The sequence below is a fragment of the Mustela lutreola genome, chromosome 10 (assembly GCF_030435805.1).
Source record: "Mustela lutreola isolate mMusLut2 chromosome 10, mMusLut2.pri, whole genome shotgun sequence".
In the NCBI taxonomy this organism is placed as follows: Eukaryota; Metazoa; Chordata; class Mammalia; order Carnivora; family Mustelidae; genus Mustela; species Mustela lutreola.
In genome coordinates this window covers 99934697-100006220 of record NC_081299.1, presented here as the reverse complement: position 1 = coordinate 100006220, position 71524 = coordinate 99934697, and the positions used below count along the sequence as shown (strand labels likewise).

General features: G+C 46.7%; 1 protein-coding gene across 1 annotated transcript; it reads right to left on the bottom strand.

Annotated features, from left to right (window-relative positions):
• Positions 1–42657: 42657 nt before the first annotated feature.
• CD2 (CD2 molecule) lies at positions 42658–61022 on the bottom strand. The gene is made up of 6 exons (XM_059136740.1): positions 60909–61022; positions 55303–55402; positions 54879–55178; positions 50379–50627; positions 46891–47013; positions 42658–43437 (listed from the first exon to the last, which is right to left on the bottom strand). The coding sequence occupies exons 2-6, from the start codon at positions 55361–55363 to the stop codon at positions 43139–43141; spliced, it is 1032 nt and encodes a 343-aa protein (XP_058992723.1). The 5' UTR covers positions 55364–55402; positions 60909–61022; the 3' UTR covers positions 42658–43138.
• Positions 61023–71524: the final 10502 nt, after the last annotated feature.

The following is a 71524-nucleotide window of genomic DNA, read 5'->3' as shown; positions in this document are numbered from 1 at the left end:
GGCTGTTGGAGATATTGTTCTTCTTATTATTTGTTTTATAATTTCTCTCTCCTTTGAGATTTCCTTCTTGAGGAATAACGGACATTCTGGGTCAGTCTTCTCCCGTCCCTGCCCTGCAGTTACATGGTCTTCTCCTCTTCAGTCTGTGTATCAAATCTCTCTCTGCCTCATTCTTACAAGGTCACTTGTGATGGCATTTATTTACTTATTTATTTACTTACTTTTCCTTTTTGTTGATTTACTTGCAAAACTACTTCTTTGTCCTCACGCAATTATGTGGACATCAGATTGCAGCATCTCCAAACATGACATTATGAATGCGGAGATAAACACCACTAACAACCGCAATAGCAGATGCCACATTCATCTGTCTACTTCTGTTCCCCAAACTAAATGAAAGCCTTAAGCCTATCCCATGTGTTACTGACTCAAGATAACAACCCTGTCCTTGACTTTGGCAATGCTGGTGTCTAAAGTCTGGCGATCACCTTCGTGGATAGGAAAATCATAGGAAAATGGCAAATTTTTTTTCCCACCATGAACAGATGAGTGAAAGCATGGTTAACATTGGTAACTTTGTACCTTTTCCTTTATTTTTATTTATTATTTTTGAAGACTTATTTATTTATTTTAGAGGGCAGGGAAAGAGGAAGAGAGAGAGAGAGATCGGGGTGAGAGAATCTCAAAAAGGCTCCCCACTGAGCAGAGAGCCTAATGCTGGGGCTCCATCCCAGGACCTGAGCCGAAATCAAGAGTCAGATTCTCAACAGACTAAGCCACCCTTTTTTTTTTTTTTTTCCCCTAAAGATTTTATTTATTTATTTGACAGACAGAGATCACAAATAGACAGAGAGGCAGGCAGAGAGAGGGGGAAGCAGGCTCCCTGCTGAGCAGAGAGAACGATGCGGGGCTTGATCCCAGGACCCTGGGATCATGACCTGAGCCTAAGGCAGTGGCTTTAACCCACTGAGCCACCCAGGCGCCCCGACATTCATAATTCTTAATACATACATTAGAAAAGAAGAAAGTTTATCACTCATCTCAAGAAAGCAGAGAAAGTTCAGCAAATGGAACCCAAAGAGAGTAAAACAATTGAAATAAGCACAGAGCCAGCCAGACGCCCCTTTATGTTTTCCTTTGAATACCTGTTGTGGTTTTTATTTGAAAAACCCCTCTTCTAAAGGCTGACTCCTTTGCCCTTCTCTGTGTGGAAACTTCTGCTTTTCTTGTCTATCTACACTTGTCTCCAAGTCTTCTCACACAACCCACATTTCTCTTGCCGGACAATGAGCAAGTAGGATGTGGGGGTGGCAACCATGGGACACAGGAAGGGCAGAGATATATGTGCAAACAACACACAGCTATCTTAATATATGGTGTTAAGTAAACAAAAAAAGAAAATAGACAAATGGGCTCTTCCATGCTCTGATCTATTTCATCTTCACAGAAATGCAAGAGATAAGCTTCCTGAGGGCAGGGGATTGTGGCTGGAACAGTGCCCGGAACATAGTAGTCCCTCAGTAAATATCTGCGAGTGTTTGTTGAAGGAGTCCTTATTTTACAGTCGGGGGTGAGAGTTTCAGGCTCGGGAGTGGGGTGAGAAAGATTGGCTTCTCCCTGAGTGACACGGGCTGAAGGGGGAGTGGGGTGGCATCCAGTAAGGACCCCTGGGTTCTGTGAACCCCTGCAGCTAGTGTGGATGTTGATGTTAGTTTGGTGGATGTCCTGTGATGCCTTTGGCCTGGGTTTTAGGCAGGAACCTTGTGAAGTGCTATCGCCTCTTTTTTTGCTGTCATGGTGAGGAATTGGGGGAAGGGCCTGTACCCAGTTTGGAGGACTGGGTCAAGCTGGCCAATGATGAAGGAAAGACATTAGGGTTTGAAGCTGATGGCTAAGAAAGATCTTGGGACATCTTTGGTGTAAAAGGCGATTTTATTAAAGCACAGGGACAGGACCCATGGGCAGAAAGGGCTGCACCGGGGATCATGAGGAGCGGCCCATTTCAAGTTGGGAGGGGGTTAGGGATAGTTTAAGTCTTAAGGAATTTTGGAAGCAAGGTTTCAGGACCTTGAGGGGCCTAGCTATTGTTGGGAAAAAGGTCATTTATTACTGTCTAATAAAACCTTAGTCATGAGACCCTTCAGACCTATATCGGTGGGCCATGTCCTTGGGAATGATTGCCAACATGTATCTTGGGGGGCGGAGATAAAAGAAGTTTCCAAAGGAATTTTTATTTGTTTAAAGTAGGCTTATAGGATCCTGAGTGTGGGGGTTGGCCGTTGGGCTAGGATTGCCTTTTGTCCTTAGCTAAGTGTCAACGTTGAAGCAGTTGAGTCCCTTAGAGGAATGTCATTATGCCAGTTTCAAGGACTTGCCAGTGGGCTGTAGGTAGTAAGGAAATTTAATAATTTTTCTTCTGCCTTTGTTTCCCACATCAGCCAAAGCAGCTGTGCCAACCAGAGAAGAATTCCTGGGGCGCAGGTTACCAGGAATATTTAGGGGGGGATGGGGGGAGGCAAACAAGTTTTCTGGAGTAAGAAGGGGTTAGGATAGGTTCCACGACTTTTTCAATTTTTAAAAAAGATTTTATTTATTTATTTGAGATAGAGAGACTACACAGAGGGAGAGGAAGAAATAGACTCCCCACCACGTAGAGAGCCTGATATGGAGCTCGATCCTAGGACCCCGAGTTCATGACCCCAGTAGAAGGCAGACACCCAACCCACTGAGCCACCCAGGCACCCCTCCACAACTTGTTTTTACACTGTTTAGACACTGTTGGCAAAGCCACGTACATTTTCCTTACCCTGGCACACAGTGAGTCCACCCAGCACCGTAAATGCCTGTCCCCTCCCCCACCAGCCCCTCTTCTTTTGTGGTCTTTTTCCCACAGGGCTGCTCTTGGAGTTCATTTGCATATCCTTCCCCCAGTTAGACAGAACAAGGCATCAGGCAAGGCCCCTCTTCCCATCCTGGATGGCTGTCCCCATCCAGCTTCAGGCACCCTCTCTGACCCTGACCTCTGCTTGGGCCCACAACCACAGCTCGGCATGCAAGGGCCTGGCCGGACGAGCACCCTGGCGCAAGAGGGCCTGGGTGGGCGTGTGAACACCCAGGGCCCAGGAACTGTGTCCCTTCACCAGCTGCGGTTCAGCACCACACGCCTGGGAACATCCTGAGAAGAGCAGCAGCGGGGGTGCGCCCTACTGAAAGGGCAGGCCCCCGGCCAGGAAGTGGTGTCTGTCCTTCACCAGAAACAATCGAGCGGCACTCTGCACCAAGTTTACGGCCTGGCCTTGGCCAGGTTCCAGCCTTCCGAGGTCTCAGGCTGTAAATTATCCCAAAGCCCAGGCCGCTTCGAGGTGGGAGAGGAGAGGAGGACGGGTCACACCGTCAAATGAAGACGAACATTCTGGGGGCCTCGGCAAGAAAAGAAGCCCCACGGGGCTGTGTGATTTGTGGCTTCCTGTTTTGAAGTGACGGCAGGAATGGAGCAGGAGGAAGAGGGTCCTGATCCCTGGAACCTGCTGCAGGGGGCGGCCAGGTCTGTTTTGAGCCTCAGCTGGGGGTGGGGGATTCCTAGCGCCTTCTTCCCCTCCTACTCCTGGCTGCTGCTCTGGGCAGCGCCTTCCGTCCCTGTGCTCACCACAGGCTGGGAGAGGGGGTCTGGGGCCTTTTGGCATGAGGGCTGCTACCAGCAGAGCAGACGGAGGGGAAATACTGACCATGAACTTGAGCAGAGTGGGGAGACAGGACTGAGTGAAGCTTGGCCTGAATGGGCAGGGCTAAGGAAGCCAGGATGAGCCAGCAGAGCCCAGGGATTTGGGATCCAGGACAATGGGAGTTTTGAACTTGAGGGGTAGAAGACACAGCCAGGGAAATCCTCTGTCATTTTGGAATTAAAAACTGGCGCCTGGGTGGCTCAGTGGGTTAAGCCGCTGCCTTCAGCTCAGGTCATGATCTCGGGGTCCTGGGATCGAGTCCCGCATCGGGCTCTCTGCTCAGCAGGGAGCCTGCTTCCCTCTCTCTCTCTCTGCCTGCCTCTCCATCTACTTGTGATTTCTCTCTGTCAAATAAATAAATAAAATCTTTAAAAAAAAAAAAAAAAAAAAAAAAAAAAAAACTGGGAGAGGAGGAAGGAGAGGAGAGGGGAGAAGTGATTTTCTAACAAGTGAGGGAACAATGAGGTAATTGTCGGCCAATCCGAGCGAAGGACGGCATTTGAAAGGCCCCCGGGGAGAACTGACAGTGCCACATTCTTGCCTCCGCCCCACCGCTCCCCCCTACAGCTCCGGAGACTCTGCGAGGGGAAGGCTGAGAGCAGGAGCAGGAAGGCCAGCTGGAGGCCCACGGGCTGGGTGTTAATCCAGTCTTCCTGCGTTCCCTTTGTGCGCTTTTCAGTGTGTGCGTCGGGGAGGGATGCCTCCATGGGGCAGGGGGACAGTCCTCCCTGCCAGGTAAGGCAGACTCTCTCCCTACAGGCCCTTTCCGCCCTGAATCCCATCGCACCAAGGCAAGGTTCTCAGCTGAGCCCCACCTCTCATCCCCGGCCGGTGGCTCCTCCCCCTGCCCCCGCCCCCCTTGCCCCTCACCCCCCCCCCCCGCGCCCCCTCCTCCTCACCTCCCCTTCCATTCCCTGAAGCACTTAGTCCCTGGCAGGTGGAAATTCCATGATCCTTCAGGGGCCCATCCTTCACACCCTTGACAGGTGGCCCTCCAGGCTCCCTTGGAGCACTTCCCAGACCCGAGTGCATAACTCACAATGTAGCCATTCTAATTTTAGCTCAAAGAAAAAAAGATTGTATTTATTTATTTGAGAGAGAGAGAGAGCTTGAGCATGATGGAGGTGGGGGAGGGAGAAGCAGGCTCCCTGCTGAGCAGAGAGCCCAACATGGGACTCCATCCACCCCGAGATCATGATCGCAGGGAGCCACAGCCGAGTGCTTAACCGACTGAGTCACCCAGGCTCCCCATAGCTTTTTTTTTTTAAGTCTATTTGTTCATTTGTTTAATAATTTAAGTAATCTCTACACCCAACCTTGGCTCAAACTCAAGACCCTGAGATCAAGAGTTGCATGCTCTTCTGACTGAGCCAGCCAGGTGCCCCTAATTTTGGCTTATTTTTAGCAAGTTTTTCTTTTCTTATATCAAGGGGGGGGGGGAATCTACCTCCCTCTAATTTCCACTGATTTTTCTATCTTAGGGTCTCGCAGAATAAATGTAACCACTTTCCAATATGGCAGACCTGCCAACACCTTTAGGATTGCTCTCACTTCCTGACAGATAGTATCTTTCCAGATGGTTCTAGCTCCCTCACCCCTATCTCTCAGGAACCCTGTCCTCATCATTTGCTTTCCCAGTTGCTCTCCTCTGAATGGGCACCTGTTTTACACATACTTATTTCTGGTGTTTATTCATTCAGATCCCCAATTTATTCCATAGGAGACTTGAAGTAACCTAAATGATAGGACAGCATTATAAAAGGGATGAAGGAAAGGTCAGCAAAGGGGAAATCAGTACAGGAAATGTAGACCCCAGGTCAACACAGGACACAGACGTTAAACCATATAGTTCTCTGGACTTGGCTAGATGCAGGCCCCATGGTTGTCTTTTGAGCTGACCGGCAACCAAGGCAAAAGGGAAACATGGACACTTACACCATTCAGAGGAGCAAACAGGAAACACAGCTACTCCTGGATCTGGAAACAAAAGTAAAATTTCCAGGTCCTCCTGAAGAAAAACACATCTAACAATTCTCTCAAGATAAATTCAAGAACACACTTATTCCAGCTGTTTCTTAGAAAGTCATCTCTCAGTATAGACGTAGATTTTATTTTATTTTTTTTAAAGATTTTATTCATTTATTTGACAGAGAGAGAAATCACAAGTAGGCAGAGAGGCAGGCGGTGGGGGGGGGGGGGAAGCAGGCTCCCTGCTGAGCAGAGAGCCCTATGCGGGACTCGATCCCAGGACTCTGAGATCATGACCCGAGCCTAAGGCAGCGGCTTAACCCACTGAGCCACCCAGGCGTCTCTAGACGTAGATTTTAACTCGGAAGCACACTTGCAAAGAAAGTGTGCACTCTGGCTTGTTAACGTGCCTCTCCAAATATGCCAAGAGAATATCTCAGAATCCATGGGACCCAAGAAAATTGCAATGAGCTATTTCTGCCTGTTTGGGGACATGGTAGCTTCTTGGGCAGCGACATTGTTATTGACTCTTAGTTAACAGTCTGCTCGAGCCCATTTCTGCCGCTGTAACAGGAACTGAATTGCAGCCAAGTTGTCTTCATCTTTTACTTGTGCAATTGATTTTTTGAACTTAAGTGCAGGGCTGTTTTGTTTATCACTACAAAATACCATCTTGTGAGAGTCATTCCATTTTTTCTATCCTGTTGATCATCTTTGATTTGGATTACATCAACCCAGATATCGTATTTCGCCTAGTATAAGCCTCTTTTGATTGTAATATGGACCATTAAGAATCATTTCCTATGAAGGAGGAAGAAACACTGCCAATTAAATTATGACTTGCCATCCGTTGTGCACTGCTTCTGATTTTAGACATGTTCAAATGCGCATCTTAGAGTTTGTGAAATACGCTGTTATTAAACTCCCATCCTGTCGTTTGCAATTCAGTAATCCTCCTCTCCATAGTACCATTTATTGGGGGTCACAAAAGGCAGCCCGCTGCTGGAAATGCTGAACCAGACAGGACAAGGTGATAGATTCTAGTGAACTTCTATAGGGGCTCCCCTCCAATTTGCTTGTTCATTTTTTTTTTTAAAGATTTTATTTATTTATTTGATAGACAGAGATCATAAGCAGGCAGACAGGCAGAGAGAGGGAGAGGAGGAAGCAGGCTCCCTGCAGAGCAGAGAGCTCGATGCGGGACTCGATCCCAGGACCCTGAGATCATGACCTGAGCCGAAGGCAGCGGCTTAACCCACTGAGCCACCCAGGCGCCCCTGCTTGTTCATTTTTTGCACACCCACTCACCCAATAAATACTAATGTCCAGTGAGAGCACGAAAGGTGCAGCTTACACAACTGAAGAAGACCCGGTCCTTCAATCCCTGCCTGGAGCTCACATGTTAATCGGTCGCTGCACACTGCCTGGGCTTGGTTATTTGGGTCCATCAGAATCTCCTTAACCAAACTGTTGTCCATATCAACACTTGAGGCTCACTCAGGAAGGCGACTGGAGGAGGATGGACAGATCAGGAAGAAGAGACCCTGGCCTCCAGCTGTAGGGATAAGTCAGTAAGTAAGGAGGTTACAAGGCCTGAAGCGTGCGATGAATTCAGGAAGAATGGGCGCTGGACCAGAAATGTCACAGTGGTCAATCCTCGGGGTCAGGTAGATAGGCAGGGGACATCCAGAGACGAATCGGGCCCCGAAGACTCCCCCAGCCTATGTTTTGCTTCTGGATGGGACCTGGACACCAGGAGATATAATCAGCCTAAGAACCAGGTCCCGAGACTGCAGACTGGTCCTGTTCTCACTGCTGTCATGGAGTGGGTGGAGTGGGGGCCATGGGGAGGTGGCAAGTGGAGAGATTTTCTCCTAGGGGCAGTGAAAGTTCAGGCCTGGCTCAGCATGGAGCAGGGGAAGCTGGACCCTTGCTGCTGACATGGGACCAAGAAGGGAAATCAGGGGAGAAGGTGGAGAAGAACACAGGAGCAAGTGTCTGCATCTGGGATGCAAGCTGAGATCCCCTAACCCCTGACCCAGGAGATAGAGTGCTGAGGCCCCTGACATGTGGGAATCTCAGTTGGGTACTGGCTCAGGGCTCAGAGCTGGCGCGTGACAGCATGGGCCCGCACCCGTGAGGACCTGGCGAGGGCAGAGGCAGAGGGAGGAGAGAGTTCTCTCCTCTTCCTTCGGAAGGCGGTCACTTTTTTATCCATCCCCTAAGATAACTGACAAACATGGTTTCATTAAGCATGTACTCCCTGCAAGGTATAAGAGGGGAGCAGTTGACAGAAGGCACTTAAGGACCACCTCTGATTTAAGAATCTCATTGTCTAATGAGGAAGGCAAGACGAGAGCTCAAAGACTTCAGTCTTCAGGATGTAGTCTTCTGTGGCTGCAACACGAAAGACGGCCCAGGAATTTCTGTGAAGGGCTCCTGCGCCGCACAGACCCCAGCAGGTTCCCTCGAAGTCCCCATGCCACCACCTTCTGCCGGACCCGCCTGCTGTTCTCATCTGTTTTGGAGCCTCCCCATGCCTCATCTCGAGGCTTCGAGATCCTACTACAACTGTGTGTAGACAGGACAAGAAGAGAGGCTATCTCCTAACTAGGTCGGAACCTCTTCAGGAACATGGATGGGGTTGGGAGAGTTTCCTTCGTGTTCAGCAGAAGACAGGTGCTCAAAAGCAGTTTATAGAATACGTTAAGTAGGCTACAATGAAATGATTAAGGAAACAGTCCACTCTTTTGTCTTTCATTTATCTTAAATCCTCTATGATATCTTCTGTGTTTTTATATGTGAGCGGCACCTCTTAATAGTAAAAGTTGGGCTCAGGGTTACTTTTATGACATCACCTTAAATATCCAACACTTAGTTAGGTTCTTCCCTACTTCCTATTGTTTTTAAAAGTGAAAGAGAGAGAGAGTCAAGGATGAAATATGCAGTGTAGTGAGTGCTTATTATGTACCAGACCTCAGGTGGTAAGTGCCATGGGGGTACAAAGATGTGACAAACATTGCCACCGTCTGCAGTGACTTACAATCAGACTTCTTCCTGTGTTTAAAATTGGCAAGTCTTCCTTACTGGGACAAAAATGCTGTGCCTTCTTTCTTAAGAGTTAAGGAATAAGTTCCTAATGGTGGCTTAGAGTAAGAATTATAAATCAAATGCAGAACATTAGTTGACTCTCAGGTCAGAGTGAAATAGAAATAGAGCCCATTCTGGCCCAAGTCAACTTCATCCAGAATGCAGCAAGGTGCCCCATCCTCTGGTTCTGTGTTTTTGCTTTTTTTTTTTTTTTTTTTTTTTTTAGTTATTTATTTGACAGAGAGAGATCACAAGTAGGCAGAGAGGCAGGCAGAGAGAGAGAGAGGAGGAAGCAGGCTCCCTGCTGAGCAGAGAGCCCGATGCGGGACTCGATCCCAGGACCCTGAGATCATGACCTGAGCCGAAGGCAGCGGCTTAACCCACTGAGCCACCCAGGCGCCCCTGTGTTTTTGCTTTTAAAAAAAAAACACACACACACACACAATGATACAAGATCTAATTAAGTCAAGAATTTAGATACAAACTTCAAAACAGTATGAATTCCTGGGAATGCATGAAGTTATTATTACATATTATTACTATTACTGCAGAAGGCTTCGACTTGACAGAGCTTTTTCTCTCCCTGGCCAAACTTAGATTGAAACGTGAAGACAGCTGATAGAGATTTGGCTTTGTGTACTTTTCTGGGAGGGCAGACACGCGCCCTAGACCTGGATATTGTTTGCAGGCTCCTTGAGACATGTGACTCAGTGAGTGGATGATGGTGACATTAGTGACAAGAGTGTATATAACACTTGCTGGGGCCAGGGTCTGCAGCCGACCCTGGGAATGCAAGAATAAGTAATGTGGCCAATGTTTGATGGCCAGGTTCCCTTCTAAGCACTCCACATGCACTGTCATCAAACCTCACAATGACACTGTGGGAGAGGTGTTATTACCAACCCCTGTGATGGTGAGTTAAGTAACCAGACCCAGGCTTAAGCGAGTAAGTGCAGGCCAGAGCCTCCAGCCTCCAAAAGGGATGCTCAAGTCCTCAATTTGCACAGAGCCAATGCTCAGTACAAGTTATACAGAAAACCACTAAGCGCAGACATGTCATCGAAGAGCTCACTCACTTGGACTTTCCGCAGTTTCACTGTGGAGCAGTCCTCATTGACCTGAATACAGATGGCTTTGTCCTATCCTGATGAGTCTACTCTACTTTGGAGGGTTGGCCAGTTCCTGCACCAGAGGGAGTGCAAACAAGAGTCCTGGGTCAGGTAAAAAAAACTCTGTCTTGGGGCGCCTGAGTGGCTCAGTGGGTTAAGCCTCTGCCTTCGGCTTGGGTCGTGATCTCAGGGTCCTGGGATGGGGCCCTGCATCGGGCTCTCTGCTCAGCGGGGAGCCTGCTTCCTCCTCTCTCTCTGCCTGCCTCTCTTGTGATCTCTGTCTGTCGAATAAATAAATAAAATCCTAAAAACAAAATCAAAAACAAAAACAAAACAAAACTCTGTCTCTGCAGGCTTGCAGGGGTTTGTCCTGTTATGCTGCAACCACCACCAGGGGCTGAATGGTGACATGCGAGGCCTGGGAAACCAGGAGGAGGAGCCCAGAGGAAGGAAGGCAGAGGGAACAGCCAGAGTGCAGCCCATCTGCGGTGGGGGCGAATGCAAGTTCCTGTTCTCCCAGCAGGGGGCAGCAAGTGCTGAGGACAGGCAATTGACTATCTGGTGGGCAGGGGGCACCTAGGTGGCTCAGAGGGGTTGAGCATCTGACTCTGGGTTTCAGCTCAGGTCATAATCTCGGGGTCATGGGATCGAGCCCCCCATGGGGCTCCATCCTAAGAGGGAGTCGGCTTGAGATTCTCTCCCTGTGTCCCTCTTTCTACTTGTTCGTTCGCATGCTCTCTCTCTAACAGATAAATAAATCTTTAAAAATTTAAATAAAATAAATAACTCTGGATTCACTCAGTGATACTTGGGAAAAGTAACCCTGGAACATAGTGAATTTCTTTTTTTCCCCCCCTTTTAAGATTTTTATTATTTATTTATTTAACAGAGCAAGCAAGAGAGGGAGAAGCAGGCCCCACACGGAGCTTGATACCAGGATGCTGGGATATACCCTGGGCTGAACCTTTACTGACTGGGCCACCCAGGTGCTCCCATAGTGAATTTCTTATCAATTTGAGATACAGCAACTCAGAGTGATACTTTGGGTATTAAAGTTATGGGACTTTATTTTGCAGTCCCAAGCTGGTAGGGCCAGAGTACTTGAGTTATAAAGAACATTGAGTGTTAATAAATTTTAATAAAGGAGTTAAAGAGATAAATCACAGCAGAATGACTGCAAATTGCAAAATAAGCTTACAGAACCATTTAACATTGTCAGTACAAAGTGATGTAAGCAAGATAACATTTTTAAACCTGTCAAACTATCAAAAAATTTTTGAACTGTAACTACTGATGGTTTTTTTAAGATTTTATTTTTAAATAATCTCGACACTCATCGGGGGGGGCTTGAACTCACAACCCCAAGATGAAGAGTTGCTCCCTCCACCAGTTGAGGCCAGCTAGGTGTCCCTAAACTTCTGATAGGCTAAAAGAATTTGTATGTTTTGGGCTGCTAATCCTAAAATAGTCCCAAGTATCAATCCCATTTTATGAATGAAAAAACTGAATCTCTGAGAGATTGAGTGATATAAAGACATCAATTTGAATATATACGTACATACTGTCTATGCCACTAAAATGATAAATAATTCTATGTTCTAGCAGCCATCCTGTGCCTTGCAGGATGTCTAACAACATCTCTGCTCTGTACCCCCTCAAAGCCAGTGGCAATCCTCCTTTCCAGTTGTGACCATTAAAAATGTCTGCAGACTGGGTGATGGGTATTACGGAGGACACCTGTGGTGAGGAGCACTGGGTGTTATAGGCGACTAATGATTCACTGAACACGACATCATAAACTAATGACATACTTAAAAAAGAAAAAAAGGAAAAAAAAAACCCTAATGATGTACTATACATTGGTTAACTGAACATTAAAAAAAAATGCAGATATTGCCAAATGTCCCTCTAGGGACAAATGAGCCCCCTGGTTGAGAACTACTGGGATGAGGGCTATCTGAGGCTGAGAAATCTCAACGAAATTCTTGAAGAGCAGCGTTTGATGGAGCAGGTGGGAGGAAGCCAAAGCTGAGTGTGTCCACGGCGCCACCGTAGGATGCGCAACAGGTGACTGCGGGCTGGCCCTGCCCCAGCAGGCTCCGAAACTCCAGGAGCTTTTTACAAAGGAAAGGAGAGCCTTGGAGAATTAAAAACCAGAGGACCCATTAGAAGTCTGTCTAGCAAACAGTTTCATTCCTGACACACCTTGAAGCAGGAATATGAAGAACTTTGGTGGGAAGATCTCCAGGCAAATAAGGGAGACTCAACAGAATCCCCGATGGAACGGTACATTTAGGAAAATGAGAATGACACCAAAGGAAGATAATGCAAGAAGAAAAGGACAATGAGAAATACTGGCCCAGGCACCCGGGGCGGAAAAGCAAGTGTGTTATTAACATACAATTTGGGGGGGCACCTGGGTGGCTCAGTGAGTTAAGGACTCTGCCTTTGGCTCAGGTCATGATCTCAGGGTCCTGGGATCGAGCCCCGCATCGGGCTCTCTGCTCAGCGGGGAACCCGCCTCCCCTCTCTCTCTCTGCCTGCCTCTCTGCCTCCTTGTGATCTCTGTCTCTGTCAAAATAAATAAATAAATAAAATCTTTAAAAAAATAATACAATGTGGGTCTCTTGGATAGTATTTATAGCAATAATTTAGTATTATAATTGTAACAACTATTAATATATTAGTGACAATCACAAGGAGATAATAGTATCATTATATTATTTAATGATTAATTATTGACCTATAATTGGTTAAGCAGAGCACTGATATAAGTTTATCGGGAGGAGGCAGGGATGAAACGTCGGGGAGGCAGGCAGGAGTATAAATGAACTGTATCCTAATCAGTTGCAGAATTGACTAGATAATGTCTACAGCTTTGAAATGGTGAAACAGATTACTATAGGTTAGCATCTAAACTAATAGCTATAAAAGTTAAGAGTGGATTGTTCCTGGGCTGGGGACAGGAACGCCGAGCACAGTGGGTCAGGAACTAGTGTTTTTTAAATTATGTCTCTTGATAAAAATTTATTTTTTAATCCTTGTGCATATATCATTTTGATTAAGGAAGCATTTAGAATCTCCAGACCTGATGAAACAGTAGTGAGGGGAACATTCTTCTTCCTTGCTTGTAGGAGTATGTAATGAGACAAGTGTTCTGGAAAATAGTGCGATAACTCTCAAAAGCCTTACAATATTCACCACCTCTAGGAATACATCCTTAGGAAGAAGCTGGGAATGTGGGCCAAAATTAATATACAAAGCTTCATATTGTGTTATTTGAAATAGTAAAAAAGTCAGAAACAACATAAATATCCAGCAACTGGGGAGTGGCTAAGTGAACGTGTAGATCCAAAATTGATGTCCTACTATCTTTAAAAGTGTTTATGAAGAACTTTAATCACATGGAGACTTGCTTACAAATATTACAAAAAACCAAGGTAAACAACTAGCTAAAAGGCCATATTTCAACCATGTAAAATGCACAGAAGACTAGGTGGGAATACACAAACACATCAACACTGCCTATCTCTGGATAAATTTTATTTTCTTCTCAATCTTCATCAAAATATCATAAAAAAAAATTCTCAGTTTTCTAATTTGTCTTCAATTAGCATATATTGCTTTCACAGTCAGAATGAACATTAATGTTACCTCTTTTTTTTTTTAGGATTTTATTTATTGATCTGATAGAGAAAGAACATAAGCAGGGTGAGTGGCAGGCAGAGGCAGAGGGAAAAGTATACTCCTGGCTGAGCAGGGAGCCCAATGTGGGGCTTGACCCCAGGACCCTGAGATCATGACCTGAGCTGAAGGCAGACCCTTAACCAACTAAGCCACCCAGGCACCCCTAGTGTTATCATTTTAAAAGAAAAGGAGATACAAACTATCTTGAGTAGGAAATGTCTTACTAAAGAGCAAAACCCACCACTGTGCAGCTAAGGCCTGGTGGATGGAGGGAGGAGGTGGCTCGTTACTTGCTTCCGGCTTTCCTGGAACCACCGAAGGCTGACTTCCCACTTTACAGTCAGCTCGAGATTCGAGATTCGGGATGGAACAAAAGAGTAATGTAGAGTTTCACTTTGCATAATTGATTTCGCTCATCAAGACCTTGGAACACACATTCATTTTTATTCACAGTCTAATGGAGGCAGTTGTTGTCATTTATTGTCACTGTCAATGTGTCTGAGTCTATGAAGGGTTTTAGACCGTTTTCCTTCCACTGCCGGTCGCAAACAACAGATGAGCGATGGTCCTTCCACGGATGGCTGTGTACACCAACTGGTGAGGCTCGCCCAGGTAGGGCGAAAAAGCAAACAAACAAGATATTCCTTATTTGAGAGTCGTTTTTAAATGGTCTTTTTCCTGACGTAATGTGGCTTTTCACCAAGATGTTAAATCACACATTAATAATCCAGAACAGAACAGTGCTTCTCAAACTTTAGACTCATTGATTATCTGAGAAACGCGTTAAAAATGCAGATTAGTTGGTCCAACCCCCAAAGAGTCTGATGCATACGATCTGGGGTGGATTTAAGAATAGGCATTTTCAACAAATACTGTAATTTGCTCTTGATACCTGTGTTTCTGAAACCAATCTTTGATAGTTACAGAGTAAGTTGGAAGTATGCAACTGTGGTTGTAATTTAAATACCTCCCAAACTAAAAACAATTTGTTATCATTCACTACTTAGTCCAGCTAGTTTTTTTAAATTCATAGATAAATATTTATATTTTCAATAAAAGCCTGGTGTTTTAAAGATGGGGAATTGAAAGGCATAGTTATCTATATCTCCCCTTACATTACAACCGAATGACAGTGAATAGATTTTTGTAAAAGCTAGAAATCTACAGGAACAGAGAAAAATGGGAGAAAATATGACACTGGCAGAGAAATGTGAACCGGATCTTGGGAGTCATAGAGTGGACAGACAAGCAGTAAGTGGTGTGGCATTGTGTGGAGGAAGCAGAAATCTCCCTGTACAGTAGGAGAAGTGGTAATGAGAAGCCGGCTTGCTCAAGTGAGCCTCAGAGGCTTGGAGACCAGAGGTACTAGGAACCTTTGAGCTTAGGGATGAGGAATGTAGCTGAAAAGAGCATTGATTCACAGTCTGTATAAGAAGGAATCAGTCCACAAGTCCCCTTCCGTACCCCACTGCAGGGAACAGAAGATTCATGCTCTAGAAATTGACAAAGAGGCGCTAAACTCAGACACTGTCACCAGGCCAGAGCCGGGCAGGTGTGCCCGTGGCCCATTTATTATCTCTCTTCCAAATCCACCCTTCCTTGCCCTGATTTGTAATACTGGACTTGAACCCTGTGAGCATTTCTTTTTTGCTGAGGGAATCAATATTAGACATTGTCAGTAGAAGTTTCTAGAGTGATACCATGAGGTGACAGTAGCAGGAAGGTGCTTGCTTTCCTTCTGGTTCTGTTTCTGCTGCCATTTTATTCAATGGGGGAGCCAGTGGATTGGTGAGGGAGGCCTGGTGGTGCTCACCCCAGTGCCCCTCGTGACCAGCTCCAGCCACACTCATCTCCTGCTGCATCTGCCCAGCAGCCACTTCCTTCCATGGCAGCTCCAGAGGTGGCCTCAAGTAACTGTCTCCTCACCTGATGGCCATTTCCACAGCAGCTCAGCCCATCCACACTTCCACACATCATTGCTGGTGGGTGTCCTCTGGTAGTCTCTTTGGTAACAGTGGGCTGGTGTTCCCATAGTAGCTATGCCCTCTTTGAGAGGGTCTAATTGCAGCTTTTTGTGTGTGGTGGGGCCGGGGATGTGGTGTCCGTCTCCTAGTTCCTAGTCTCATTTCCCTTAATCTAAATAGCCTGAAGGTAATAACCGCTCCCCCCAACCCCCGCCACCACTTCTGGAGCTTTTAGAGAATCCCCTCCCTTTTTTTATTAGCTAATCACTTTTTACAAGTAAAAGTTTCTTTTCTTTTTTTTGAAGATTATATTTATTTACTTGACAGAGAGAGATCACAAGTAGGCAGAGAGGCAGGCAGAGAGAGAGAGAGAGGAAGCAGGCTCCCCACTGGGCAGAGAGCCCAATGTGGGGCTCGACCCCAGGACCCTGAGATCATGACCCGAGCCGAAGGCAGAGGCTTAACCCACTGAGCCACCCAGGCGCACCAAGCTAACATTTCTTGATTTTGATTTTCCTCTGCTTGAATTAGTAATGTAGCTTCTGTCTTTTGACATACTGTAAGGGTTTGAAAAGGAGTGAGTGAAAATACTCATATTTGAAGGTGAGATTTCCCCGCTTCCTTTCTTCCTTGATTCCCCACACACTAACATCCAGGATCACATCCTTTAGGCAGGAGGGTTCTGCATTCTAGAAACTGACTGACCCAGGTGGCTCAGTCGGTTAAACAGCAGCCTTTGGCACAGGTAATGATCTCAGGGTCCTGGGGCTGATTCCCACATTGGGCTCCCTGAGCAGGGACCCTGCCTGCTGTTCCCTGACAAAGAGAGAGAAAGAAGGAAGGGGGGGAGAAAGGAAGGGAGAAAGGAGGAAAGAGACTGACTCAGGAGAAGAGACTTCAGACCCTGAGGCCCTAAGGTTCTACAACTAATGACCAGGCCTCCTCTGACAGCCCTGCAGTGAAGCTCCTTGGTCAACAGTCTCTAGCTATGCCTGCAACCAGCTTTTAGTTCCTTTCTCATAAATACAAATAGATAACTGGAATCACCAGGCACCTGAGGAAAACCTGTCCCTAAAAGACAAGTTTAGTAACACAATTTTACAAAGGGACAGAAAGAAACAAATTGGAAGAAAAGAGAACATCCTGCCCTTATCACCTGAAGCCTGAGACATTGCATCCAGAAAGGGGAAAAAAAAAACAAAACGATCAAATGAACAATCAGAAAATGGAAAATCAAAATTATAATAATGATCTTAAAAGCTCAACAGTAGATGGGAAGACAAAGTGGAAGAAATCTCATTGAAATTAACCAAAAAGACAAAGATACAGAAAAATACAAAAGTTAGAGCATCAATTCAAGAAATAAAACTATTCTACAAGGCATTCTGGAGAAAGATAACAGAGAAAGTTAAATAAGAAATTTTAAAGAAAGGTACTACAAGAAAATCTCTTGGGCCATGAGTTTCCCTATTGAAAAGGGCTCTCTGAGTTCCCAGAAAAGTGGTGCAGTGACACGGCATTGTGAAATTTTAGACAGCTGGGGAAAAGATAAGATCCTAGAGTGTGAAAACCAGTTAAACTTCTAGCAATCCTAGTCAGTGACCCAAGAAACTAGAATACAGGGGAAGAAGAACGCCTTCACAATTCTGAGGAGAAGTGATGACCAACTTGGAATTCTCTACCCAACCAAACTAACAATTAAGTGTGAGGGTAGAATAAACGCATTTCCAGACATGCACATCTCAGACATTTCACTCCCTTGTGCCACTTTGAAGAGGCTCCTAGAGAATGTGCTTTATCAAACCGGGAAACAGGAAGACATGAGAGGGTGAGCCAGGCCATCCAACATATGAGACACGCAAACAGAATTCCCAGGGGACACACCCACAGCAGGAGGGAACAGAGAACCCTAAAGGGATCTATCAAAAATAAAATAAATGAAAAGGACAAATTACCTTACGTATTTCCCTTGCTTTAAAATTTTGACAGAGAGTTGAGAGGAAGAGTGGTGATAGTGCATTAGAAGTATATGGTACTTATTTCTAGGACGTTTTTGAAAAAGTTGTAGAAGAAAGGAGATGAATCATAGTACAGTCATAATAGTATAAACACTGAATATTGATTTTTTAAATATAAAATCCTCCATCCTGGGCCCCCCAACAAAAAATCATACTACAAGGATGGAAGAATAGAAGTTTGTGTGGGTGTGTTGGAGGGGAGGTGGTCGTAAGCTAGTTAAATCTTCATTCTCCATAGTAGGAGGGCAATAGATAGTAACTAAACTTGAAAAATCGAGAAATTTTAAGTATAAGCATATGTATCAATACAGATATAAATGTTAGGAGAAATGTCTGAAGGAGTTGGAAATGGCTCCCTATAGGGAGAAAAACTGAGGTATAGGCAGGAGGTAAGACACTGCCCTTCCTTATTGTAAACCTTCTAGCACTTGCTGTGGTTTAAGTCTTCATGCAAGCATTCTGTGAATCAATAATTAAATATGAAACGCAGAATTTTAGTGACTTGAAACCTATCACTATTATTTTTGTGGCATTAAGTTGTGGGGGGGTCCCCGGGGCTACCTCTAGATCCGGTGATTTGCTAAGAGGGACTCATCGGACTGAGCATGCATACAATTGTACTCATGGTGATGCTTATTACAGCTAAGGGAGCAAAGTAAAGTCAGCAAAGAGAAAAGGACCAGGGGCCAAGACCAGAGCACAAGCTCCCAAGAGTTCTCTCCCAGTGAAGCCACACAAAACATGTTTGTTCTTCCAGCAATGCCTTAAGACAACGCATGCAAAATACCATCTACCAGGAGGGCTCATGAGAGAATCCATGCTCAAGGTTTTTACTGGGGGCCAGTCACGTAGACACCCTCAGCCTAGCACAGAAGAGACGAAATTCCAGACTCCTGGAAGGCTAGTACGTGTCCTACACAAGCCCCACTGTTTATACAGTTTGGGGACAGCAAGCCATGGTTATCATTTAGGGAAAATTTTCTATCAGTCTAGGGAAGGGTTTAGCATGTAATTCCCAGATGTCAGTCAATGGCCAACCTTGCAGAGCAGGTGTTTCCAAGGATCACCCTCTTCAGCTGCTACGTTAACTCCTCTGCTCAGGCATTACAAGTCATTTCAGATTTTCTTCTGACATATCAGAAATGCTGAGTGGACTGGTAAGACTCCCGACTGCAGTCAGTCATCAGATCCTTGTTCAAATCTCACACAGGGCCTCAAAATGTCATGAGATGTCAAGACAGGAACTGAGACTATTTGAGGCTTTTTCCATAGCGTTAATGGAAAGTTGGAAGGATATTACACATAGAAACAGGTGCCCAAGAAATGTTGATTGTGTACAGTTTTGTGACTTGGCCTGAGTTTTCTCCCTTTTACGCTTCGACCTTCTCATTCAGCCTCGTCTGCCGTGTCTATTGTTTTTTGCTTTTTGTTTTTTTAAAAAGATTTTATTTATTTTTTTGACAGAGAGAGACACAGCGAGAGAGGGAACACAAGCAGGGGGAGTGGGAGAGGGAGAAGCAGGCTTCCCGTTGAGCAGGGAGCTTGATGTGGGGCCTGATCCCAGGACCCTGAGATCATGACCTGAGCCGAAGGCAGATGCTTAAGGACTGAGCCACCCAGGAGCCCTTAGTCTGTAGTGGTTTTGCATTAAATAGGTGTGTTCTGCCACAAGGAATTTTTCAGCATTTCCTTCACATAGTTTGTCTTCACTACAAAGAAATTCCTGCTACTCTTTTTGTGTGCTTACCAGCAAGAGGCCGAGAAGCCGTGCACCTTCCCCGGCACTGGGTGAAACCCTTTGATGGGTCCCTTACTGAGAGAAACCACATCAGTGTAACCAGCTTTGAGTGGGTTCTGCAGTGAAGACTCCCAGCAGCTTTCTTCCGTGTGTCTCTGGTTTTCTTTCATTCACAGTGACGCCCTCCAGGACCGAAGGACAAACGAAGATGCCCCAGGTTTCACCACTCTTCACTGTGCCTCCCATGCAGCCCTCAAGGAATGCGTCTGTACAAAAGTCAGGGAGCCCACTGATCAATTATGACTGTTCCATCTCCATTCGTTCCTGTCTCCTCCCTCTTCTGACCACCTGTTCCGATGTAACGCCACCCACATCTTTGGTCCACTGTCCGTCTAGCCTCAGAAGGTGATTTTCTGTATCATAGGACTGTTCTGAAGATTACATGACATAAGGAATATGAAGGTGTCTTAGCAAGTGTAAAATGTTGTCTGAGTCACGAATGTCATTTTATTACGCAGTGTCAGTGTTTGGCAGATCTATTTGTTAAATGACCATGATTGACCCATAAAGTGCTCCCCAAAGGGCACAGTTAAGGTTCCTAGAGTCTCAAAGACCATATGACTGAAGTTTGCTCCCTCGTTTAAAAATATTTTTAATAGCTGTAAATCCTTTTTATCTAATTTAAATTCTTGGTTTGAATCCCTAATATTGCACAGGGTTTAGTTTTTACTTCAAACACATACCAATTATGTAGTATCAAATTAATCAGTCAAAAATGAGGCTGTTTTGATGAACACAATAACTTTAAGTCTGAGATTATGGATAATGGCTTGAATCTCACATTAGCCAGCTGACCCCTGTGTTTTGTTTTGAAGGCATAACATTGAGAAAATCCTAATTACACAGAATAGAAATCACAAAACGTAAATTTTTGAAAAAAAAAAAGCTTGTCTGAAATCTAACAGTGCTCTTTAATTAACTGTTCCAGAAGCTTGAAAAGGGAATAGAGTGTCTTGTGACTGTCTCAAAATTGAATCATTAACAGTATCTAATAACTGCTGTCATCTTTAATTGGTTATTATTCTATGTGGAGAGCATGAATGAGTGGACTTCTCAGATAATAGAAGTCTCCACTGTTTGGAAGAAAAGACATTTTAATCGTATGGTCACTTCCGATATTAGGGTATTTTAATCTTTGACCTTTTCCAAAGTTTTATATAACTTAGTTCTCGTTTCTGATAGATGTGCATGAAACAGCAAAGCTGATTTATTTTTCATAGTGACTCCATGCATGTTTCGGTTTATCTCTGACATTTTTTGTGGCTAGAAGCCCAGTGATGTTATTACTGTACAGTGCCACAATGACTTGATTGAATTCACTAAAAATACTAATGAGATAGGCAAGCTTGTACCACCGTGTTATATTGGGGGGAGCTATTTAGCTAAACGATGTATAAAGCTAAAGGATCTCATTATAAGCTTCCCTCCAAGTGGTTTCTTGACGCATTCGAATTACTTGGACAAACATCCTATCTCAAACTTCATTATGAAAACCGAAAATTTTGTACTCCCAGCCCACAGCATTAGAAAAAATGATGGAAAATCCAGAGTGTAAGGAATATACCTCCATCAGGTCAGACCATTTGTGCGACATTAGCCAACCTTGGGAAGATTCTGGCTTCTTAGTAGCGGCTGCGTGTCCCCATGGCCCATAGTGATTCATGTAACACGTTTCCGGGGCGATGTTTCTGTGTGTTATGACTTGTGCAGTCTCTCTGTTTTGTGCTCCGTATGTAGGAAGCTGCTATTTGGCCAGTTTATTTGGTGGAGTATTAAAACTGATCCCAGAAATAAGAAGTGTCTACTGCTGCTATGTAGGAAACCTTGCGTGTTTGTACCTGCATGATCCCGTTACGTAAGAACAAGCAAAAAGCTGAGACCCACACGACATTCCTCCTAACTAGCCACCATTTTCACTCCCAAGTAGAAACACACTGTGACCACGTTCAAATATCACATGGCGCGGAATGTCTCCGAGAGTCTTAGACTTACAATAAGGGAGATACTGTCATTCTCACAAACATCTGGAAGGAGTGCTTAGTAGACAAACTGCTGAGAACCTTCTCGGAAATCTTGGGGTCTACTTCCTCCAAGAAGTGAGAGAAACAGGATGCAGTGGACTTTCAATGAGTCATGAGTTTAACAGTCATTGACCCTTTTGTTGACAGAATTTAGAGAGAAAAAAAAAGGTGGTTTTATTTTCATGGCTGCCACTAGCACGGATTCTCGGGAGGGCATGAAATGCAGGGCAGCTGTCTAGAAAACCCGGGCAGCGTAATCCCATGCCCTCTATTTACCAGCGGGGAGAAGGGAAGGTGCCGTGCCCCTGTAAATCCAATAGGCTCTCAAGAGATTTGAATTGACCCTCAGTCCTGGTGTCTGGAAATCCATCATTCTACATAGACACAGGGACTTGAGCAGAATGAATAATTAGGATGGTTTAGAGAATTCAATTCAACTAGTATTTGCTGAGTGCACTGTGAACGCACAGTGTTCAGGGCCAGGTGCTGGAAAAGGCAGTGAACAAAGAGGGGAGAGAACGTGCCACGATGTAGGAAATGGCTCCTCCTCCTCGGGAGCTTTCAGTTTTGAGAGAGAGGCAGTGCACACTTTGGGAGTAATAAGAAAATTCTAGAGACAGTGTCTGATAGTGAAAACCATATTCTGGATAGAGATGAATGTCAAGAGCAACCTGGGGTGTGGGCGGGGGGCATGAGTGACTTGGATGGGGACCGACTGGGGTGGAAAGAGGCAAGAGGCCACAGCAGCTGGCAGATGACAGGGAGGTGATGATGAGGCCACCGGAGGGTGAGGCAGGGAAAAGGTCAGCGTGATGATGGGGACAGCGGTCCCACAGCGGTCCCACAGCGGTCCCACAGCGGTCCCACAGCGGGCACTGACTGACATTACAATCAAACTCTTGTTTTGACATAGATTTCTGCCAATCCGCCTAAACACACATTTTGGGGAAAATTCTAAAGTCCTTTTCATGTCAAAAAATGATCTGTTTTTCTTAAGCGGATTTCGACTTTACTATTAGAACTTTACGAAAAATCAAGTATTGGACTTCTCGTTAGGAAACTTCTGGAAATGATGGGATTATCAAAATAAATGAACTTCAATTTCCCTAAAATGTCTACTTGATGGCAGCAAAAATCCTATTTTATTTTATTTTATATTACTTTATTATTTTAAAAATATTCTATTGATTTATTTGCCGGAGAGAGCGCACAAGTAGGGGGAGTGGCAGGCAGAGGGAGAAACAGACTGCCTGCTGAGCAGGGTGCAGGGCTGGATTCCAGGGCCTGGGGATCATGACCTGAGCCAAAGGCAGGTGCTTAATGGACTGAGCCACCCAGGTGTCCCAGAAATCCTATTTTAAGAGCATGTTTGTGGTAGACTTTCTTGTGTTCTCTAAGGGCTCTCCTACCCTTTCGGACCTGTGGGAGATTATCCTTCCCTGACCCTTGGAAGTTAGCCAGAGCCCGTGGACTAACTTTGAATGATGCTGCCGACCACTGTGCTATGTACCATTTCCAGGGGAAGCTTTTAAGCACTGGTGCACGGTTCTCTGTGCTGTTCTCCTGCCACACTCGCGAAGGAGTCACTTGCTGAGCTGGAGCAGCAGAGTACGGCAGAGCTTCTACTCCCCGAGACATCTCATGGGGACTGCTGCTCCGAAGAGCCACCAGACACTGCGGTGGATGTGGCACAAATGAGAAAGAAACCGTCGCTATGTTACACCGCAAGATATGTGTTTGTTATCACAGCATTGCCTATCCTATCCTGGTTGGTACAGGGTTTGATTTTTCCTCTAATTTTCAGTTTTTAATAAAAATGGAATCTGGCTTAATTAGCTCATTGGTTAGAGGGCAGTTCTAACAAGGCCATGGACACGGATTTAATCTCCAGGAAGTCAGTTAACTGTGCAAGAGGAGAATTATTTGAGGAGTCCAGCTCTGCCAGCCTTCTCAGAATCCCTAGATCGCCTCTTTTTTTTTTCTGGAGGCACCACCCGCCTCCTTACCAGTTCCATCACCAGCACCACTGCGCTGGCCCCCTGCCAAGATTTCGGAGCCATCTGGAGACTAGTTGATACCAGCAGAGTTTCCCCATCTCCCACACCAAGCCTTATCTGCTCCAGGTCCCACTGCCACTTCTGGAAGCTGAAGGAACTTCATGGGAGCACGGGAGCTTCTCAGGTTCTCTGAGCAGCTGGGTGATGTCCCGCGAATGTGCGGGGAGAGCGAGTTCCGCCTGGGGCCGACCTTGACAAGAGGCCGAGGCTGGAGAGAGCCGAGCAGCTAAAACGCTCTCTTCCTCCTCCCGTCCATACAGTACGCGGAGGCATGGACTTTTCTCGCCATGGTTCCAGAGGAAATCCCACCGGAGCGATCTTTCTTCTCCGTGGCTCCTGGCGAAGATCTGGCCCCCTGGGTTGTAGGGCGCGTCCCATGACTTCGTTTTCCCCCTCCCTTCGTTTCCCTTTTCCTCACCCCTACCCCCATGGGCCTGGCCTGCAGCCCCTGAAAAGGAGGCAGATCGTTGCTTAGGCTCTAAAGACGAGTCACAGCCTCCACACCAAAGTCCAGATAACAAACCCACAAAATGAAGTCACTCGGAGCCTTTGCAAGAGGCCTCGATTAGGAAAGCGGGGAGGTAGGAGAGACCCTTAGGCTTCACCTTCCATCTCTGACCTCCCACCAGCCCATGTCCCACTTCCTCCTGAAACGAACACATCTGAGACGTTTCTTTGGTAAGGAGCGCTCCGGGTTCATTTGTTTGCCTAAAAATATTTTTCTTTTAGCCTTCTCTCTGATAAGCAATTTTGCTGGTGCCTGTCTGTGTGCTTCTTCAATTTCTTTTTTAAGTAATCTCTGCACTCAACGTGGAGCTCAAACTTAGGACTCCGAGATCAAGAGTCACAGGCTTTTCCAACAGAGCCAGCCAGGGGCGCCCTTGCCGGTATATTTCTAATGTGATGGTTTTTGTTCTTGTTGCTGTTATTTGTTTGTTTTAGCAATTTTAAGATCTTGCTTCACTGTTTTCTGGCTTACATCTCACTGTTGGCAAGTCTTCTGACAGTCCTTAGTAAGTAATCTGTCTTTATCTCCTAATTGCTTTTAAATTCCCTTTATTTTTGGTATTCTGCAGTTTTACTACGGTGCGTCTAAGTGTAGATTATTTTTTTATTTATCCTGTTCAGCATTTATTATGCTTCGTTGATCTAAGGATTAAAGTAGTCATCAATTCAGAAAGGTATGAATTGTCTCTTCAAGCAATAGGAGGAAAGCCTTTGAGAGCAACACTCCCGGCCTCTCTGTCCACTCGTCCTCTCCTTCCCTGGGTGGGAAGATGACTTATCCAGGAGGGGAGGCTGGGCTCTCGTCTGCCTATGCTCAGCCACGCCTGTTGTGTCTTTCTCTTTGGGAGCTGACTACAGGGAGTATATATTCCTTTCTGTTCCTCTGCACTAAAGTCTTTTCGGGGCAGACTTTTGAAGGGTGGGGGAAAGCAGACAGGTTTTCAGTGGTCCACCACTGCCTGTGATGGGGTGGGTGAGTTTGCTTCATTCTGAGATACAGGAGGAAGAAGGCTACTAAGGCATGTTTATTCAAAAGTTCCTTCAATAAGAAACCTGGCAGTTTTATCTCCATCTGCCTGAATCTAATGTACCTTTTTCAACTGGTTCCAAACAGAGTAGAGGATGGGGTGTCATTTATTGGCCTTACCCTTAAACTCCAATACCCCTTAATCCTACTCTATTATTCTGGAATTCTTGTTCTGTGTGTGTGTATGTGTGTGTGTTTAAGTAATCTCTACACCCAACATGGGGCTCAAAGTCACAACCCCGAGATCAAGAGTTGCATGGTCAAAAAAAAAAAATGGTGTATGGTCATCAGATTGAGCCAGCCAGGTGTCCCTTGATCTTGTTAATCACACATTAGATCCATCTATTTCTTGTGCTCCTTAACTTCCGTTGTGTATTTTCCATCTTTCTGTCATACTCTTTGCTTTCTGGGTAATTTCTTTCAGTTCACCCATTCTGCCTTCCGCTGTGTATACACTCTTGTGTGACCCATCCCTTTTTTGACAATACCATTTTCCTGGCTCCCATTTCCCATTTCTCTTAGCATTTTAAACGGTCCTGTAATTTTAGTAGCTGAAGTCCAAGCCGACTCTTTGCTATTTTCACTGACTCTTGCTTGTGGTGGCCTGTTTCCTTACGCCTTTTATAATTTCAGGATACAATCTCTTGTTTGGCTGAATTGTATTTGCGGGGATCCTGAGAGAACTGGTTTGTGCGAACATTTCTTCTAGAGGCAACTAGTGTTCGTGTCTGCCTGCCACCACGTGCCCTGCAATCGTGGAGGCACGTCAGCACCTTTCTCAGCTTGTGCCTTCTTGGCCAACACAGGTCGTATAGGATCAAATGCCAAACTCAGAGTTTTAGGAGAGATTTTTTCCCCTAGCCAGCTTCAAACTAACCAACAACCAACCAACCAACCAGCCCTGAAAAACACCCTGAATGACTCCCTTGCTTTTGAGCAGCTTCTCTATAGACACGTTTCACTGAGCTTCTTTGACTATCCCAAGTTTACATGGGGGTCTCTCTTGCAACTCCCGCCTGGACATAGGCCCAAAACTTTAACCTTGGTCCTTATGCAACCATCAAATCCAGAACCCTGGGTTACAGGGATCAGCAAGTCACCAGGGATCAGCACCTCCAGCTTTAGGGTCAGTTCATCTCCATGTTTTCAAGCTTCAGCTTCGTTCTGTAGATATTTCACTGTCTTATTTGTCAAGATCAGTGATGCCTTTCAGAGGAGACTTGATAGATTTTTTTTTTTTTCTCAGAATTTCTGTCTTACAGTGGGGTATTTTCTCAGGCTACATCGTTTGCAGTACTGCCAGAAACAGAAATCTCCAGAATGCAAAACAAATGAAACAGAATTTTATGTCAATAGAATTGACTGAAAGAGCACCAAGGCACAAGGCACCAGATCCATGCGCAGCAGACGTCTGCCAAGCTTTGGGGCTACCCCTGTGTCATCTTTTTTTTTTTTTAAAGGTTTTATTTATTTTATTTGACAGACAGAGATTACAAGTAGGCGGAGAGGCAGGCAGAGAGAGAGGGGAGGAAGCAGGCTCCCTGCTGAGCAAAGAGCCCGATGCGGGGCTCGATTCCAGGACCCTGGGATCATGACCTGAGCAGAAGGCAGAGGCTTTAACCCACTGAGCCACCCAGGCGCCCCCACCCCTGTGTCACCTGAATGGCGTCTTGCATTTGAGGTGTGGGGAACCTCCCTCATTGTGGACTTACACCTCCCAAGGTGGAACCCAGAACTCATTGCCCCAGCTTCTCAGGCAGGGATAGGGGGCAGGCATGCTATCTGGACTCTGCTTGTCTCAAGCACAGAATGAGACTTGAATTTGGAAAGGACCAAGGTGAAGAGCAGAACACCGGCAGGTATCTTTGAGCCAAAAGAGCAGGAGAATGTCCCCTTTCCAGGGAGTAGTGGCAGAGACCTGCTGCCTGAGCAGTCTCAGCCTATACAGAGTCCTAGTGTCCTACCCTTGGCAGTGGAGCTTCCAAGCCTGACCCTCTGGCCTTCTCAGAAAGTCTGTGTGACACCTGCTAGCCTATAATAAATTCCTTCTCTGCTTAAACCAGCTAAGCGGGGGCCGGTGTTTACAATTAAGAACCCAGACTGATAGCCTGTGGATAAAGCAATGTACGGAGGTTAATTATGAAGACTAATTCTGCAAGCTACATGCAGAAATCAATATTATGAACCGCCGTGCCTCACTGCATTCTGTGTCTAATAAAGGGAAGGCTGACACACTCAGATTACCGGAATAAATTTGGTATTATATTTAAAAGAGAAATATAATTTAGAATTTAAACATACACCTTTCCTACCCACAATTGGTGTTTGTTGAAAATATGTAGGATTCTACTGTGTGGCTAAAAATTAGGTGTATATATGGCAGGTGTGTGTATTTCAAGTTTGGTTTGATCTACAGATTAATTAAAAATAAGGAATGGGGGCACCTGGGATCGAGCCCCGCATCGGGCTCTCTGCTCAGTGGGGAGCCTGCTTCCTCCTCTCTCTCTGCCTGCCTCTCTGCCTACTTGTGATCTCTGTCAAATAAATAAAATCTTTAAAAAAAAAAAATAAGGAATGAATATTTGGTTCCAGTTGGGATTTTATGCAAGTTCCTGCCAAGGTTATTATTACAAAGAGGCAAAGAGGTCGGCATCATGGAGATAAATCGTCGCACTGATTTTCCACATGATGTCCCACGACATTCCTGATAAAGGCTCCACATCTCATTCCCATTCCTATTTCACCTCTGCTCTCTCTGCCTGGAACTTCCTCTCCTTCTGTCTCCACAAACCCAGATTATAGATGTCCTTTAAGGCTCCTTTTTAATAGCACTCCCTCTGTCAAAATATCCTCTATCACACCAGAAGGCTTTAACATCACCTTTCCCTGAACGTGGAAAGCACTCTGTGAGAAATATGTACTATTTCCATATACGTCGGAAACCTGGACACACAAGTAGTCCATGGAAGGTGGAAGAGACACACAAGAATGGCCTTTGAGGGGCGCCTGGGTGGCTCAGTGGGTTAAGCCTCTGCCTTCGGCTCAGGTCATGATCTCTGGGTTCTGGGATCGAGTCCCACATTGCGCTCTCTGCTCAGCGGGGAGCCTGCTTCCCCCTCTCTCTCTGCCTGTCTGTCTGCCTACTTGTGATCTCTGTCTCTGTTAAATAAATAAAATCTTTAAAAAAAAAAAAAAAAGAATGGCCTTTGAGTTGCGGGTCACTCAGGTTCAGGAAGGGTGATCATCAGTTCCCATCTCCTATCTCCCAGACTGTGCTGGCCAAAGAAGGCAGAGAGGACTACAATGGGTAAGTGATTTAAACAGGCATCATCTGGTCAAACGAACAAATAGATTGACTTCCAATGTAAAATCAGCTTTTCCCTACTGTCTCAAGCCTTATGCTCCAGAGTATGCATGGTCCCAACCCTAACCCTAAACTTAACATTAACCCTAAACACTAACCCTAACCCTAACTCTTAACCCTATCCCCAAGCTCTAACCCCTAATCCCTACCCTGACCCCTAACCCTAACCCCAGTTTATTTCAGCTGATTTGTCTACACTTCAGGTCACAGGCAGAGGCCTCTCTGTTCAGACTTGGGGTCTGCCTACCGGTAGAGCAGCCTCTGTGGGTGGCCAGCTGCCCCCCACCATCTTCCTGCTGCCACCCCATTCCCTGCCAGTCAGTTAACCCTTTCCCTGCCCAGCACCACCCCAAGTCCTTCCTCTCCTTGTGTCTGAGCTCCTGGATGGCTTGTCAGTTACTCTTTCTCCATCTCCTGCTCCTGGTGTGGGGGAGAAGGGAAATTTTGAATGCTGAGGTAGAAAAAAGGGGAGGAGATGTGAGGAAATGGAAAAAATTTGTCCTTCCATCTATCACCTCCCTGGGCTAGAAATTTAGCATTTTGAGAGACTGAGCCGCTTCCCACACATTTTTCAGTCCTCGCACAGAGGAGATCAACACATATTTGTTTAAGGGATGCATGGACTAAGGAGGTAATCTAGCAGAGAAAATGTCATGCTCTGATGTTCGATGGTATGTGACTTACACTGTCAAGACCTTTATGCCTTCCTCTAATAAGACATGGACTACACCATCTTTATTTGTCTGCACAGCCCAATGGGGTCGGCCCGGGTCAGGGGCGGAAGTTTGCTCTTGGCGCTCCTGCTCTTCTTTTTGGTTCCCCAACCCCCAGGAATCTCCCCGCCCCCTCCATCCCTGGCCAGTGACTTCCTGCTTCTCAAAACCAGGAAAGATCTGGGACCACAGCTGCTTTGACCAGAATTGCTTCAGGTGAGATGAGTAGGTGATCCCCAAAGTTGCCAATGCCTTCTTCGCCATATCACAAAAGAGTGACAGCCCAGATAAAAGGAGCTGCGGGAGCAGCAGGCCTTGATCTCAGAGCCTGGAAATCTCGAGGAACACAGTAGGTTTGGATGGGAATCAGGGCTGTAAGAGCCCAGGCCAAGCTTCCGAGCAGCAGCAGGAGTAGGATGGGGTTGTGGGTCTCTGTCTGGGACTGAAGGGAATGATGCTGGCATCCACTGCAGCTCCACGGAGGGTTTGCTGGGACTCTGGGACTCAGAATCGTGCTCAGAATCGAGCAATTGCCTGTAGGGCTCCTCTGAGTCACATACCATGGCACTTGTCACTTCTGCTCAGGCTGGGGAGACTTGGCAAATAAGTGTTTGGGCACCTCAGTTGGATGGCGGGTTTTCCAGGCTAACTGTAGGATTTTTGTATCTTCTAATGTCAATGCCCAAAATGGTGGCTGGCATAATAGATGTTTGCCATAAAAAAAATTACTGGAGAGATGGGTGGATGAATGAACAACCAAAGGAAGAGCACATCTTACATTTTGCAGGTCCTCTGGACTGAAAAATAGAAAATGAAATTGAAGAGGAAGGAGTCAAGGTAGCTTCTGAAGAAGGTTGGGCAATTTCCTGAACTTTCCAAGAGATTCTATGTGTTCATTAACACCAAAGAAAATTCAGAATTGCCTCCTGTCACCCACTTTCCCCACAGTTCAAGGTCTGGTATATTCCTGTGGTCACAGAGCTAAATCTCCACCAGTTATGTGTGCCCACCAGAAGAGTGTATCCAGTGGAAGGGGGGCTGGGAGCAGATCTAGGGAGAGAGGGACGCTACTCTTTCTAACTGCCTTGTAGGCTCTCATCCATTATACCTTTACTGACTAACTTCTGTAGACAGGAAGAAAACAAGGGTCACTCAAGGCACCAGTGGTCTGTCTCTTACATATATGGCAGGTCCAAGGTAGTCTTCATGATTCATGAAGACAAGTATGGTTCCTATAAGTAATTTGTGAGGTGGGGTGGACGGGGGGCACGGATGTGCATAAAGAGTGAAAACACAAGGGACTGTCCTCTCTAATATATTTGATGATAATACTGTACCTAAAGAATGGACACCATAACAATGAATGTATTCCTTCTTCTCCACGTGGCCTCACGTCTCATAATTCATTCTCCATCCTTCTCCATCCATCTGCACATCAGGACTGTGTCACCTGGGCTCCCTTACACTTGGCCGCTGGTGGGGTTGGCCAATGAGTAGCCACAAGAAGCAGAGATAAGTTGGGGTGTCTTCCCCACTTCTTTCCTGCTTCCATGCTATGTCTCTGACTACAGCTGTGTCCTCCTGGGACTACTGGTCCCTCCTGGTGACCCCTTCCCTGCAGCTCTAGCTGTCATGGACCCCTTGTCCTTTCTAGTCTAGGGGCTAACCTTACAGTTAGCTCCATACAGTTCCTAACCTTTGCATACCACAGCACCGCTATTGGCTCCCTCGACCTTGCCCACACATGGTGAGTGGTCCCTTCCTCGGAGTCTCTTCAGTTGAGCCATCTGAATGGAATTCGACTTCCTGCCAGCACCCTGACTGGTCCAGAGAAGAACGTGTCAAAGGCACGTAAAGAGTAATTTTCCACCAAAAACAAGTTCTTACATGATACTTGTGTTTTACGATTCAAAAGAGACTTCTGCCTTTTCCATAGCTTCCTGCCCAACCTGTTTTCATGAGGTCTTTTCACCGTGGCACAAGTACCAACATCAGCATATGACACACGTGGTTTATGGTGGAGGTTCCTGAGTGCTCCTGCCGGCTGGGGATGGGGTGGGGCGTGGGTGGTGGGCGTCAGGTTCCTGAGCAAAAGTTATAGTAGCTCCACCAGGCAGGGCTCTGAGCCAGGTGCTGTCCCACCCAGGGCAGCAGGCAGAAGAGAGGGTTGATTACTTGTTCCCAGTGTCTCTCTGCAGGAGCCCTAGCTGGGTGTTACATCCGGCACCAGCCACAAGCACAGTATGGTTTGAAGAAGAAAGAGAAGGGTTCTCAGACAGTTCTTGCCATGTTCCTTACACACTTGCTGAAATTCCTAGAGGGCACCACATTTCTCCATTAATTGCACATGGCCTGGTGAGGGGAATCATTGTTGTGAATATGCGTAACTGCTTTTCAGTCAGGGTGTAAATGACAGTGTCTTATTCTGTCCTGTCAGGAAACAAGAACTGATCTGGCTTTGAGAAAATGCTGGAACCCACACTGAGGGGGAATGGTAGAAGGGCAAGAAAGCTCCACTGAGGAGAGCTACCCATGAGGAGAGTGTCTCCTGAGGACTGGTCTCTTGAAACATGCTTCCCCTGAGAACTTCCCCTAAGGGATGCTATCCTTCTGAGAATTCCTGGTGCCCTATAAATGCTCGCCCTACAATGCATGCCCACTGAGGAGATCCCCTTGAGGGATGTTCCCTCTGAGGAGTGGTTTCCTGAGGAGTATTCCCTCTGGAACACATTCTAACTGAGGAGGTCCCCTTAAGGGATGCTTCCTCCAAGGACTTCCCCATGGAGGAGTTCTCCTGCTGAAATGCATGCCTACTGAAGAGATCTCCCTGAGGGATCCTCCCCCTGAGCAGTGTTCCCCCATGGCTTCCCTCCAGGGGTGTTCCCCCTGAAATGCATGCCCACTGAGGAGATTCCTTCTAAGGGATGCTCCCCCTGAGCAATGTTCCCCTGATGACTCTCCCCCAGGAGTGCTCCCTCCAAAAGGTATGGCCCCTGAGGAGAATTTTCCAGAGGATGGCTCCCACTGAGCAAGGTTCCTTTGTTCTCTTTCTCACAGATTCTCCCCTAAGCTCTGGGTTGAGAAAAGACTCCTCTAGAACTGAGGACTTTCAGGCTTAGCAGAGGACAGATTTCTCTTTCATCTTCCTGGCAGCTAGAGGAGGCTACCAGCGGAGGGCTCCATGGACCTGACAGCTGCTCTGGAAAGCGTCAGGCAAGCTGACCTGCTCGTCCCACCTCCATCCCTCTGCTCTGAGGCTCTGAGGCCCAGAGGGTTCTGAAAAGGGCTGGCTAATTTAGGCAGAGTTCTGGGGGGTGGGGGAGGAATTGCCCCAACATGCTCCCCACATTACCCTTCTCCCTCTAGACACCCAATTCCATCCTACCATTTTCACCCCTTCAGCACCCAACCAACAGGCTCTTCTTCCCACACACAAAGGCTGCTCTTTCCGAGGAGGACTTGCATTTTTACAGGGTAAGAACCCCGATGTAGAGATGAGTAACCATCTTTGCACTCTGGAAAAATGAAATGCGTAGGGCCCCAGCCCATTTGCTTCCCACTGAAATGAAACTATAAAAACAAAACAAAAACCCAAACAAAAAGCAATGTGTGATCTCAAGATCTAGAATACCTACTCTACTGAATAACAGATGGTCAGTGAATAAATAACCTTTATTCACTAAAAAGTTAGTAGCTGGACATTCATGCTGAAATTATTGGCTAGCCTCATGGCTCTTACATGTAGGTCTCAGTCCTCACACACAGAGCTTTAACAGGGTGTAAATGATAGTGAAATTTCAGTTATCAGCCTCAGGTATGGGAGCCATCTAGGGAAGCAGGGGTCCTTCCTAGCCCCTCAGAAATCACACCAGTGGGCTTTCCTTGCCCTAGCCCTAAGACACGGATCTCCAGGATGCAATGAAGGGGACTGACTTTCCTCCACGTTCTTGAAGCTTCACAGAAGACCTGCCCCCAAGAAGTAAGGGGTACGATTACTTAGGACAGGAATTTCTACGGCTACTTGTTTCCTCTTGCGTTCACAGAGAAACATGTCTCTCAGGTATAAGCAACAGTCCTGCTTGCCTCCATTTATCTGCTCTGTTAGGGCTGGAATTAATGCAATGACCATTCTGGGTCACAGACACCTTGTTTTTTTTCCTGAAGGTTTGCCCTCCCTTGATGAACATGTTGATGTAGGATCTTCTCATCTGAACACTTATGTGGTGGTCTTGATTAGGTCACTCTGGCATCGTTAGGCCGTTTCTGATCTTAGCAAGTGAAGACCCATGTTGCCAGCCTTGCCCCAACAGTGTCCTTTCAAGTCAACTTGGGGGTGGGCGCAAACCAAAGCAGCGAGAGGGTTTGGGGGCCATTCGCTGACAGAAAACCTGCCTCCTGAGACTACCTGCCTTCTTCCAAAGCTTTTGGAAGGTTGATGTTTAGTCTGCTGACACTGAGGGTAGAAGGATAAAAATATTCACACTGATATCTTTGTTTTCCAGGAATTGTTTCCATATTTTCTCAAGTTCCCTCTTTGAGGGGACCACGTAGCATGAATGGGGAACCTGCCACAGGTCCCTGGGCTCCTCCCTTGTTGCCAACTCCGTCTCTCACAGATGGTGCCAGTCATCTCTTCAGCTAGACACAACCTGTGCCCCCTGGCACCAACTCAGGTAGCACCTACCACATGGGTAGGTGAGACACCATGGGAATGATGGGGTTCCTGAGACAGCCCTCTGGCTCCCGAACCCGTCATGCCATACAAATGTGTTTTAATAAAAAGTGGAGGAATTTGTTTGAAAATATTTAGGGAAGGCCGGTTATGTTCCAGACACTATGCTAAGTACTGATGATTCTGAGGCCAACCAGACAGACGCAGGACGCATAGCCCAGTGTGAAGTCGGGCTTCGAGCATGGGACTCTAACATGTTAGGAAGGCTGTAGGAGGAGACAGTCGGGATGCTGTGACGAATTCCGGGAAGGGGAGCCTAGGACTCTTAAGTGTTAGAGGAGATGTGTGAGGTTTTTGGTAAAAAGAATGATGTTTAATAAGGAACAGATAGAAGTTGTCCAAATAAGACAGTAGGGCAGGCCTGTACAAGTGAAGTGAAAGGGTTTAAGTATTTTTAAATAACTGAATGGAGCTCAGTATGCCTAGAACTTCATGATGGGCGTGAACATGGGAGATGCTTGAGAAGCAGGCAGAAGTCAGGTTGAAGGGCTTCAGAAAAGGACTCCTACCCCGGGCTGTGGTCTACCTCGCACGTCACCTCTGCAATTCCTGGCAACACTCCCATCAGCTTGTGGTAGAGAGGGGGAGGGGAACTAGTCCAAAGGCAACGCAAAGAGAAAAAACAAACACTTGCACAGTTTTCATTATTTATAATAGTTATGCTCTCTAAAATCACCACGACACGGAATTGGCCAACACCAAGCCATCACTCAGAGGGGAGGTACAGGGTTCAGTTCCTGTTAACCTCTGGTCACAACATTTTCAACAACTGACCAACACATAAGCTTCGGTTGTTGTTGTTGTTGTTTTTAAGATTTTACTTATTTATTTATGAAAGAGAAAGTGTGAGAAGGGGGAAGGGCAGAGGGAGAAGCAGACTCCCCTGAGGAGCAGGGAGCCTGACTCAAGCCTCAATCCCAGGACCCCAGGATGATGACCCGAGCCGAAGGCAGCTGCTTAACCCACTGAGTCACCCAGGAGCCCCAACACAAAACCTTATTTTATCTGGGTTTCTGTTTAAAGGCATCTTCTTTAGGATATATTGTTGATGTATTAACTAGAACCCACAGCCAACAGCACTATAACTCATGCCTCAGTGAAAATTATCTAGAACATACGTTTTCTCCGTAAGACACATCAGAGCCTTCTTGTCTTTAGAAATTCTTGATAGCACTTCAGCACTGTTACGGACTGTTTTGTTCTCCAAAATCCATATGTGGAAGCCCTCATCCACATATTGACTGCATTCAGACACAGGTCTTTAAAGAAGGCATTTTAAGTTAAATGAAGTTAGAAGGCTGTAACCCTTACCCAATAGGACTGGTGTTCTAACAAGGAGAAGAGGAGACACGGCTCACAGGGAAGAGGTGGCCATCTGAGAGCCGGGAAGAGCGCCCTCACCAGGAATCAGCCTCTCGGGCGCCTTGATCTTGGACTTGCAGCCTTCAGAACTGTGAGAAAATACATTTTGGGTATTTAGGTCACTCAGGCTTGTTAGAACACCCCCAAGCTGACTAATACCAACAATGAGTTTTGGGGAGGGCATTTTAAATTACAAAATCACCAACAAGAAGCACAAAAGAAAAATCAGAGAGAGGAAATGGAGACAAACTTCACCAGCCTTATTTGGCTCATCTGGGAAACCACGCCCCATGCCCACCGGAGCTCCCACACCTTTTATACTCTTACAGCATCTTGCTTTTGCCACTACACTGTTTCAGGATGTGGGATCCTAGGACTGACTTTGGGAATCCTGTGTTGCTTCTTGACTGAAATTCCCACACAAATGTGTTTCTTTTCTAATGTGGTCTGACTTTTCCAGCCTGAGGTTCTCTTGGGTTCCAGTTTATCTATCCTCTCATCTTTCTATGCTTTAAAAAGCATCTGCCTTCACATTTCCTTCTTCTTATTTGGGTAGATTTCATTTTAATTTGGATCAAGATTTAATATGCATATAGTTTCAAGTCAAGTAGTCCCACAAAACTTATTACCAAAAAGAAAATGAACATTAATAGTAACCTTCTGATCCCCACCCCTACAATGCCCACTCTCAAGAGAGAACCATTTTATTTTATTTTATTTTAATATTTTATTTATCTATTTGACAGAGAGAGAGAGATCGCAAGTAGGCAGAGAGACAGGCAGAGAGAGAGATAGGGAAGCAGGCTCCCTACTGAGTAGAGAGCTTGATGTGGGACTTGATGCCAGGACCCTGAGATCATGACCCCAAGAGAACCATTTTAAAACTGATTCTTTCGGGGTGCCTGGGTGGCTCAGTGGGTTAATCCTCTGCCTTTGGCTAGGGTCATGGTCTCATGGTCCCGGGATCGAGCCCCACGTTGGTTTCTCTGCTCAGCGGGGAGCCTGCTTCCTCTCTTTCTTTGCCTGCTTCTCTGCCTGCTTGTGATCTCTCTTTCTTTGTCAAATAAATAAATAAAATCTTTAAAAAAATAATAAAATAATTGATTCTTTTGGTATTTAGTTCCCTGTCTCTAAATATGATTATATAGTTGTTTCTTGACTTTTTTTTTTTCTCCATTTTAGGCATTATGTATCGACTCTCCTCCCCTAATCCTACCAGGAAAGCAACATTATAATTTGGGATAGAGCAACATTCAGTGTTTATATTATTAGTGGTCATGTAAGTGATATGGACTGCCAAGTGCTATGGGATGCAGTGATTTGCTTTTCTGTGCAAGTTATTATTTTTCCTATGGTTAATTATTGTCTTTTGTTTGTTGAGTAGTGTGCTCTGTACTTATCCCTAATTTATTCTCACACTCTCCCTCAGAAATGAAAATCTTTTCCCAATATGCTTAAATGTATCAGATGTCTTATTAATTTCATCTTCTCGAATAATTCTCCCCGGTCCGTTTCTCTGTACCAGTAAGTGTTCCTTCCTTCCTTCCTTCCTCCCTCGCCCCCTCCCTCCATCCCTCCCTTCCTCCCCCTCCCCTTCCCCTACCTCCCTTTTTTGGTCCTGGTGTTCTGGAGTCTCACAGTGATTTATCTTATTGTGGGTTCGTTTTCTTTCATGATGCTAGGACCTTAGTGAGCCCTTTTCAAATGGAAACTTATATCCTTCCATTCCAGAAATGTTCTGGAATTATTTCATGGACAGTAAACTCCCTCTGCTTCCACTGTTCTCTTTCTGGATGCCCATTACTTAGATTTTGGACCTAGTCGAACTCTTCTCCAATTTAATAATCTTTTTCTTAGCATTTTTTTCTTCTTTGTCCTTTTGCTCTCTTGTCTGAGAAGATTCCTCAGCATTATCTTCTAGCACCTTTGTTGCGTTTTTCATTTCTGCTACTGTATTTGTAATTTCCAAGAACACTCTCTGAATATTCTTTTTTCATAACACTCTGTTCTTTTTTTAGTGATGCAGTATTTTTTCATCTCTTTGAGCATATTAAAGGTAGTGTGCTTTTTAAGTTTTCCTCCCTCACCTCTGATTTTTTTTTTTTGAGCCTTTGTCTTTCATATTAGAGGCTTTATTCATTTCATGGGATTCCTATCTGTCTGCTCATATTTTTTTTAAAAAGATTTTATTTATTTATTTGACACAGACAGAAATCACAAGTAGGCAGAGAGGCAGGCAGAGAGAGAGGAGGAAGCAGGCTCCCTACTGAGCAGAGAGCCTGATGCGGGGCTTGATTCCAGGACCCTGGTATCAAGACCTGAGCCAAAGGCAGAGGCTTTTAACCCACTGAGCCACCCAGGAGCCACCCTGTCTGCTCATATTTAAGAGAAGAACTGTAAAAACAACTCTGTGTGGGTAAGAGGGGTTTAGTGACTGCAGAATTTACTCCAGGGTCATCTAGCTGGCAGGTTTCATTAGGAAACCCTGGATGTTAGTGTTGTTTGGTCTTTTTTATTACAATCTTTTTGATGAGTTTTTTTTTTAAGATGTTATTTATTTATTTGATAGAAAGGGAGAGAGAGATCACAAGCAGGCAGAGAGGCAGGCAGAGGGGGAGGGCGAAGCAGGCCCCCTGCTGAGCAGAGAGCCTGATGCGGGACTGGATCCCAGGATCCTGAGATCATGACCTGGGCTGAGGGCAGAGGCTTAACCCACTGAGCCACCCAGGTGCCCCAAGATTTTTTTTTTTTTTTTTTTTTTTTTTAGCTGATAAGTCTTTTCTAATATCCTGCTTGAAAAATACCATAAATATTCTGCTGAGTTTCTGTAAGCTGGGTGGGATAGGAACTCAATTCCAACATTCAGTGGAAAACTTTTATTTAATCCCCCTGTTTTTAATATAGTCCCCTTCACGGAACTGCGCCTAGCATCCCCCAATCCAGAGAACAGCCCCGCAGGCCCTGCTGGGCAGTAACTGATCTGCATGGTGTAGGGGATGGACTCCGGGATCCAACTGCTTCTTATGTAAATCTTTAACCAGCCTTTCAGTTTTAGCCTCACACATCATTCCTACTTCTGCGATACCTTGTGCCACCAACTCCTATGCCTTTTGAATGTTTAATGCAGTAAATCAGTTTGCACCATGGCTTTCCCCATTGCTGCCTTCAGATTGTTGTAACTTTTGAAGTCTTCTTAGTCATCCGCTGTCCTTCCCTTGGCTTTTTCCAACTGATGATGATGCCAATGGGTTTTTTTTCTCTCTGATCTTTTTGTGGTTACGTCTTTTTATTATTATTTTTTTTATTTTTTTATTTTTAAACAAGCTCTATGCCCAAAGTGGGGCTCAAATTCAAGACCCCGGGGATCACAAGTTGCATATTCTGCTGACCGAGCCAGCCAGGTGTCCCTGCTTTTATGGTTTATGTCTTCAATTTTTGAGAAGTGTGATGTCACTTTTGATGGGTTTCAGAAGGCAGTAAAGGCTGATGCCTGAGTGAAGCTGTTACCCTTAACTAGAAATTCCCCCACTCTGTCCCTTTCAAGAGGACAGCCCCCTGCAATCTAGGTGCCTATGGCCGGGCTCTTCTACTAGGTCCCTTCAGACCTCCAGGGTGGGTTGACTTCTTGAATCCATGAAAGCCGATTGCCCAACACAAACATTTGCCGTAACCACCTCCCCAAGTTGGCTCTGACCAGTGGGTAGATCTGATGTGGACAGGTAGGCTATCAGAAAGATCAGAATTTCCCCCACCTCCCTCTCCCCTGCTTTGAGTCGCTGTGAATGGCTGCCATACTATCTTATGGAGTCTATATAGGTCATCAGGGTGGCCCTGCTTCTGGGGCCAAGGAGGTGACAGCCAGCGTGGTGGCTCTGTCTAGGCTTTGTGGGGTGGTCTCGCTGATCACACTGATCTTTAGCTTTAATACATCTGGTATCAGATATTATCCAGTTGTCCCATGGGGCCCAGCATCAGGAAACCAACTCAGGTGAATCAAACTCACAGCATAAGTCACCTAACCGTGTGCTTATTTATTAATTTATAATCTGCTCTGCCCCTTTCCAGTAAGTGGGCCATTTATACCTGCTATCCAGTTCTCTTTTTTTCTTAAAGATTTTATGTATTTATTTGACAGAGGCACAGTGAGAGAGAGAACAAAAAGCAGGGGGAGTGGCAGAGGGCAAAGCAGGCTTCCTGCCGAGCAGGGAGCCTGATGTGGCGCTCGATCCCAGAACCCCGGGATTAGGACCCGAGCCGAAGGCAGACACTTAATAACTGAGCCACCCGGGCACCCTTATCTGGGGTATTCTTTTTTTTTTTTAATTTAAGATTTTATTTATTTATCTGTCAGAGAAAAGAGAGCACAAGCAGAGGGAACAGCTGGTGGAGGGAGAAGCAGGCTCCTGCTGAGCAAGGAGGCTGATGTGGGACTTGATCCCAGGACCCTGGGATCATGACCTGAGCCGAAGGCAGACGCTTAACTGACGGAGCCAGCCGGGCATCCCTATCTGGGATATTCTTATTCAGGCCTCAACCCAGGTGGAAAGCCCAGTTTTCAGATGTCTTCTGCCCAGCAGGACACACCAATTACATTTACATACATTATTTCCAGTGACTCCTCGCTCTGACCCAGTGAACCGTTCTCCTCATTTGACAGATGAGGAAACCAGTGGTCAGCGAAGCTGAGTAAATTACTCTGGTTCTGGTACCCTTGGACCTTCTCCCACTCTGAGCTGGAGAACCACAGAGCAAGTCACAGAGGTGAAACGGTTTCACAAGCTCCCGGCAGAGTTCAGGATCTGGAAAGGCCTCTCTGATGACGTGGGATCTGAATCCTGATAGAAGACTGTGGACAGGCGAGGAGGCAAGGATCCAGGGGAACTGTGTGGGCCGCAGCTCTGAAGTACAGGACACACGACCACACTGGCAAGCATGGCGAGCCCCAGGGGGCCCATGTAGGTGACTGCGGAGAGGGGGGCTGAGTCCGCTGTCTGGCCCAGCAGCTAGGGAGGATGGTGGGGGTGGGGTATGGGGGGAGTGTATCAAAATGATCAGACTTTCCTATCTTCATAGGACGCTCTTGGCTGCTCCTGTCCCTTGAATTACCTGGATATTTTTTTCCAATTTGGCGGACTTTCTTGTATTGGGAATTCTCCTCAGACGCTTAAATAAGTTCAATACTGGGCTGTTGCTGTTTTTATTCCAATGCTTTATTATCTGTAAGTCCTCAAGTTTGGCCAGACACTGATGAGTAATAATTTGAGGATCCTGTGTTTCCCCAACTTGAACTCCTGTCGGAATCACCTAGAGAGGCCATTAAAAACCCAAGGGCTTGGGCCCCAACCCAACTTACTGAATCATTAGTGTTTCTTTTACAAGCTCCCCAGTCTCTTTCTCTCTCTCTCTCTCTCTTTTTTTTTTTTTTTTCACATTTTTATTTATTTAAGTAATCTCTACACACAACATGGAGCTCGAACTCACAACCCCAAGATCAGGGGTCTCATACTCTTCTAACTGACCCACCCAGGGGCCCCATTTGTTTTTCAAATTTTTTTTATCCACAGACTGTTCTTACACAGTTGACCTGATCATTTCTCAGAAAGTCTATGCTCCAGGCAGGGTCAGCGGGAGGTCACTCAACACCCGACACGTGGGGAGACTGCAGCACAAATCTTGAGTGAAGCCCATGTTTTCCACCTCAAAGCGGAGATTCTAGCAGGGCAGGGAATGTGGCTTACATCTGTGGACGCCACGTATGTCCACTGCCCTTCCTTTGACAGGGCTGTCCTCCCCCATTCAGTCTGGTCACTAGTGACATATTTAGTACCCAACACTGAGAAATGGTCATTGTCTTCAGGAAGCTTTCACAGGTTCTAAAAAAGCTTTTTTTTTTTTTTAATTTTAACATCTCAGAAATGGGGTCACGCCTAAAAGCTGTATCTTAGCATTTGTTCTAATGCAATGAAGAGTGTTTTTTTCCCTCTTACGGTATTGTAAAACACTGATGCCCCTTAGTTTTAAGGCTATATTCAAGCTAATGAAACCCAGTAGTTGAAAAAGGAATCACATACGTGTGTATACAGGGAGCTGACGTGAGCCCTGCCCAGGCTGTTCCCTCTGCATGGGTGATTCTGCCCATCTACTTCACCAATGCTGCTGATTTAGTATGACTCGATTCAAATGCCACCTCCTCCAGGAAGACTTCTAGGTTGTCCCAGTGCCCCCACTCAGTGTAGATTCAAAATCCTCCCTCTGGGCTCCCGTGCTTGTCTCTGACCTCTACTTCCCAGGCTGTGTTACTTTAGTCTGGTTATCGGTCCACCGCTCTGTAAGCAGACTGTGAGCTGAGTCTAGGCAAAGACACGGTTGTACCCCTCTGCGTTCTACTCCCTAGGAGAGAGTCTGGGTACATAGATGTTCAGTGAATGTTGAATGACTGAATGACAGACTGTGGAGCAGTTACAAGCCATATATGACCTTGACCCTATGTAACTGCACCCCTGGATTTCGGAAGAAAGGCAGGGCCTGCCCTGGAAAGGTTTCATGAAGCCCAGGAAAGGCTTCACAAAGGGAATGGGAGTGAACCATGCTGGCAGGACGGCTAATGGACTGTTTCAGGATTGTCATGAGGAAAAGAGAGCAGAGCTAAGACCTTCCCCTTTCCCACCCGGTGGGTCCTGGGATGACTGCTCTTTGGCTAGATTTGATGTGTTAATTTCAGGAGGCTGTGGGCACTCATTCACCCTTGAGATTAACTCCGGGTACCGACACAGGAGACACAGGCTCAGAGGCAGGCGCGGTTCCTCCCTGAGCGAGCTCTCACAGGAAGTCCTGAGTACACATAGGCTTTGCGGTTTAGACCTCAGAGCTTCCTGCCAGATCTTGACAAGGTTTAGCAAGTCTAAGCAGCCAGGAGAAGGAGGGCGGACGGGACCACAAACATGGCACCAAACATTTCAAAGCAGGTGCCTGCTCTCACTGCCTATTGTTTTAAGACCTTAACTGAAAGCCGTTTTGTTTTTCTTTCCACTTCCCCCCGTACAGCTAGAACGGCTGCTGGCTGGGGATGGGGGATGATCTTTGCCTTGTGGCCATATAAGACCCTGGGGACTTGATGCCCCAGAGGTGACTCTAAGCCTGCCCTTTGCTGATGTTTGATAGCCTCACAGCACCTGCGGGAGTCATAATTCCCTTCTTACGAAGGATGATTCTACAGACCACTGTGACTAGGTCTGAACCGTCAAGGAAGTAAGACCCAAACAATTACGTTCGCTGGTGCCTCTTGGTCACAGTTTGCATGTAGAAGTTTCAATGCATTAGACAAATCTACCAATAGCTTGTTGGGCCAGCTTTGCAGCCGAGACCTGGGGAACATGTTCTGGTGGCGTGATGGGGGGGGGGGTCGGTGGTCCAGGTGAACCGGGGTGACCAAACTTGATCCTGCTGTCACACCACCCAGCCTCTTTCTCACCCAGCAGCTTGCTGCGGCGTTTCTTTCTACAATGAGCAGACACTGGGTCAAATCAAAGCTTTTATTTCACTTCTCCCTTTAAGATGGTGGACAAGTGTTCACTAGGCACAGTAGAAACCCAGCAGTCTCTCTCGGGCAGGTTGGCCACTTGCAGCGAGCCACAGGGGCGGTGAGACATCTCTTGTCTGTGCATGAGCCAAAGGGGAGGCGAGGAGAGGTCTAGAACTCTGTGCTCGGTGGCCCGTCATCACGATGCTAGCCCTTGAATTGCTAGCCCTTCCTGGCATGATGAGGATCTGGGAGGAGGCCAGAGGCTCCAGGTGTCTGTGCACGTGGAGGAGCTGGGAGATGCAGGCACAGCCTTGGCCCACAAGCCCAGCGGGCGATAATCCTAAACCGCAGAATGCACTTGATGCAAGCGCAGGTGCAGATCCTGCGTGGCGGGGAAACTCCACCGTGCCTTCATGGGAAAGAACAGTTCCTATCTCTTTGAATTTGAGGAAGGGAGCACCATGCCAGGTGACAGAATTATGAGTTTTCAGTGGCCCCGTGGGGAGGTTTTGGTTGAACTCGAGGCCTGGGGAGGGGAGGACCTTTCTGCTGGTGAACTTGTGTGGCCGACGCAGGAGGAGCCTTCTTCTGCGGGTGGTGGTGGACACGGTGGCTCGGAGGTGGGGGCCGAGGACAAGGGGCCTGGGGCCGATGACTAGGTGGTGGAGGAGGCTGGCACACAGCTGGGTTTTGAGGAGCTGCTCCTGAAACCTGGCGGGGCTTCTGGCGTCTTTCCTTGGAGGTTACTTTGCATGTTCTTACCTCCAGCTCTTCATCTGCAATAATAAAACCTCTGAGAGTTCTCTTGGTGAGACAGGGTCAAGGTCACGATTTATTGAGTGTAGCACCTACCTACGAGATGTCATGCTAACTGTGTGGGGGGAAGCAGTGAGGAAGCAGAAGCCACTCTAACCCTATACAATTTCCAGGTCCTGCGGGGGAGACAGAAGCGCCTACCAGCAGGGTAAAGTGAGAGCCTCAGGCTTTCGGGAACTCAGGAAACCAGAGGCAAAGAGGCAGCTAGAGGCCTTTGTGCCTGGCTGTCCCGGGCATGGAGAGGGCACTCAGATCTCAGAGCCCTGCCTCTGGAGACCATGCCCTTAGAGCACCTTGGGGTTAGAGCTCTTGGGATAGGAGCTCCAGAATCAGAGGGGACGTTAGTGGCCACCTGCTTTCAGGTGGGTTTTCCTGTGAGCTCTGCCTTTCATGCAGTTCTTGCTCTAAGACAGCCCTCATTCTGGTGAGGGGTTGGAATATAGGCAACGGGCCCTTTAGCCCTCAGAAACTTGCTAGTTTCTCAGAAATTCATAAGCAAGCTCCATCCTCTTGGGCTTGGGAGGACAAGAATTTCTTGGCCTATCACCCCTCTGGGATTTTCCATGATATGTGACAGCAGTCCACGGAGATGGGCCCATAACTCCCAATAATGCGGTTGTTACTTTGATGTTTTAAAATAACACGGCGGGGGTGGGGGTGGTTAGGCAGGGGTGTCTGGGTGGCTCAGTGGGTTAAAGCCCTGCCTTCGACTCAGGTCATGATATCAGGGTCCTGGGATCAAGCCCCACATCAGGCTCTCTGCTCAGCGGGGAGCCTGCTTCCTCCTCTCTCTCTGCCTGCCTCTCTGCCTACTTGTGATCTCTGTCAAATAAACAAAATCTTAAAAAAAAAAAAAAAAAAAAAAACTACACAGGGAATGCATGAGGAGGCTCAGCTTCTCTAGGACTGAAGGGTCCCTCTGGCCCTCCAGCCTCCGCTGGGCTCCAAGGATGGTGTCCCAGTTCCTCTGTCCAAAGCCATCCTTGCAGGGCTCCCGAGGGAGTTAGGAAGAGAATGTTCTCCTGGGGCCCGTGAAGTGTCCCTCGCGTTGACATGGGCATATTCAGCTTAGGAGCCCTGGTCCCCTCAGAACATGGTCCTGTAATTTCTGGTGAGGATGTCAGGGGCACAGCCTCCTCTGAGGGCTGGAAATCCAGGCCTTAGGCAGTTTCCACACGAAGACTCAGAGTCCAACGATGTGGCTGTGACCCAGGAGGGCCAGAGTGCTCTAAGCACAAAAGGTAAAGGGCACAGAAAGAGAAAAACACATCGTCTACGCCATCTCTGATGCCCCAAGGAAGCTGAGGGCGGCCCGGGAAGCTGTGGAGAGGACTCTGACCCCGACCAAGTCCAGTTCCCCGCCATGTGGTTTTGGAGAAGCCTCCCTCATTGCGAGGGAGCTCGGGCTGCCCATTTGCTTGGGAGTCTGTTCACCCCCTGTTCTGTACATTAGTCCTTCACACATTTATTGCCCACCTTCTAGATTTAGGAGCCATTGCTAAGTAGCAGCAATGGCTCGGATACAAGACAGTGACCGGACAAGATACTTGCCCTCAGGAAGCCTAAAATCAAGGGACTGGAAGCAGGACTGCAAACCACAATGTCAGTCTCTGGTAAGAGCCCAGAGTCACCAGAGAGGTGCAGACAGAGTCCCATGAGCTTTGGAGGGAGGAGTCGAGGACAGCCAAGCGGCCAAGCCCCCAGGCTGCATTGCACAGACAGGTGAGATGTGGCTCTCAGCAGCCTGCCTGGCAGAGCAGGACCAGGGAAGGGCCCAGCGTGCCCACCCTGGTCACGGCCACTGCCCAAATGTCTGCTCCCGGGAATTAATCCAGGGCTAGTGTCCTCCCTCATCTCACCTCCTGGTTCTGCACCCAGGGCCCAGGCTATGGTGAAGCGAGTAAGGGAGCCAGGGCACATAATGGAAGGCACTCACTTCCAGGAGTGAGCAAGGGCAGAGTGGGGGCTGAGGGTGAATGTCTCCTTCGATGGCATGGAACTCCTAGTTTGTCTCACCCTAGTCCTGACTCAGCCCACTGGCCATAGGACCTGGGGGAAATCATTTAACCACAACGAGCTTAAATTTTGTCATCTGTATGAGTATTATCTATCTCAGAAGATGACTTGGGAAGTTGGATACAATAATGAATGCAAAGCATTGTATTGCAGAGGTTAGTCCCTGGCCCAAGTGATCACTTTGTCAACGTGAGCTAATTATCGTGTTGAAAGCTGGAATTGCCTTGTCGTGGGCTTGGAGGACTATGTGATCATTGACCCTCAGGCAATGGAGGAAGGGCTTTTGCAAGGGGACTTGGACAGAAAATAGCCTGAACAGGGCACAGAGGCAAGGGAGCCCTGGGTGCCCACAGGACTAACAAGGAATTCTGTTCCATTTGGACAGAGAGTACTGGAAAGATGGCCATGGAAACATGGCACCACGCTGGGGGCAGTGACCCGAAGGGGACCCAAGGTGAGAAGTCTGAAGTAAGGAAGCCAAGTCCAAAGAGGGCGTAAGACCACCCCTGCCTGGGCAAGTTCAGCCCAGGCCCTTGTTTGGGTGGTGCTGCAGGCCACTGCCGTGGGCGTCCTGGGCCTTCTCTAGGGAGAGACCCAGACCGAGAGGACCCAGTCCTGCTGGGAATGTCAGATTGCACAGAATCCGAGGGGACTGCTTGCCTGGCTGCCTGTCTTGCTGTGGCTGGATGTACCCTGCGGGGCCCACCTGCAGCATGGGGTCCTGGCACCCCCAGAGTCTGCAGGGACAGCTCCTGTGCCATTCTCTGAACTCACTGTCTTGGGTGGCCTGTGCTCCAGGAGCCAGCTCCCTACTTATGAGCATGACATTTTCATTCTTGCTGGGTTGTTGGATAGGCCTGATTTGAGGAAGAAATAGTCCCAGCGCCAGCACATCCCCTCTGAGCACCGAATTGAAAAGGGGGGTAAAACTCCCTGGCTTTAGATCACATGTGTCCTGTGGGCCCCAGAAATTTTTCCTGTGTTCCTAGGAGCGTGGTTCTGAACACACCTTGCCCCCCTCCACCCCCACCTAAAGGGAGGAAGAGATGTTTGCTTATGTTTTGAAGCCAGTCATTCTACCCACGTAGAGATGTGTGGGTCATTCAAAATATGTCCACGCAGGGCTTCAACCGAGCCAGGCTTGGTGGTGGATTCCAAGGGGCCAAGCAGGATCTGGCTTCTCAACGTTCTCCCACTGTCACCATGGAGAATTTGTTTTTCAAAGATCAAGCTAACCAGAGAATGGAAAAACCTGTAACCGCCGGTGATAACCCTTGACATTCTGAAACTCCCCATCTCCATCATTTTCCTTCTAGACTTGCAGTGTCATCCCCTTGAGTTGTTTCCACGGGGATTTTGCTCAGGGCCTGCTATGGGACAGAAGCGGGGGACCTTACCATGTCTCCTATCATTCTGTTTTCTCCTCTTGTTGATGTAGAAAATGAGTAGTATCACAAAGACGAAAAAGATGAGACCTCCTCCACAGATGCCAATGATGAGATAGATGTCCAGAACCTTCGCTGCAAGAGGGACAGAAATGGACAGAGGTGAGGGGCCCTGGGCCAAGGGGCTGTTTCATGGCTCTGGCCAAGGACTTCCACCTCCCACGTGAAGGAGATAAAAGAGCCTCCTGGCGCTTTTCCACCTCAGAAAAGCCAAACTCAAGAAAGCTGTCGGTTGTGTTGATCTCTGAAAAGGCACAGAGTCTGGGATAAGCCCCCCAGATGGCTCCTGGGGTGGGGGGCTGCTGCTCTGCGCTGGAAATGCCAAATTCTTTGTGTGCTGGGCATTGCCCATCACCTTCTGCCCCCCTCTCAAGGAGCATGTCACAGAAGTTTCGCTCTAAGAAGGAGTTGAAGGACAATCAAAGGACACTTTGCAGACCTTCAGTTGCCACACCTCAATGAGGGTAACCACTCAGTGTACAAAGAAATGGGTTTGAAGCCATTGCCTCATCTAGGCAGGAGCTGTGTGAACTTTGGTAAGCTACTCCATGTCTCTGAGCCTGGTCCATTCGGCATACAAAGGAGATCAGGAAACTCGCATCACAGGGTGGCTGTTGGAGGTCAATCAGATAATGGATGTGAAAGTGCTTTGTAAACTGTAAAACAACACACAGAGGCGAGTTCTGGCTCTTAGTAGAGCTCTGTGCACCAGTGTTTCTGGGATCTGTGTCCCCAGGAGAGGGACTGGGCCGTCTGCCTTGGTGAGTCAAGCGCAGTTAGAGAGGCCGCAGCTGGGGCCCGGTGTCAGGGGACTCGTGCATCTAGTCGACAAAGTGGAGCTCAGCCAGCATAAGAAGGAAACCCTCTTCTAGCCAAACATCCCTCGGAAGGCCCCGATACACGCAAATCCCGAAATGAGCTCTGGGAGTAAGCCAGAGGCCCCAAAACCAAACCCAACAGATTTTCCAACAGCAACAGTCTGTTAAATTCTCACTTTCGTTCCTCACCTTATTTCCTCTCTGCCCCACTCTCGGCCTGGCAGTCACACAATCTCCCCTGCTCTGTGGACAGAGGTGCTTCCACTGGAACATTCCATGGGACCAAGAAAGCACTGGGGTCCTTGAAGGCTCCGCAGGCTGGAGCCAGGGGCTGCAGGAGTCTCTCTCCGGCTGACCTTCCCAGGGTCTGACCTGGTGGGAATAGGTCAGAGAGCACGGGCTGGGCCATGCTGGGCCATGCAGCCTCCGCTCAGCAACTCTGAGTCCTCGCACCGGGGGGCCCCACACCTCTGTTCTGGGGGCACTCATGGAAGTAGAGGCACGCCTCACACTGTCTATTCACAGGTCTGTCCAGCAGGGCCCTTCACGGCCCCTGGGGTGCTCTCGGCAGGGAACGTTCCAGCTGGTCTCAGAGGAAGCTGGGGCTCCATCATTCAAAACCACATCCTCACCAACTCTAAATCCAAGCCTATGACTTCCTGCATGCCCTCATGGAGGTCATGCCCCCATGAGTCCACATAAGGTGGTCTTTCTGTATCCACTCCTGCTCCTCCCTCAGTGCCTTGGTGTCAAGGGTATGCTCGCTTTTGCTGAGTCAAATGGGTAATCTTTTCCTTGCCTCTCCCCTACTTGGACCATGAAGGTGATCCCTTTGAGGGTCTTCAAAAGCACGTGCCTCTCCCCCACCCCCCCCCCCATCCCTGATGCACAGAGATTTCTATACTGGTGGGATCTGGTTAGAATAAACATGAAGAAATGGGTTGCCAAATAAACCACAGGAAATGCAGTTACATTTGAATTTCAGATAAACAATGAATAACTTTTAGTAAAAGTATGTCCTTCCCGGAAGGGAGAAAAGAGGCCGTGAAGTCAAGGAAGGGCAGCTTTGCTCACTGCGCCTTCATGATGGGGGGTTATGGAGTCATGGCTGGTGGGCTGACATGGGGGGTGAAGTGATGCCCCTCTAAGCGTGCAATGGGCAGCCTCTAAGATGTCCCCCCAAAGCCTCCAGGCCCCCGGTATTCCCATCTTTATACAACCCACTCCTATGCACATGGGCTGGGCTTACTGAGTTGCTCCTAAAGAACAAAATATGGCAGAAGTAATGGGATAGTACCCCTGAGACTAAGTTACGAATAGACTTTGGCATTTGCACTCTCTCAGGCTCTCTCTTAACCTGCCCTGAGGACAGCTAGTAGCCATATTGTGAGGCGGCCCGACAGTCCCTGAGAGCAAGCCCTGATGTGGGTCTTCCCTGCGCACAGCTTGGACCCAGCCCACCTGACTTTGGTCCCGACTGGCCTCCTGGCTGCAGCCACATGTAAGGGCCACAACTGCCCGGGGAAGACTCTCCCAGACTCATGACTCACAGAAACTGCAGGAGAGTCTCTGGTGTTTTAAGCCACCAACAAAGATAATTTGTTGTGCAGGGGCAGATAACTCCTTCAAGGCCTATATAAGAAAGCCTCACGTCTGATTCCATACCAGCTCCAGGGCTGTTTCCTGAGGTAATTCAGAAGCCATCGTCCCTGTAGAATCTCAGGGCCTCTGGCTGAGGAACTACATTTCTGTGTTCAGTCTCCCTTCAGAAGGGTTAAGCAGACAGAGTGGCAGACGAGGAAACTGAGGGATCACGGGGTTCATTCTCTTTGTGGACCAGGAGGCTGAAACCCAGAGAGGAGAAGGAACTCAGACATAGTAATCCCACTGAATTTGGACAGACGTGAACTAGAAGTCCAGGCCTCTTGTTCCCAGAGCTCCCCCTACGGCAGGCTGCCTCTCACACTTCACTTCCGGGACTCATGTCAAGCAGGACTCTGGGGGATGAGCTTACACTGCTGGGTTTCAGGATTTCCTATGACATGGGGCTGTCAGCTCTATGGCAAGAGGAACATCGCCTCACCGTGTCTACCATCCTCCCTGGCCTTGAGCTCATTCTCTCTCCATGCCCCTCACTTCTGGATTTCTACTCTGGCTCCTGATAGGAGGTCCTGCCCATCACCCCTCTGGAAAGCAATCTTTTTTGCTCCCTTTCCCATCGTTACCCTGGGAGTTACAATCCTGGTCATTGACTACCTGAGGGACCTTGGGCAAATCAGTTGACCTCTCTGGGAAATGGGGGTTTGCATGAGATAACCTCTACAGCTCCTTCTAGCTCTTCAACTAGGCAATTCTTTCTCCCAGAAGAGGATCTTTGTAATTCTCCAAGGTGACATGATGCTCCGTGGAGCCCACGATGGTTAACCATAGAAGACCACCTTCTGTCTCCTCCAAGGCTTCCCTTAGAGGTTTCTAGAAGGAAGTGTGTTCTTAGCTCTCACCCTGAACCCGGGCTGCCTCCCAGCCTGGAGACCCAGGCACTAGAGTGAGTCTCTGCCCTGGACCTGGTAGACAGTGTTTGCGAACTGAGCTCAGGATTTCTGACCAGTGCTTGCCACGCACCTGAACAATTGATGGTCATCGTTCTGGTTTGCTCACTGACGTTGTTCTTGGCTGTGCAGTTGAATAACATACTCTGTTTGGTCATCCACCAGTTCGTGGCAATCTTTCGAGAAACAGTTTTGGCCATAGCATTAACTACTAGTCTATTATCTAGATGCAGGATTAATTCGGGGCCAGTGCCACTTCTTATCTCACAGGTCAGGCTCCTATTGGTACAAGTCCAGAACATCACAGGTTCTGAAACCGCCTCTGGGGGGAAAAAAAAAGATCCAATTCATATTAGCTAATTTTCCGATTTTAGTAGACCTACTTATTAACAGAGGTGGGGAAACAGAGTTAGTTTGGGACCAGGGAACAGTTTCCAAGACCAGTAGCTATTTTTAAAAATCCTTTTTATTTTCTTTTTTTGATATAGCACATTCAGCACACATTTTTTTTTTGTGAAGTTCATAGCTACAGTACATGAGTAAAAAATATATATATATATATACACACACACACATACATATATATATATATATATATATATATATATATATCACAAGTGTTTATGTGCTATTTTATACCTTAAAATGTTTTCACTTACATGATATCGTTTAATCCTAACAAGCAGAAGAGGTTGATGTTTTCTTGCCATTTACAGAGGCCATACCCAAGACCGGGGGTTAAATGGTGGACTAAGAGCATCCACTAATAAAGGACAGATCAGGGAGAAGCCCTCTCCTCCAAGTCCAAGTTCAGGAGCATGGGTACCGTGGTTAACATGCCCTGATTCCCACAAGCCCGAGGCATGGGCAGTGCTTCAAAGCAGCATAGGAACCCTAGCCTGGAGGCATCCTTCCATGTGGGGTCTGGGATCTTGGTCCCAAACGAACCCCACCCCCACTCATCCATCAGGTCTTGGGAGCAGAGGGCTGGGCTGGGATGAGTGGGCACCAACCTCTTTCCCCACCCAAAGCGGCTCCGCCCTCTACTGTGCCTCAGTGGACCTTAGGACCTTATCTCTAAGAGACAGATAATAAGGAAGACATGCTGCACCTGTCCTAACAGGGACAACATGTGACAGAACCCTGGGCAAATCGTTAGGTAGTGACATTATCGGTGGCCACTGTTATGTTCATAATCCTAAACTCCCTGTGTCTCTTTTTCTGACACCATAATATGCCAAGGCTGTGGCATGAAAGACAAAGCCCTTGGCTTCAGATGGGGCCCACCCAAATCCTAACTCCACCACTTCTTAGCTAGTGTGACCTCCTTTTTGTTCTCTTCTGTCCTCCATATAACCCTTACTTTCCCCGGGCTGGCCACCTTTCAATTGCTCTCCATTCATTATGCAGCCAGATGGCTTCTTTTTCAATGCCTCTCTTCCTCCCTGCCTTCCAGACAACATGTCTTCTCCATGAACTTTCCACTCAGCGCACAGAGAAATGGGTTTCAGATTTCATTTCTGCCCTAGTATATCTGCATGTAGAAATTCATTTTTCTTCCCATCCCAAGATTCTGTGTGATCCAAAACGAAGAAGATGGAGAGTCTACAAGGCAGTCAGTATAGAGTCTAGGGGTCAAATCAAGGTGTTTACTTGCCTCTTCAAAATGGAATGAATCTTTTTTCTATTTATAACGGTGACATCCAATCATTGTAAAGATTGATCAGATGCAACAAAATGTTTGAAGATTAAAAATCACATGCAAGGGTGCCTGGGTGGCTCAGTCGGTTAAGCGTCTGCCTTTGGCTCAGGTCATGATCTCAGGGTTCTGGGATCAAGCCCCACGTGGGGCTCCCTGCTTATCAGTCTGCTTCTCCCTCTGCCCCTCCCCCTGCCCCTCCCTCTACTCATGTGTTCTCTCTCTCTCAAATAAAAGAATCTTTTTTAAAAAATCACATGCAATTCTACTACCAGAGCCAATAATTCTTAATATTTTTATGTATATCCTTACAAGGTGATTTCTATATATAATACCCACATAAGTAATGTTTTAAAAACTAAAACTGGATCATGATTTTGTAGTCTGCGTACTTCCTCCTTACAGATGATCTATTATGAAATTCTTTCCTTTATGAGCATCAATAAATATTCACCTCTACCATCTTTTTAAATGATGTATTCTTAATTTAATGAATAAGTCTGTAACCACTGGGGACTTTGCAATCCTTTCCAGCATTTCACTCATATAAGCCACACGGCGATGAGCAGGCTCTTGAAGCCATGTCTTTGGACAAGCTCTCTCTGTAAGGTGGGTTCCCGGAAGGGGCATGGCTGGATCAAGGGAGGGCACATCACATCGATGAGAACTCCTTAGTTCTAGGTTGTTAGGATTTATTCATTCTTCCCCTAACACATGCTTTTAAGAGGGTTTCCAGTGCCTCTTCAGCCAGTGGCAGCAGTGCCCTCATTAAGGAGATACAGGTACAGAGACCAAAGCTACGAAAAGCATGAAGAAGCAGGGGTGGGGGAGGGCATTGGCACTGCACAATGGGTATTGGGTCCGAGGTGCTGGGATCTTTGCTTAGCTGTCTCATCGAATATCCCATGGAGTAATTATTACAAAGAGCAGACTCAGAGCAGACATGTGGCAAGTCATGGGGACCAGACCACACACTGAATTAAGATGCTGTGTGACACTGGCACACACAGACACACACTCAGCAGGCGGCTGTTGTGTCACAGAAAGATCTCTGTCTTTAGGCCAAGGAATGTGGGGTTTATTCTGGGGGTGGTGAAAATGTTCTAGTCAATTGTGTGCCAGTTGCACAACTCTGTGAATATACCAGAAGCCGTTGAATTGTATACTTTAAGTGGGCGAACTTCTGGTATGTGAATTCTAGCTCACTAAAGCTGTTAGAGGGGAAAAAAAAAAAATGTCACTACCCTTGTTAAGACAAGCCCTGGATTTGTACCCTGACTCTGCTCCTGTCAAGCTGTGAGACTTGGGAGAAATCACTTCTGTGTCCCTGTAGATAATAAGAGGATAATAACAACTAGCTCTCGGGATTGTCAGGAACCTTAAGTAAGATTGTGGAGCAAAGCACTTGACACCAAGCTGGTAAGCCCTTATCACTGCCTTACTAGACAAGACATGTGAGGCTCATGTTCCAGAAGGGAGCACTGGAGCCCATATGGACAGGAGTCATGAGATCTGGGTTCCCAAAGCCTGGAAGCAGCTCTCTTCCCGCTACATTCTCCGTCCCGCCCCATTTCTGGAATGTGCTCTCCATTCAAGGTTGCGGGGGACGGTACCGAGAATTGTCATTTGCCCCTGGAACGGGCACATCGGGGATCGCTGGAGCGGAGGCTGCTGCCAGGCCCATGTGCTGAGAGCAGGGCTGGAGGGTGATCCTGGAGGGGGACACAGCCCTGGTTCTAGCTCATTTCCTGTGTGAAGCATAGAAATACTGTTTTTTGCCCACTGAATCTCTGGTTTGTGCTCATGCGGGCGTTCCAGTCTCCAGATGCTTCTTCCCCTTCTCACTTCTTCTCACCCCCGGCCAAGTGTTCCTAGACTTTGAATTTCAATGTAATTTCCATTTCACTTTCTCTTCCTAGCCTCCTGCACCCAAACCATCTTGCCCATCTTTTCTCCGCCCAGTGTCCTAGGTATAATCTTACTTTCTCATGTTGCAGACACCCCTTATCGACTCCGGGGGCCCTCAGGTTCTGGCTGCCCATTAGGGTCATCTGGGGAGCTTGAGCACTTACTGATGCCCAGGACCCATGCCGGCAAATTCTGATTTAATTGGTCTAGGCTGGGCCCTTGGCCCCAGTAACTTTTCCTAGTCTCTGTTGACTCAAACAGACTACCTGAGTTTGGCATCCCCAAGCAGCGCCCCCACCCCCACCCCCCACCTCCTTTGGACGGCCGCTGCAGCAGCTCCCTGGCTTGTCTTCAGGACACAGGCCAGCTCTCCCAGGGCATGCCATACATATGGCCACACCTGGTGTGTTTTCTACAGCTAGAGCAAAAGCCATCTTCCTCTCTTGATCACCCTGATGGTGAGCAGATCTGAACCAAGGGCTGTTCATCTTTAAATTCATAACTTCCAGCCCCTTCCTGCCATATAATGATTCTTCCAGGGCACCCTGGTTTGAAACGTCTCTGTGGATGGAAGACCTCCTGCTCTCCAGTTAGTCTGCCCCACACCCAGCTTGCTCCTTCCTCATCCTCCCGAAATGACCACTTTTCCCTTCTGCCCACCTGTTCCTCTCCTCCTGATTGATGCCACCTTAAAGGAGGTTCTACACGCAGATCACATCCCCTAGCGTGAGGAGAGCGTTTTAGGCGAAGAGAATTGTGGTTCTATCAGCTGTATATTTCCCCACATGGAGACTCCATCTCTTCCACAGGACGGAGCCTTCACTGAGGTGGGAGAGATGCATTAGATCTCTTTTAGGGATGCCCCCAAGGCCAAGATCAGGCTGGACCCACTCCATAAATGCTATTCCCCAACTTGCTAAAGGGCACCCAGACTGGGATGGAGGAATTTGGGGAACAAAGACTTACCTTGAATTATCAATTGAAATGTTTCGGTCAAGATATTCTTTCCAATTTTATCATATATAGTCACCTTGTAGGTATCATGGTCCTCTGTCTTTAGCTGTTTAATTCTCAGATCTCCGTTTGTTGATATTTTATATTTTTCAGATGCCTCTTTAAGCTTGCCGTCTTTGAGTTGTGCAATTTTGGATTTTCTGTTTTCCCATCGTATATCATCTATACTGTCATTCATTTGAAAATTAGAAATGTTCAGTTCGAAGTCAAGACCCAGGGTACCCCAGACAACCTTGTGTTCATGGGCTGCACCTATAAAAAAGCAAGACAGTTCCTGAGATCTTGAGATGCACAGCCAGAGAAAGTGGGGCCACGACCTCTGACTCTCAGGCTCACTTTAGCATGCTCACTCCATTGGAGACCCACACCAACTTACCTTTGGTAGAAACGCTGAAAATCAGAAGGGAGCTGGTGAAGACTTGAGAGGCGAGGCTCATCTTTAGGGTTAGTTTCCTTGTTATGACTCTAAGCTCTTCCTGCAAAAGGAACTGAAGTGAGACCAGAGGAATCCACCCTCTGAGAGCTGAACCACGTGCCTCTTTTTTACTTCTTTTACAGTTAGCATAAAACACACAGACACACACACACACTCACACACACACACTCAGCAAACCAACCTGCTGATGGGCTCCTTTACCAAAGCAGGTGTGTTTATCATGCGTGGGTGTCTTCTTATCTCATTTTAATCCTCACAACAGTTGGGTGGGTTTTGTTACCCCACCAAAGAGAAAAGGAACCTAGAGGCTAAGTAAATCACTCAGGATCCCCCTTCAGTTAGCAAGGAGCCAAATTTAACCATGCAGACTGCTTCTATCCATTCCCCTATGCTGCCTCCAACAAGGCGTTTCTTACATTGTTTTTTCCGTTCTAAAACAGTTGTTTTTTATGTCCTAAAATTCTTTGTGATTAAAAGGACACATAAATGGACTCTTATGTAAATGCTTGAAATGTAAATGCTTGAAATCCCCAGATCTTACATTCAGCACACATGTTACAACTCCACTGAAATTCAGTTAGGTAAATGAGAACCTGTTCCCAAGCAAACAAAAATAGAGCTGGGGAATACTATCCAACTACCAGAACGAATCATTCAGAGCATTTACGATGGTTAATACTACAGATGGTTAAGGAAAGGAAGAGATAAAGAGAAAAGGGGAAGTGACAGAGGACTCAGAGGGGAAAAGGGAAGAAATCTGTGATTCAGGGAGAGAAAAAAAGTGAGGTATTGGATGCGCTCAGGAAAAAAAAAAAAATGCACTGACAGAGCCAGCCACGGCAAAAAGGGACACCCAATGACAGATTTCCAAAGTAAATGTCCAGTTTTGCGCTGGACACAATTGATCACATAAAAATGGGGCATTTATTTATAGGCAAAGAAATGGACAAAGGGAAAAGACATGGTGGAAAATATTTACAATATATATGAAAAATTATTAATAACCAAGAACATAAATTATACCTATTAGTAAGAAGAAAACTCAGTTTTTTAAGTGGGCAAAGATACAAATAAACAGTTTGTAGAAGAAATGTTTAATAGAAGAAATGTCAATAAACTTATGAGAGGACATCTAATATAGCCGTGAAATACCATTAGCACGACCAGATTGGCAAAATTAGAAAAGATAATAATTCACATTATTGACCAGATTATAGAAAGAAACATGTGCCTTCATACAATATTGAAGGGACTATAAAGCCATACCTCATGGGGGATGGAATTTGGCAATTTATGCAAACTTTAAAAAAAAATATATATATATATATATTACACAGTAATTTTAATTTGAGAAACTATCCTACACAGTTATTTAAATAAATGTGCAAAAATTCTGCTCAAGGATGTCTGTCATAGCATTTTTTTTTTTTTTTAAGATTTTATTTATTTATTTGACAGAGAGAGATCACAGGTAGGCAGAGAGGCAGGCAGAGAGAGAGAGGAGGAAGCAGGCTCCCTGCTGAGCAGAGAGCCCGATGTGGGACTCGATCCCAGGACCCTGAGATCATGACCTGAGCCGAAGGCAGCGGCTCAACCCACTGAGCCACCCAGGCGCCCCTGTCATAGCATTTTTTTGAAACAGAAAATTGCAAACAACTAAAATGATGGTAGATTCACATTATGAAATATGGTATAATGGTTCAAATAAAGAAGAGCAAAAAGTGACAATTATACTGTATCACATCACCTTATATAATTAGTGTATACATGGAAAAAAGTCTGGAAGGATTCATGCTGAACTTTTAGCAGTGCTCCTCTCTCAAAATCTAGATGTCAAGGAGGCTGATTCAAAATTTGTACTTTTATTTTACCATCTTCTGTGAACTCAGAAATCCTGGTAACCAACACGTTATTTTTGTAATGAAAAGTTATTTATTTATTTATTTATTTATTTTAAAATAAAGGATACTCCAGACATGCATGTGTTTTCAAAGTGTATGCAGGGTTGGGGCGCCTGGGTGGCTCAATCAGTTAGGTGTCTGCCTTCAGTTCAGGTCATGATCCCAGGGTCCTGGGATCCAGTCCCACATCAGGCTCCTTGCTCAGTAGGGACCCTGCCTCCCCCTCTCCCTCTGCCTGCCGCTCTGGTTGCTTGTACTCTCTCTGTCTGTCAAACAAATAAATTAAATATGCCACTTCCTGACAGTACACGGGAGAAGAATGAGGCACAAACAAGTCAGCTGCAAGAGAAAGGGAGCAGGGGACAACAGTAGAAAAGACTGCTGCCCCAAACGACTCCCCGGTCCCGTTTTTATTAGATATAGAAAGTAATCAGAAGAGTGGAAGAAGGCTACCATTAATCATATGCCTTGTAGATAAACCAGAAGTAAGGCAAAATATGTCTGGTCAAGCAGTATAAAGTTTATAGTTGAACAAGCAGATTCAAAGGACTTATCTAATTAGCCACCAGGGCTCTCGGAGGGGAGGGGAGATGACAGGGAAATGAAGCAGGCTTCGGTCCACCCTGAGCGGGCCGGGCATCCCCAGCGGCTCGGCTTCAAGGCCGTATATATCGTGCTCTCCCCCAGAAGCCTGTTGCCAGGTTGTGTTTTTCTTGAGGCTGTATCTAAACATGCTTGGTAACTAGTAGAATTTCTCATGGGTTATATTTTAAGTAATACATTGTTCTGAGGGACAGTTACATTTCCCCCTTTTTGTTGATGCAGAAGTAGGAAAGTTGATTTTGTAACTTTTTGATTCATCAGTCATTGGAGGGATTTTTGCATGCATCTGAGGACTAAGTATAAAAAGATTATAGCAATAAAAAGAATAATCATTTTACCTATAACGCCAAGACCAGTTTGTGTAAGTAAAAGGGTTTAAATTAGACAGAATATTGTTAATTTTTTGTGCAAAACTTATTTCTGGAACTGATTGTAATGAGTGAGTAATGCCTGGAATAGTATTTTGAAGTTGTTTAATATCTAAAGTTAGTTTATCCCCATAATGATTGGTGATATGACAGCGAATTTTGCTCCATGATATTTCTGATTTATCATAGGCATGGGGAGTAACACAGAAGGAAGAAACATTTCAGTCACATAAAATGTGAAGCCTAAGCTTCATATTTTGAAGATCATCTCCTATATATATCGTGGCTGCTTCTAAATCAGAGATACTTTTATTTAATTTTTGATCTATGATCATTTGTTGATTCTAAGCTTTGCTTGCATTTTCGTGCCACTTTTGTACAAATTGTGTGGTTTGCATAGTTTGATGCAAGGCTATTTTTGCAGTGGTAGCTGAAGCAGTAATGGCTATCATTCCTAAAATAGCTGTTATAAGCAACCCAAGGAATCTTTTTGTTCTATGGACCCAGTCCTTTAAAACTGTTAAAAGTACATGTATATTTATCTGGAGAGCTTTCCCAAACATGGTGGTATTTCACCGGTAACCAGAGGCCTATTCTTCTTCTAGCTATGAGAATGATAGAATTGTCTGTATAAACATTTTTATTGACACAGGTGAATATTTTACATCTGGGACAGTTTATTTTTCTATTGTTATGATCAAAAGTCATTTTTCCAATAACAAAAACATAGGGATCTCTAACACATGCTCTTATCCATTCTTTTTTTTAACAGGAAAAGGGAGAATGTATAGTTATTAGACTGATAAATGTAAGAGCTATTCCAAACTCTTATGTGATTTAAAGCACTGGTGACTTTTTATAAATTTTTTGTCTTTTATGATAATTAACAAAAGGGGATGGCGCCGGAAGTCCTTGCCCATGCCAGATCAGAGGCTCATCTCCTGAGGTTAAGGTTTGTGGTAAAATGAGATTACCAAAAACCTGCCATTTAAAATTTTGATGAGAGGAGCAGGGTCTCCCAGTGCAATTGGTGACTGCTATCCTCTTAGGGGACCAGTCCCATACAATCCCATAGGAATCATTAATAATGATACTGGGGTGAGAAGCTTGACAATCTTCCCAGAAAGGGCGAATTTTCTTATTAGACCACATTTGTGTCAGTTTGCATTCGGGAATAGGGGGTGCTGCTGTGCTATAGCTAGTACCCCAATATTCATTGGCTAGGAATCCTTTAGTGGAGAGTAAATGTAACTGAACTTTCGTCAGATAATTATTAGTAGGAAAGTCCACCAACTGTCTTGGATCATCAGAGATAAGACAACTGGAATGACTGACAATACATATTGGTCTGTTTTGATATCCTAAGGTAAGATTAATGTTTGTGCCCTCCTCTAGAGGCAAAAGTGGCAATCTAGGATCCAAAATTCCAGGTACCCATTTCGAGGCATTTAAATAAATTGTTACTATATTTTTTTTCCCCACTCTGCTGGATAGAGCAGGGGAGGATTGGGTATATAAGCCCAATAAGTAAAGTTATCTATCTGTGCATAACATCCAAGAAGACTTACAGCTACCGTGATGAGTGCCATCATATTACATCAGACGTAGAAACAGTAGTAGTTTCAATATGCTGTAAAACATACACTGTTTATAAAGAATCAGATAACAGATTAAATGCAGAAGAAACATATTGAAACAATGTAATAACTGCCATTAATTTTGATTTTTGTGCTGAGAGATTGGTAGTAGATATGATTTTTGAAATAAGACCATAGCAACTTTTTTTTAAAATAATTTTTGACCCTTAAATTTTTATAAGGTTGTTGAAGATGGAAGGTCTCATCTTTTGTAACTTCTTCCTGCTGAACAGGCGCGTAGCGTTTTTCCTGGATTTTTTATTTTTTACACTGAACAGTGCATTCTCATAGGACGGCGGAGCCGATGGCAGCAGTGCCATTTGCACCTCTTGTTCTGTTATTGGAGGAGGAGGAGGAGGAGATTCCTCCTTTATATATTCCTTTATGATGGCCTTAGTAATTTCTTTTTCCTCCTAGATGGCATGTTCAGGTTCCTCTTTTTTAGTTTCTCTTGAACATTCATTATTGCTCTCTAAATAAGGGGTTTGTAAAGGCTCCAAAATGGAGCAAATGAGGGTCCAAGTAGACCGTATAGTAATTAGAATTGGTTTTTCTTTCTCCTCCTCCTCCTCCTCCTCCTCCTCCTCCTTCTTCTTCTTCTTCTTTTCAAGATTTTATTTATTTATTTGACAGACAGAGATCACAAGTAGGCAGAGAGGCAGACAGAGAGAGAGAGACAGGGAAGCAGGCTCCCCACTGAGCAGAGAGCCCAATGCGGGGCTCGATCCCAGGACCCTGAGATCATGACCTGAGCCGAAGGCAGAGGCTTAACCCACTGAGCCACCCAGGCACCCAGAATTGGTTTTTCTTTAGCATGCAAAAGTTTTAAGTTTTGACCTACTTTTTCCCATGTCTGTAAATCTAAAGTCCCTAACATAGGGAACCAGGAGCAATGTTCTTTAATTACTTTTAAAAGCTCCACAAGTTGGCTCTCGCTGACTTTTGCTCCTCTCGCCTTTAGGAGCTGTCTCAGTAAGCATATGTAAGGGCGGTAATCGTCTGTGCTCTCTAGATTACCCAGACCCTGCAGTACGTACCCACAACTTGCCATTGGGAAAAAGGCATGGCCATGCAAAAACTCACACCGGGGCTTCTTCTCCTGTTTCATTTCTGGTCCCTGTTCGGGCGCCACTTGCCGCTTCCTGACGGGGCGCACGAGAGAAGAATGAGGCACAAACAAGTCAGCTGCAAGAGAAAGGGAGCAGGGGACGACAGTAGAAAAGACTGCTGCCCCAAACGACTCCCCGGTCCCGTTTTTATTAGAGACAGACAGTAATCAGAAGAGCGGAAAAAGGCTACACATTAATCATATGCCTTGTAGATAAACAAGAAAATATGTCTGGTCAAGCAGTAAAAGTTTATAGTTGAACAAGCAGATTCAAAGGACTTATCTAATTAGCCACCAGGGCTCTCAGAGGGGAGGGGAGATGACAGGGAAATGAAGCAGGCTTCGGTCCACCCTGAGCGGGCCGGGCATCCCCAGCGGCTCGGCTTCAAGGCCGTATATATCGTGCTCTCCCCCAGAAGCCTGTTGCCAGGTTGTGTTTTTCTTGAGGCTGTATCTAAACATGCTTGGTAACTAGTAGAATTTCTCATGGGTTATATTTTAAGTAATACATTGTTCTGAGGGACAGTTACAAAATTATTTTAAAAAATAAGTGTATGCAGGGTCTGAAAAACCATTAGCATTGAGCTTCCGCCTTGCAAGGGGCCCACCCACTAGCTAGCTGTCCAGCTTCAGACAGGTCTGGCATGGACCACGTGGTGGTGACCATTGCGTAACTTCCCTCAGCTTTTAAAGGCAATTCCCTCCGCTCCTTCTTCCCACTTTTCTGATCATCTTTCCTATGCTGCCATGGAGCAAATGGACAGTGGCTTTCTGTCCTTCTCTTTGAAACAATAATTTTCTCTCCCATCTCATTAATTCTGGGTAATGAGCATAGCTTCAAGGGCAAGAACCATGAAAAAGGAAGGGGTGGATGGATCTACGTAAAGTTTGAAACTTTCGTACACAAAAACCCATAACGGGAGCCTGGTGGCTCAGTGGGTTAAGCCTCTGCCTTGGGCTCAGGTCATGATCTCGGGGTCCTGGGATCGAGAGCCCTGCATTGGGCTCTCTGCTCAGCAGGGAGCCTGTTCCTCTGTCTCTCTCTGCCTGCCTCTCTGCCTACTTGTGATCTCTGTCAAATAAATAAATAAAATATTTTTTAAAAACATAAGAAACACTAAAAGACAAAGGACTAAAGGGGCAAATGAATTGCAAGATGTATGACACAGATTAATAAAATTAAATTTTTTTGTGTAGATGTAGAAAGAAAAGATGGACACCTTAATGTTAAAAATGGGTCAAAGTTTTAAAAGGGACAATTCACAAAAGAAGAAAAATACAAGTGAATAATAAGGACATGAAAAAGTAATCAATTTAGTAATAAATCAAAAAAGCATGTTTTAACATAGATTTTCATCTTTCATTTAAAAAAATTAAAATATACAGTGTTATGATGGTGGAAACAGACTCCCTTGTGCATGGCCAGAAGAAATGCAGACGGGTGTAGAATTTCTGGTGCAAAATTTGCCAGTGGGAATCACAAGCATCAAAAATATTGATATTTTGACCAAACAAGTCCACAACAATGATTTTATTTTCTGGAGATAAGGAAAGACTTACAAGACTTGCCTATAAGTCTATATACTGTAGTATTTTTTTACAAGTCAAAAGTGGAAGTGATTTAAACATGCCAGAGGAGGAAATTGGTTAAACAAATCATGATGTGGACAAACTGAATATGGGTGGGGGGGTCACAATAAACAGTATGAGCCCATTTCTGCTTCTCAAAGAGCATGTTGGGTTTGTGTTCTGGAAGGCTGTCCAGCAGGGGTTGGTCCCTCTGTGGGGTGATCATAGCTATTTTCTGTTGAACTTGATTGTTGCTGCTCTTCTAGTATTTCTAACTTGAACAGGTACCGCTTTTCCATGGAAATTGCTTTACACTTTGATTCTCAAGTGGAAGTTCCAGCACTGTGGGTGGGCGCAGTCCCTGTCTTTAAATGAGAGGTTCTGGGAAAACCTGGCCGGTGACTCATCCCAGTTTCTCCTTCACCACCCTTGCTGACATCTGGGCTTTATCCTGTTCTGAATTCATGGACCCTTTTTCTCACCCAACTGATGCTCCCGAGGAAATGGACTAAAGGGAAGGCAGGAAGAAGTGGAGCAGGAGGAGGAAAAAAAACAAAACATTCTCAAAGGTTTCTTTAGGACCAGCTCCTATCTCTGACCGGGGACATGCCTCCGGCCCTGACCCCCACCACCCTCACTCCAAGTCAAGGGAACACACTAGTGAGATCCAGGCTGTGCTGATTCTGTGGCAGTTCACACCCAGGTAAACATCATCAGTTGTCAGATTTTAGAGCAGAAGGAAACTCAGGGAGGGATCTGGCCTCCACATTTCAGTGGAGGGGCTTGAGTCCAGGAGGTCCAGTACAACAGCCAAATCCCCAGCCTCTGGGACACTGTCTGCTGCCTACTGAGACCTCAAGGTCACCTTGGCCTCCCTTGACTAAGAAAGCACTAAGTTTGGTCCTGCCTTCCTTCAAGACCTCCATCTCCTCCCTTTGGTGCTTCCCACAGGCCCATCTTCATACCTTCCCGCAAGCTCAGGGGAGAAGCGTGAGAGAGGAGGCCACATGTAGTATTTGCTCCTAAAACCCAAGGATGCCATGTCTTCAGGAGTGATCCGGAAGGCCACACCCCGAGTCTGTTGGCAGCCCGGACCAGTCCGTGTCAGCTGGGTTGTATCCGGACAGTCACGTCAGAACCAGTGTCCGCATCAGCAGTACAGGCACTGAGTGTGGCGTTCTCGAAAAGGTGGCCCCTCAAGCATATTCATGCTGGGGGACCCCCCTTCTCTGAGAGCCTCCTCCTCCTCCTAAGTCTTACCTCCTCCGGGGTGAAAACTGAATTTTCTTATCTTTTTGTGTCTCCCGCCCACACAGCAGGGAGGACAGAATCAGCCCACGGAAACTGTCTCTGTGTGAAGTCTGGGTTCCTGAGATGAGCGTCACCAGCTTGGAAGTCCCCCGGAGGGTAAAGGCTTCTGAGAGCAAGGGTACCGACGGCCGGTGGCCAACCGTGTAATCACGTGATTGTAGAGAAGCAGCTCTCAGCCACACGGACCCAGCCCACCCCCTACCAGACACACGGATCCAAGCATGCAGCTCATGCCGCTGAACCTCAGTTTCCACGTTTGCAAGAGAGGACAAAGGCTTCCTTCTCCAGTTCGTTTTGAAAGTCAAGTGAGGTGACATGTTGGGCATCCAGGACGGTGCCTGGCCCCAGAGAGACCCTCAACAGCCGGCAGCTTTCTTGTTTGCCACCTCATTCCTCGTAGAGGGGCCTACTCAAGTGAAGAAGCCAGGGGCCAAACTCGAGAAGGTTCACCTTCAGAAATAAGCCCGGAAAAGCCTGAGGCTCTCGGGGCCTCTGAACACTCATCAGCAAGCAAGTCGGGCATTTTTAGGCCAGCAGGAACTAGGAAATTTGATGAGGGTCCTTAGGCCTGGGTTGCTTGCCTCTTTGGCTTTTGACTTTTGTACCTTTCCGTCCCCGATTCTTCCTCAGGGTTGTTTGGCTAGAAGGCCTGGGAGTCTGTGATCTAAGGAGCTGTGAGGCAGAGCACCTCTGGGCTGCCAGGCTGGGACACAAGGACACAAGGGAACACACTGGGAACACAATGACACAAGGAGGAATAGAGACGATAGACTGAGGCCTGTCCTGAAGCCGGGTGCAGGAGCACAGAGGGGGGCCGGAGGTCAGGTTGGGGCTCAGAGCGGCCTACGTGGCTGGAAGCCCAGGCGGGCACTCTAACACACAGCAAGAGCCCAATAATTGCTGGTTGTGGAAACAACTGAACAGAGAAGGTGAAGAAAGGGTTGGTGCAACAGAATTCCAGCTGGAAGACCCACGGGTAAGATTTGCTTTGGAAATTTTCCCACTTGCCACCTGTGTGGTCTCCAGGGTGCGAGCCTGGGTCCCGTCTCAAACGGTGCAGTGAGGGAGGCAGCATCCCTCTGCCTGCTCGACTTAGATCAAAAGGTCGTGGTGAGGGCCAGATCAAGTGACCGGTGAGAAAGCTACACTGCACCCTGGAAGGGTAGGGACAGTGCCAGACTGGTGGGAGTGGCCATGAGAAACGGGCGGGGAGACCAGTCAGGGCAGGTTTCTGCGATCCAGTTCAGCCTTGGCAGGATCCCACAACGGGAGAGAGGCTAATTGCTTCAGGGTCAGCTGCAGAAAAGAGAACCATCACTTCAGGGCACTCCAGGAAATCCATCCCCTTCCGGCAGCTTCTAGGGCTGCCCGGTTTCTAAGGACCTCGGAGCAAAGTCTCTGCCTGTTTCTGCCACCCTCTGGCCAGAAGCTGAACTGCACCCTTGCTAATTTCTCTACCGATGGTTAGAACACCTCACCTTTGCCAACAGTGTGTATTTGCATAGTGTTTTCAGGTTATACGCATTTCCACCCTCAAAAATGACATTCTGTTGTTTTTGCAAAATATCTTTGCAGTACAAGCATTTTTGTAGTTGAGCAAACTAAAGCTTGGAGAAGCTAAATGAATTTCTGGGGAGACTCAGCCGGGAGAGGAGTCCAGAGTCTCTAAGACCTGTGTTCTTTATACTGTCACCAGGGTTGTGTCATTTAGCTCCGCCACTACTCTTGCCGGTCTGAGTCTGAGCATGGTGTTCTCCCGACCTCCCCTCCCACTCCTTCCCTCCACCGTGGCCTCCAACTCCCCATACCCCATCTATATCTGAGGCTGCCCAGGGGCGAGGGGTGACGTATGCAGCCCCCTTCTCACGGGGACCTCTGTTAGGGGAGGGAGGAGACAGGCTCCCAGGAAGCCAGGTACCCTTGAGCAGAACCCCAGACTGGTTCAGGTGGAATTCCCAGCTCAAAGGCGCTCCAGCTGGGAGAGGCGGTGCCCGAGCTGGACCTTCAGACACCGGCAGGATACAAGGTTTTTAAGAGGTCAGTGAAAGACAAGGAGGCACAGGGCTCAGCGGGCGGGCAGCTCAGACACCAGGGAGCTTCTGGTGGAACTGGGTCCCTTCAGTTTGGTAGGGGAGAGAGGCAGGCAGGGCGGCTGCCGAGAAGGATGAAACTCACTATTTTCTAAAGGCTGTGGGTTCTTCCTATCTTTCACTTACTCACTTGAGAACAAGGACTGTGACAGGCATGTATTTGTTTGTTTCTAAGGATAGCAGCAAAACCGACACTTTGTTTCATAGTATTCGTGTGTTTTTTCCGTGAGTATTTATTGACAGGCTGCTGTCCTTGTAGCAGGCCCTCCCAGGCCCTGGGGGCCCCGTGGACTCATCGAGCTCACCCTCATAGGGGCACAGATAACTCAACAACATGGACAAGTAATAGCGAAGTATTTGGGACAACGGGAGGAAAACGAGGTAAGCAAGGGGAGTGGAGGCCCACTGGGGCCTTTGGTCTTTGAGGGAGGACAGCCACATAGGTGGCGGCGAGTGAAGACTGAAAGGACCTAAGAGGCGGTCGAGGTGGACTATGGGGGAGGAGTCCTCTCGAGCCTGTGGGCAGAAGCCATGCCTGGTGTGGGGGGGGGGGGCAGGGAGGAGTAAGTGGGGAGAACAGGGAGGGGCAGGCAGGCCGGAGGGATGGGAAGTCACGGCGGGGGCGGGGCGGTGGGGGGGGGCAGGTTTTCAATGCTGCCTGCCTTGCAGTCTGGTTCTTTCTGCTGAGTTGAAAGCAAGGGAAAAGGAAGCCTCTTTGCAGTCTACTCTAGATTTGACTGTGGAAGGGGAGGTGAGGCCGGTGGGGTGCGGAGTGGGTCCTGGGGTGCATAGCGAGCCACCACAACCATAGTGGGATAAAACCACCACCACCCTATCATGCTTGCAGAACTGTGAGCATGACTCTTCCTTGCCCGGTCCTGCCCTGCCATATCTGCAGCCCCACCAGTGAGATCCAATGTACCGCGGTGATACTGGTGACTTTTTTGGTAGGCTCAACGCCTGCCCAGAGAAGGCTGGGAGACCCTGGACCGCAGCGCCCCACGTGGCCTCTGCATGGGCCTGGGCTCCTCATGGTGTGGGGGGCTCCTTCTCAGAAGGAATGTCCCAGGAGTGGGCCAGCAGAGAGCCAGGGTTCCAAGAGGAGCCGGCACACCTGCCCAGCTTTTTGTGACTCAGCTTCAGGAGTCTTGTAGCGCCACACTGAAGTATGATTATGCTATATCTGTCTTTGTTGGGCTCTCTTAGCATCACGTCCTCACGTTTCATCCATCCTGTTACAAATGGCACAATTTTGCTCTTTTTCATAGCTCAGTAATATTCCATGGTGTATATCAACCATTCATCAATGAAAGAACTTTTTTTTTCCATGTATGGCTAGTGTAAGTAGTGCTGGGATGGACATGGAGTGCCTATATCCCTTCGAGACAGTGATTTTATTTCCTTCACATATATCCCCACAAGTGGGATTACTGAATCGCATGGTAGTTTTTTTTTTAATGTTTTGAGGAAACTCCATGCTGTTTTCTAGAATGGCTGTGCCATCATGTCAAGCGTTCTTATGACTGAAAACAAAGGGACACAAGAATACTGTAGAAAGTGTTGGATACGTCTGTTCCCTTGATCACGGGGATGGGGGGGGTCACAGGTGTTGGCATACGTCCAAACTCAACAAATTGTGTACATTAAGTATGCACCATTCTTCGGATACCAATTATACATTAATTTTTTAAACAACAAAAACAAGAACAACAAAGGGGGTCTCCAGAAGGTCCCTGGAAAGAGGGCTGCCTCTGAGGCCTCCGCCCCCCTATGGGTTTTGTCTGTAAACTTACAACTAAGCCATCCTCCCTCCCCGCAGGGGGCTGGGGCAGGGGTGGGTACCAACGCGTGCCAAGCGTGTATTAATAAACTCTGAACCATATTGGCAGCTTTGTGGATTGCTGCAGCCTTTTGCAGCCTGGAAAGTGTTTTCCAATGAGAAGCCCCTGCTGTTTTATCTATTACATGTGAAACTGAGTAAGTCTCCACATGTCCACTGGGGGTTGGCAAGTAACATCAGAGTGTGCAGCGAGGGGAAAGGAATTAAAAAGGGAGCTAATGTTGTCCTTGGGGAATAGCTGGGGAAGGGGAAAGCCACTCTGGAAGAGGATTGCGGAGCGAGATTTTGCCATGTATTACGGCCACTCAAGGCAGGAGAACATGTCTTTGTCCTCATTCCCAACATGTCAAAGGCAGCTGCAAAGAGTGTGGTGCCATGGGCTGACTTACAGAGGGAATTTTTTTTTTTTTTTTAAATCTCACAAGGCAGATTTGATTTCCTGAGAGCCATATGCTTGCTTTTTTTTTTCCTCCAAAAGTCCACAATCTCATGTGGGAAAAATTCGGTTTTATTGGCTTTCAGAGAAGAGGGAATTGGAAATGTTAGATAAATAGAGACCACATGGCCCAGAATTTCACAGCCTTCCCCCAAGTCTGTGGGTGGGTGGGTGTTAGGAAGTTGCAGATCTGTGGACAGAAGGGCACAACTGAAACATGCAAGGAAACAGGAAGTGTGAGATCTGGTCTCTGCTCTGTTGTTGAACACCTCAAAACCCCACTTTGCCTGGGGGCAAGGAAGGGATTTGCCCCCTTTATTGGGCAAAGACCAATGTGAGCCTGGTGTGAGCCTTGGGACTCAAAAGGGACTGTCAGGGGCCAGGAATCATTATTATAGGAGATGTAACTTACAATCTGACCAACGCTTTTAGAGCAAATACTGTTTAAAGACTGTGTTAGGATACTTTGTCTGCAAGGTGCACAAAAGCAACTGAAAAATACCTTACTCAAAGTATTTGAAGGGGGTCAAATAAGTGATTAAATAAATAAGTCATGGGAATGTAATATACAGCATGGTGACCAGAGTTAATAACACTGAATTGCATATTTGAGAGATGCAAAGACTAGATCTTCAAAATCCTCACCATGAGAAAAAAAACAAAGCCTTGCATAACCGTGCAGAGCAATGGATGTGGCCAGGCTTATGGTGGTGAGCATTTTGCACAACGTATAAATACTGAATCATTATGTTGTCCGCGTGAAACTAATACAATGTTATATGTCAATTATACCTCAATAAAAAATATTTTTTAAAAAGCTAGACATAAAGTTACCATATGATCTAGCAATTCCACTCTTGGGCTTGTACCTTAGAGAATTGAAAACACATGTCCACACAAAAACAGCAAATGTCATGCTTAGTGGTGAAATATTGAGCATGTTCCCTAAAAAAAAGAAAAGAAAGAAAAGACTTTCTTTCTTAGGGAGATGATTAGCTCTTGCATTCATCCAGTCAGTCAGTCTGTAAGCTGACAGCACTTTTTTGAGTATCCGCTAGGTGCTAGTTGCTGTTCTAAGAATTCCATCAAAATGGCCCCCATTTCTCATAGGATGTATATTCTAATGGGGGAGATACAGATAAGAATAGCCACGTGAATGTATACATTTTCAGGTGGTGCTAAGTGCTATAAAGAAAAATAAAGCAAGACCCGGGGATACAGAGTGATGGGGAACTGCCATTTTAAAGCTGAAGGTCAGGGATGGCCTAACTGAATAGGCAACAGCTGAGTAGAGAGTCCTGAAGGAAAGGAATACATCATGCAATGGTCTGAGAAAGAGCGTTTCTGACAGCAAGTGCAAAGGCCCTGAGGTAGGAGTTAAAGGGTTAGTGAGGATGGAGTGGGCTGAGCTGGGGTGCGGGTGGTAAGAGATGAGGTCTGAGGGGAACAAGCATGTCAGGAAGGGCCTGAGAGACAAGCTAAGGATCTTGGGATTGAATGGAGAGTTTTAGGGGTTTCTGAGCATAGCACTGGTATTACCTGACTCCGGATTTTAATAGGGTCTCTGGCTACATAAAGGATAGGACTGGAGGCCCTGTGAGGGCTGTGGTGACGGTCTGAGCCAGAGGACCAGGAAAACATCAGCAGATACACAAGAAAGGGTTGCATTAAGTGTTCATCCCAAAGGCCGTGCCAGTGGGATTTGCTTCTGGGTCGTGTGGGTATACGATAAAGGTCTAGGAGCAGTTCAGGCACAGCTGAGTCTGTGAGCTCAGATAACAAAATTGGGACTTTGTCTTCTGTAGCTCTTGGCTCTGCTTTTTCTGTACTGTCTTCATTTTCAGGTGGGTTCTTCCACCTTTTAAACAGCCACCGGCACCTCATGGCCCGCTTGTGGAACCTTTCTCAGAAGAGCAAGGAAGCTTTTCATTCCAGAAGTCTTGAATAAGTGTCCCTCTCTTGGCTCATTGGTCTGAACAGTGTCATGTACTCACTGCTGAACCAGTGAGAATAGCCAGGAGATGGAGCCACCTGGACTGGGCTGGGCCTGAGCCACATACTCTATTCCTAGAGTGCTGGGTAGCACTGGCTTCCCTTCAGCATCTGGGGAGACACAGATAATGGAAAGAAAACCAAGAGTGATCATTGAGAGAAGGGGACTGGATGTGGCTGACCGCTAGGGTCCACTGCCTTCCAGGAGAATTTAACAGGGCATCCAGTGTGAAGGGAAAGGGGTGCATATCAACAACCCAAGTCCGTGAACTATCACAGATGGAGGCTGAGGGCGAAGAGAGGTGGGAGATATTTCTAGAATAGTTTCGACAATGATGCCACTAGAAATGGGGACCGTGGGATCCAAAGCACGTTTCCATTGCAAAGGGGTGAAGTGACAAGTTAGAGAGGGAGATGGGAGAGAGACCCATAAATGGCTAACCCCAAGTCAAGGCAGAATGAAATCGATATTAAATAAGAAGAATAAGCAAAATACACAGGAGAAGCTCTCATTGTGATGCCTGTGGGTCAGAGATGGAGAGACAGACAATAGACAGGTAGACATTTAGGTCGGACTCTCGGTCGCCCAGGAGTGGCGTTTCACTGTCACTGGTAATGAGCACTTAATTACCCTCGGCCATGACCCCACGAGGTGTGGAGCACCGTTTCAGCTGTTAGCTTCGCCATCGGTTTGTGTTCCAGAGCTGCTAATAGGGAGCCCATCTGACTGTGCCTGTTCCCTCTTCCTTCTTGCCCTGGGCACAACCTTCTGTTCCAGCAGGGAGAGAGCCAGGGGAAGAATGATCTGTCACGGAGGGGCAAAGAGCGCTTGGTTTGGCTGCGGAGGGAGGACTGGAGAAAGCTGGATGGTTTTCAGGGAAGAAGCGTGTGGCCAAGGGGGGAGGGCCCCCCCCCCCCATAATTAAAGACCAGCCCAGCACTTCTTCTAGAGAAGAAACAAAATGCAATCAGTACAACTTCCCCAAAGACTGCTGGGAAGCTCCGGAGAAAGAAATACTCTCCTGTCTGTGGAGAAAAAAAAAAGAGAGAGAATTAAACAAGAATATGCCGCATCAGTTAAAGCTTCCCAGGAAAAGATAAGAGTAGCGAAAAAAAAAAAATCAGAATTGGATCACACCAGCCAAAGCAATTAAGGAGAATAAGATGTGCTTTTACAAATATCAGGGGAAAGGAGATTATAGAGAGGAAATAAGACTTAATAAATGCAGAGGACCATGAAATTAATGATGACCACAAACGGTTGAGATACCCAATTCATTCTTTGTTAGCCTTTAACTAGGAAAACA

What these genes read in the sequence shown, in the direction of transcription:
- CD2 (XM_059136740.1), bottom strand. Translation starts at nt 55,363, where the DNA reads ATGAGCCTCGCCTCTCAAGTCTTCACCAGCTCCCTTCTGATTTTCAGC. An exon ending in TTTCAGCGTTTCTACCAAAG is followed by an intron (nt 55,179 to 55,302) that starts GTAAGTTGGTGT and finishes GCTTTTTTATAG; the next exon opens with GTGCAGCCCATGAACACAAG. An exon ending in GATGACCATCAATTGTTCAG is followed by an intron (nt 47,014 to 50,378) that starts GTGCGTGGCAAG and finishes TCCCTCTTGCAG; the next exon opens with CGAAGGTTCTGGACATCTAT.